At 43.5% G+C, this 72,089-nt stretch overlaps 1 pseudogene; it reads right to left on the minus strand.

Moving 5' to 3' along the window:
* Positions 1 to 3,607: 3,607 nt before the first annotated feature.
* LOC115092379 lies at positions 3,608 to 54,273 on the minus strand (annotated as a pseudogene).
* Between the last annotated feature and the right edge of the window lie 17,816 nt (positions 54,274 to 72,089).

A 72,089-nucleotide genomic window follows, 5' to 3' on the forward strand; every position in this document is an offset into this window, starting at 1 on the left:
GCATTAACAAACTTATCTTTGAAAAGGCAACACTGCACATATTTCACCAAGACCTATAACACCAATACACTTTCTATTAGGAAAACTGAACTATCGGTGCCATTGGCCAGCCTCTGGTCTCGGTAGCAATCTCCCCCTCTCGAGTCATCGGCTGCCACTAAACAAATTGGCGCCAATGGCCCTTTGCCCTTACCATGTGACAGGGGCTATTGGTGCCATTGGTCAGCCCCTGTCACATGGTAGGAGCAATGGTAGGAGCAATGGATGGCGCGGGCCGTCCATTGCTTCTACCATGTGACAGGGGCTGACCAATGGTACCAATAGCCCCTGTCACATGGTAAGGGCAAAGGACCATTGGCGCCATTTTGTTTAGTGGCAGCCGATGACTCGAGAGGGGGAGATTGCTCTTGAGACCCCTGCTGGACCACCATGGAATTTTGGCAAGTTTGGGGGGGTTAAAATTAATTAAATTTGAAGGGTTGGGGTGGGTTTAGGTGTTTTTTTTTATGTGCCCTTTCTCCCCCCCAAAAAACGATAAAACCACCACAAACTTTTGTGGGTTTTCTTATCGTTCCTTGTCCCTCCCCCCCCCGAAACATGACAAAATAGGAAATACCATCTCTATTTCCTATTTTGTCGCAAACGAATGCACATCCCTACTAACCAGACTGTCATAGATCCCTACAGATAAATTATATGGTAGCAGAATTCCTCACCTTGGTCACACATGGAGAACACAGAGAGACCCTGACCAAATACAGACTAAAGAGCCCAGAAAGTATAAATAAAAGCATGCAGAGAAAAACTGAACTCAAACCCACAACAAGCCAGCCTCAATAAGCAGAGCAACAATGGAAAAACAGAAACATTACCATTCTTCATAAAACATTAAATAATAAAATCAAGAAATCATCAATCATAATAGCAAATTAATAACCATAAAAAGAATACATTTTTCAAACCAGTCATCAAATAGAATATCCAAAATTTCCCAAACACTAACAAAATATTTCAAAACATCTGATGAATAAAAAAAAAAATCTAATAATTAAAATGTTCTAATATTTCCTCTCAAAAAACAATAAAATATTCAAACTGCACAAACATCAAATTACACCCAATAATAAATTATTAAGGATTTAAAAATCTCCTGTTCTCTATACCTGAGATATTTGGATTTCCAGTCACCCTGACATTGTTGTGCATTGTGGGAGGTAGGGCCACACAATCTTTATCTTCACACATAGACACATGCACACACACATGCACACACAAACACATATTCATTCTCTCATACTTTCCATCTCTCAAAAACATGCCTAAGGTCTCACACACATACCCTCTCTGTCCCTCACAATCATATTGTGTGTGTGTACAGGCCTGTGGGAGCCTATATGTGACACACAAGCTCTAACACAGCCACACACTCAAGCTCCCAGACTCATAATATGAACACAAACTCTAACACAGACACATATTCAGGCTCTGACACAGACATGCACACATACACATGAACACAAGCTCTAACACAGACACACATTCAAGCTCTCATCCACACATATGAATACAAGCTCTGACACAGACACCACATTCAAGCTCTCACGCAGACACAGACACATACCAGCTCTGATACAGACATGCACAAGCTCTGACTCATACACATGCACATAGGTTCTCAAACACACACACACACTCACACACACACACACAGAGCCTCCTTTCTCCAGGCTCCTTGCACAGCCCCATCCATCTTCTTCTTCACTTCAGGCCATGGTGGGATGAGTTCTACCACAGCCTCACAGGCCTCCTTCTTTCTTAAGATCAGGCCTTGGTGGGATTAGCTCCACCATGGCCCTGTGGGCTTGACTTTCCTTTGGACCCACTGGCCTTCTCGCAAATGAAGGGGGGAGGGGGCAAGGGCTGGAAAGCTGTGAGTGCGCACATGTGGCTAACAGAGAAAACTGCCATGGCCTTTTTTTTAACCAGCTGGCGACCTGCCTCTCTTCTTCCCATCCTTTTCTCATTTTCAGCCACAGATGGGTTGATCTCTGCCAGCAACCATGTATCCTCTTCTGCTGCCGTCGTCCCATCAGGTATTCCGCCCTGTGCAAATATACGGCGTGCGCACCTAGTTAAGCTGGGCCTAGTTCTAAAACAATTTTAAGGCTAATTCAATATTTTCACAACAAAAGTAAGGTTTCTCTTTGATTAAAACACTTGTGTTTCTTAATACCCCTGCACATTAAACATTGCTAATTCAAGAAGATTGACATTTGCTAATAGGATTCACAAATAACTGGCCATTCTTAAGTGAAAATAAATGCTAGATGCAGAATAATTCTGCATCTAAACACAATGCCTAAGCATTCAGTGTGTTCTCATTTCACTGTTGCCTAATTATTTAGAAATAATTCTGTTTAAGAAAATAACCTTTTTATCAAAGTTAAAAAGCACATATTGACATTAAATGATTTGATATTAACAGAGCTATTCTTTGTTAAGTCAGTTGTTTGTTGGTGACTTGAAAATGTAAAAATATAATGCGGATCTGAGTCAGCAGCTCAGTAGGAGCAGCTCTATGCCTCCATGTGGGAGACTTGGATTTGAATCCTGAGCCTTGTTTCTTCTTCTAAGGTTGGAAATACTGAAGAAGCAGCATACACAACTGTTGTGTATGTGTGAGGAGAGGGGGAAAGAAAGGAGAGGTGGGTGTGTGGCAGGCGGAAGAAGTGCCAGCCATTCCAAATCACTGACAGCTAGTTTTTCCACTAAGGCTGCACACATACGATGTTCCAGAAGGAGCTATCAATCACAACCTTCTACCCATACACCATTGTATTCCAGTGTACCCTAATGTACACCCACAAATTCAAATCAATCGTATCACTGGTCATTAATTAATATGAATAAATTTTTGCCAAGTATATGTAGGCCCCTCACTCTAAGGGTCTGTCAAATTTCACAGACTCCTGAATTGGTACGGGGCCACCTTGCTTTAATTATGACATCAAATTTTTTTAAAGTTTTACTTTTTATATTCAAAACTTCCCCACGTCAAACTGTTCAAAGATCACTTTAAACCATCACTTTCATAACGCCACAGTTAAAAAGATACGAGAGGAACCATCATTACTCATCTGCTCCAACTTTGGCTGATCTCCCTCTCCCCGACACGCGCGTGTTTCGAACCAAAAGTTCTGCTTCAGGGGGATTTCCTTCTGTATCTGTTAATTACACGATTTTCCCAACTTTAAAGCCGCGATTTGTCGTCTTCAATTTCTTTCTCTTCTTGGCATCTTTTAAGTATCTTCATTTTCCAGCGGACCCATTGCGCCGCCTCTGTATTTAAAATGGCATCCCGTCGAAAGTGAACCTTTTATAGCCCGGACCGGAACCTACGTCATCACGGGCAGTCTCCCTTCACGTCCGGCACCCCTTTTCTTTATACACAATCACCGCAGATCTTCTCATTCGGTTAACATTGCATTTTCTGTGCACTTCTTATTCCTTGTCCTCTTCTCATTGTTCAGAATCGAGTCAGCCGGACACCGGCATTATAAAATTCTCATTGTTCAGAATCGGGTCAGGCAGACAACTGGCAGTCCTCTTACACGTCCACATCGACATCACCGGGTGATTGCATCCAGATCTTCTCAAATGAATCCTCGATCTTCAAACGTGGATCCCCATTTAAATTTCCTAATGCCCGGTGCACTAGACATAAAGCACATTTATAAAGACACCTGAATCCATAGTACATGAAGTAGTCTTCTCTAACTCTTCTGCAAAAGAAAAATAAACAAAAGGAATCAATTCTCATTTGAAAGAATAAAATACCACATAAACAGTGAAAAACAAAGTATAGGGCACAAAAGATATATTTTCTGAACATAATTCTTTCAACCATTTCCTATTATCTATTTGGCTATTGAAATATAACAAAGGCATTCCTGATTATATTACCATATTAACTAAGAATTACATTGTTTTATACATATATATTTACTGAGAAACTTTATACAACACATTTTTGAAGCTGGAAATTACTATTTTGATCTGCCAGTTTAATTATTTTAAAGAATAAAAACAATTACTTATAAATTAGCTCTCTATTTTTTTATTTCTTATAAATATTTTTAGAGTTGGTAGACTATTAGGGATGTGAATCATTTTTTGACGATTTAAAAAAATCGCCAGATTTTTTTTAAATCATCAAAAATCGTTAGAGTCGCGATACAATAGAAATTCCCCCGATTTATCGTGAAAAATCGTAAATCGGGGGGAGGGGGAGGGCGGGAAAACCGGCACACCAAAACAACCCCTAATCCCACCCGACCCTTTAAAAAAAATCTCCCACCCTCCCGAACCCCCCCAAATGTTTTTAAATTACCTGGTGGTCCAGTGGGGGGGGGGGGGGTCCCGGCGTGATCTCCCGTTCTCGGGCCATCAGCGCCATTTTGGCTGCCACTAATATAAATGGCGCTGATGGCCCAATAAAAAAAAAAAAACACCCGACCCCTTTAAATGACCCCCTTGAACCCCCCCCCAAAAAACCTTTTAAAATTACCTGGTGGTCCGGCGGGGGCGCGATCTCCCATTCTCGGGCCATTGACTGTGTTAATAAAAATGGCGCCGATGGCCCTTTGCCCTTACCATGTGCAGGGCAAAGGTAGCGCCAGCGCCATTTTGAATATTGGCAATACGGCCTGAGTGCAGGAGATCGCTCCCGGACCCCCGCTGGACCCCCACGGACTTTTGGCCAGCTTGGGGGGCCTCCTGACCCCCACAAGACTTGCCAAAAGTGCAGCGGGGGTCCGGGAGCGACCTCCTGCACTCGGGGCGTATTGCCAGTATTCAAAATGGCTCCAGCGCTACCTTTGCCCTCACTATGTCACAGGGGCCAATCGTCGGTAGCCATTTTTATTAACGCAGCCGATGGCCTGAGAGCCGTTGATCGCTCCCCACACTCCCGCTGGACCAGCAGGTAATTTTATAACCTTTTTGGGGGGTTCAGGAGGGTGTTTTGATTATCAGATCGGGCGCAGCCAATAATCAGAACTCAAATCGGGCTGGGCGATAAAAATTTTAAGATTTGGATCGGAACCGGAACCGATCAGATTCCAGTTCCGATTCACATCTCTATAGACTATAGTCCTCTTTTCATTGAACCCAATGTTTTTGAAATATTTCTGCATTGTTAGAGCTTTATCTCTTTCCCTGCAGAACGAGACCAAAAGTGTTGCTCTTTCTGGAATATCATCTATTGAGGCCTCAAGGAAAGAAGTCAGATTTGGAAATTCCCTTTGAACTATATCCATATCTTCCCTTTCTTCTTGAGACCTAATCTTTGTTTTGGGAATATAGTATATTTTTGAAATACTCCCTCTATTGAAGAGATAGAGAGTATTTCAGATAGATATTTTTTAAATAATTTGATAGGGGACAAAAGTCTAGAAACAGGAAAGTTCAATAGTCTAAGATTTTTCATCCTATTCATATTATCTAAATTTTCCAATTGTCTATGCATCATCAAGCTATCTTTTATAAAAGAAGTATTTGAGGTATGTAAAGATGACAATTGAGCAGTTACCATTTTAGAAGATTCACCTAGTTGATTTAACCGTGTTTCATGCTTTACTATTTCATTCTTAAATTCTGATGTAACATTATTAAACTGTAAAATAGGATTTGTCAAACATTTTTGCATATTCAATAAAACTTTCCACACATCCCCCAAAGTTACCTTTTGCAGATCAATTGTATCAAATAGGGATGTGAATCGTGTGCCCGATCGACTTAACGATCGGGTTCGGCTAGTGGGAGAAAAAAATCTGATCGGTGGTGATGTGAATCAGAATCGGTTCCAATTCACATCGTTAATTTTTTATTAGTGAGGCCCGACCTTTAAAATTGATCCCTTACCTTCCCCCACCCTTCCGAACCCCCCCCAAAATTTTTTACGAGTTTTGGGGGGGTTCGGGAGTTTTGGCGGCGCCAATCGTAAAGATGGCTCCGGCCATCCAGTGCTCCTACCATGTGACAGGGGCCGGCCAATGGCATGGATACCCTGTCATATGGTAAGGGCAAAGGGCCATCGGTGCCATCTTTATGAGTGGCAGCCGATGACCCAAGAATGGGAGATTGCTCCCGGGACCACCACTAGACCACCAGCTAATTTTAAAATGTTTTGGGGGGCTCGGGAGGATGGGGGAAGCTAAGGGGTCATTTTTAAAGGGTCGGGTGTTTTTTTTTTTTTATCGGGCCATCGGCGCCATTTTTGAGTGGCAGCCAAAATGGTGCAGATGGCCTGAGAGCGGGAGATCGGTCTCCACGCCCCCACTGGACCACCAGGTACTTGTAAAAAGTTTTTGGGGGGTTCGGGAGGGTGGGGAAGTTAATGGATTCATTTTATAGGGTCGGGGTGGGTTTAGGGGTTGTTTTGGTGTGCCGGTTTTCCCTGCCCTCCCCCTTCACCGATTTACGATTTTTCACGATAAATCGGGGGAATTTCTATTGTATCGCGACTCTTAACGATTTTTGATGATTTAAAAAATATCTGACGATATTTTTAAATCGTCAAAAAACGATTCACATCCCTAGTATCAAATATTACATTTACATCCTGTGTGGGGACTGATGTAGTCTGACAAGCAGATTCCATCTGAACCCCATCTGTAGCTAAATTACCAGATAATGTATTTTCAGAAATCATTTCCATCACATTTAATACAGTAGTTTGGGGTACTGTTTCCAATTCACCAAATTGAAATTGAGTTAACTGCACTGAACCTGGGCTTTCTGAGGATCCTGAGGCAAATTAAATATCTGGAATAGAATTCCTGGCAGACTGGCTTAACCTACATGCCACATGGAAGTCCATTGGTACTCTTACCATTAGTGTACCCATCGACAAAGTCAGAGGCTTAGATTTCCTTTTTCTACCCATAAATGGGAGGCTAAAGGAATCAAAAAAATTTTAAGGAGGGACGCGCCCCTTTAGCACGTGGCTTCGGCAGCACACCAGCTGCTGTGCGCCACAGCCCTCTGGTATTTATCGGGTGGTCTGGCCCCACTCGATGACTTCACTGGGGTCAACTACCAGCGGTGATGGAACAAATGAGCTCCCGGGCTCTGGAAAGGAGCCCCGTCTCAGTCCCGTGGTTGTTCCTCTCTCCTGAGAGGTGACTCACTCATGACCCCTCCGGGTTTCCTGCAGCAGCCCTGCGGAATTTATCAGGCGGTCCGGCCCCACTCGATGATGTCACTGGTGTCAACTACCAGTGGTGATGGAACAAACGAGCTCCCGTGCTCTGGAAAGGAGCCCTGTCTCAGTCCACGGTTGTTCCTCTCTCCTGAGAGGTGACTCACTCACGATTCCTCTGCAAACATCATACATTTTAGCGATAGACACATACATTGAATAAGGTGGTCAGAGGTGGTGAGATAAACAGGCATTAGGTAGCAGGGATGAGATAGAACTTTTAGCGTATGGTAAGGAGGGATATAAAGTTAGGGGTTGAGAGGAGATTTTACTTAGGGAATAAATTGTGTCAGTAGCATAGGATCTTCTTGGTGTTTGGGTAATTGCCAGGTTAAGAACATAAGAACATGCCATACTGGGTCAGACCAAGGGTCCATCAAGCCTAGCATCCTGTTTCCAACAGTGCCCAATGCAGGCCATAAGAACCTGGCAAGTACCGAAAAACTAAGTCTATTCCATGTTGTTGTTGCTAGTAATAGCAGTGGCTATTTTCTAAGTCAACTTAATTAATAGCAGGTAATGGACTTCTTCTCAAAGAATGTATCCAATCCTTTTTTAAACCCAGACACACTAACTGCACTAACCACATCCTCTGGCAACAAATTCCAGAGCTTAATTGTGCATTTAGTGAAAATAATTTTCTCTGATTAGTTTTAAATGTGCTACTTGATAACTTCATGGAATGCCCCCTAGTCTTTCTATTATCTGAAAGAGTAAATAACCGATTCACATCTACCCATTCTAGACCTCTCATGATTTTAAACACCTCTATCATATCCCCCCTCAGCCGTCTCTTCTCCAAGCTGAAAAGCCCTAACCTCTTTAGTCTTTTCTCATAGTGGAGCTGTTCCATTCCCCTTATCATTTTGGTAGCCCTTCTCTGTACCTTCTCCTCCTACTCCTTGTTATCTAAATGATCTGCTAGACCATCTGGAGGAGGCATGCATCTAGTTCTTACCAAGTTATAAAGCATGCAGCAAGTTAGAAAATTATCACAGATCTTAAGTGGAGGAGGAGGGTTTAAAGATCAGGCATGCCCCGGATCTGTTCAGGTAATGGAAACACACTCTGTGTAGATTGAAGGTTCTCTCATGTGTCTTGTTCTGCCAGTGAGTCTCATCGTGATCTATGGGCTGGCTAGCAGGATCATGGGCTAGGTTTTCAGTGATATCCTCTATCATCTGAAGAGAAGAAGACAGAGAAGTGCAGAGTTATATATCCTTTAGTACTGGGCAGGGGATTAGTTCCATGTTTGAGGCTAGAGTAGTCCTCCTGGCCAATGTGGTAAGTCCAATTAGATATGAAGGAGACCAAAATAAGAAGTTATTTGCTGTGTGATGGTAGTGGTAAGTGAATTCGTAATTGGAAATCAGCCCCTGGTGATTTTCTCTTCCATGAATTCCTGACTGAGAGAGAATGTAGGCATCATGACTGAATCCTGGAAATCTGGACTCAATGTCTAACATGATGCCCTTCACATACTACATGAATATTGAAAGAGTGGAAGGCCTTCTGTTTGTGTTGGTGTCCTCATTTTTATTTGGTGCCCTTATAGGGATATAAGTGAAATCAATAGCCCCCCCCCCCCCCCAGACAGAGGGATGCATGCAATGCTGTAGAATTCAGTTATTATTTGTTGTTGTTGCTCTCTGATCCAAGGAAATGATATATATTGATGAGTTTTCCTGAGCATGGCAGCCAGGAACTGCTTAATAGATATGGAGGTGGGAGACTGGCTTATCCCAGTCCCAAAGGTATCTGGAAGGTGCCGGTGGGAAAATATGCCAGGATGGTAATGATCTTGACATGTACTGGCCAGGCTTGTCCCCTGTGAATGGAAGGTTGTAGGTACTCTTCTAATTGCTGGCATAGGTACAGTATGGTATCCTTGTTGAATCTGAACTTGCACAGGACTTACTCCTCTGACAGATCCATAAATTGTGCCCTAGCCCCCCATAATCTCTGTAATATGTTCCTTCTCCTCCTCCTCTGTTCTCTTTCCATCCTCAGCCATTGTGATATGAGCACCCATAATCCTATTAGAGTCATACTGAAAAATCATTTTCTATCAGTGATTCCCGCCCCCCCCCCCCCCCCCACTGTTTTAGCCTGCTATCCTCCTGTATGGACCTGTATGTACTAGAAACACTCACTGCCATCCTCCAATATAAACCTGTATCTCCCAGTTATTTCTAAGTCTGTCCCAGTTAAAACCCTGTATAGTCAAGTCTGTTCCTGTTACACTCCAGGGGGGGCCTCCATGTCCCACATACATTCACTCCACCCCTCTTCCCAGTATAACCTTGTCAATTTCAGTTACACTCTAGTATGGTTCAGTCTGTCCCTGGGACACTTCCTCCCACCCCCTAGCCTGCTGCCCTGTCTTCTCACCTGAAGAAGCCAGTCCTCCAAACACCAAGTCACCATTCAGCAAGAAAGATTGCACTTATATACATAAATAAGAGGTAGTAAAAATATTTCATACCTTTTATGACATTCATGTGTAAGTCACTTTTAAAATAGATTATTATGCATGAACATGCAAATCATTCCTCGACATGCCTATAACAAGCCTCCTTTTTTCACACATTCATTCACTTACGCATGCAAACATGCACGCATATATTTCACGTTTACAAAACAGATTCTGTATAAAAGCTTTATTTACTGTGCATGCATATATGTGCTTTTTTATGCCTGTACCTCTTAAAAAATCACCCATGTTTGTAGATTCAAAGAGAAAAAGGAAATATTCAAAATAACTGATCACTAAAGATCATAGGATAAGGAAAAAATAGCTCATGATTCAAAAACAAAACATGCTTAAATACTGGTTTTACACAACTCAGAAGATACCTTTACTGTAAAAAATGCTGAACTTGTTTTATGCTTGTATATTAAATTTTAGACAGACAAACATAACTGTCAAAAAACAACCTGGCTCACTGGAATGATTTCCTTGCATCGATGTCCAGCAGATGATTATACACAGTGGAAAAATATTGGCATAATCCTCATAGTTTGCTCAATTTCCACTTATGATGCCAACATAGATATATGCATGTTTTCATTCTGAAAAATCTTTCTGGCTGATTAGTTTGCTGTTAGTTAATTTTTTATTATGTTTTTTCTTAATTTTCGCTAGTTAGACAAATGAATTCACAATCTAAGAGAAATACATTATATCAGTTTTCCTCACTTATGCCTGCAATTTTTCTGATACAGGAAACACATTTTCCCAGAAATACAAAATTAAAATTAAGGGGCAGATACACTAGAGCCACCTTCCTTGCATCAACTAATGACAAAACAGGTGTTGACTTCTGACATTTAAAATAGTCTCCCTTTTGGAATGGTAATTTTATAACATTACCTGTATAATATGTGGCTCATATGCACATAAGTTATACCAGTTTTACAAGGGAATATAAATGTGTTTATCCACTTTGAAAATTATACCAGCAAAAGTCCCTATCATAAATTACACATGCTAATCAGAGTGCATCAGTTTCCCATGGAAACTTACATGCTGTTGCGCTCGGGGTGGACTTTTGTCCTGGAGCAAGGATGGAATGGCCCTGAAAGGGAACAGGAGGTAACTGGCCCCAGGAGGTGGAGCATTGAATGAGACAGAGGCTAGGTAGAGCTTCACAACTGGAAGCCCGAGGTCACCCTCGGAGGAACCCGTAGAGACCCAGGCCGCTTGGACTTAGGTGGGCCTTGCAGGGTCTCCTGGGAGAATGATAGTCCGGTGTGCCCACAGACACAGAAGGAGCGTGGTCAGGTTCGAGCTGGAGCAGGAGAACCAGAACAGAGTTGGTGACGATAAGGTGAGAAACAGAGCCAGAATCTGGAGGCGTGGTCAGGCAGGTGAAAGGTCAATGTCCATAGGTCATTCCAAAGAGTAGTCACCAAAGCAAGGGTCAGATACTGGAGGTCAGATGTAGTCAAAGGCAAGCAGAGGTTTAGAGGCAGGCTGCAGACAGGCGAGTAGATCTGGAACAGGCTGAGGTCCTTGAGTCAGGTGGCAGACAGACGAATAGATCAGGACAGGCTGGGTCTTGAGGCAGACGGCAGATAGACGAGTCAGGAACTAGCGGTGGTCATAGACAGGCAGCAGACAGGCAGGCAGGTCAGGAGCAAGCCGAGGTCAGTACCAGAAGTCAGTCCAAGGGTGCTACCTGGGAAGGCAGATAGACGAACACAGGAATAGGCAGGATTCAGAAACGAGGAACAGGAACAAGTCAGGAATGAAACTGGAACAGAAGGATCCTGGAACGAGACTAGGAGCAAGCTGGAACAAACACGAAGATAATCTACCATACAAGCCGACCCGATTGCCAAGGCAAGGAAGTGAAGTCAGGAACTTCCTTATATCGTAGATCAATCAGGGTGCCTCACGGAACCTGGACCCGCCCTCAGCCCTACAAGTTTCAGGGCAGGCCGCACACACGCGTATGGGCATGGCTAGCATGGAGGAAATCACCGAACCTCGGCGTGAGGCCTGGTGTGCAATGGAAGGCCCGGTGACAACCGCCGCGGGCCACCGGGGCCTAGCTGGACTATCAACTACCACAAAGGAGGTCATCCCAGGACCCACTGAGGAAATATATATAGGTGAGCGGTTCTGTGCTCGGGACGGCTGTGGGCAGGGTGCGTAACAGTACCCCCCCCCCCTTCTAGGCCTCCCCCTACGTGACCGTGTTTCTCAGGGTGCATTCTATAGAAAGTCTTCAGAAGATCCTTATCGAGAATATTTTGAGATGGTTCCCACGAATTATCCTCAGCCCCATAGCCCTCCCAGGCTAAGAGGTATTCCCACTTGCATCGGTGTCACCGGACTTCTCTTACCTGGAGAGACGTATCTGGTTCTGCAGAGACAAGCAGAGCAGGAGCGTCTTTACGAAAGGGCCAGGAGAGAACCAATGGTTTCAACAGGGACACGAGGAACGTGTTGTGGATACCCAATGAACGAGGTAGCTGGAGTTGAACAAGCAGGAACAACGCGAAGACAATCTAGCATACAAGCCGACCCGATTGCCAAGTCAAGGAAGTGAAGTCAGGAACTTCCATATATCGTAGATCAATCAGAGCACGCAGCAGAACCTGGACCCGCCTTCGGCCCTACAAGTTTCGGGGCAGGCCATGCGCGTGCGTGTATGGGTGTGGCTAGCATAGTAGAAGACGACGAACCTCGGCGTGAGGCCTGGCGTGCAGTGGAAGGCCCGACGACCACCGTCGCGGGCCGCCGGGGCCTAGCTGGAATAGCAACTACTGCAAGGGAGGTCGTCCCGGGACCCGCTGAGGAACTATGCAGGTGAGCAGTCCCGTGCGTGGGATGGCCAGGGGCGGGGCACATAACACATACATACTTTTTAAAATAAAAAAGTATGAGGGTACATGAAAATTTCACCCCAACCCTACTCCCAGAAATGCATTCGCAGAGTCCAGGTAAACTTACCCCTGAACATGACACATACACATTCTTTTAACTGCTCATTGGGCAAGGAATTTTATAAAACATAATTTTTGCATTATGTTTTATGTGAAAAAATATGTTTTAAAATGATCCCCTCTAAAGATAAAAAAAAAATCAAAAGATAACGAAGACAGATTCATTCTTTTAAAGGAGTTGTCCAGTATATAATGCTAATGAGAACCAGATTCAATGTGTATCAGCTTTTCTGCCCATCTACCACCATGCATTGTGAATGGGTATTATCAATGGCAGGGGACATCATGAATCTATATTGATTGTGGCTGGAATGGAGTTGTCAGAAATCTCCTTCCACTGGATTTCCAGAATTTCCATGTGAGTGCATGGCTATACTGACTTAATACCCACATATTATGAGGTAGATTTTAAAAGAAGTGCACACATGTATGCCAGATTTTATAACTTGTGCACGCAGTCACGCGCAAGTTATAAAATCAGAGGTCAGCGCGCGCAAGGTGGTGCACAATTGTGCACCTTGCATGCACCGAGCCGCTCTGCCTTCCTTACCCCGCCCTTTCCCCCCTACCTTTTCCTTTGCATTTTTTTTATTTCACAATATTTTTTACTTTTATTTTTATTTCCTGGGGCTGAAGTAAGTTGCGCGATCCCTGGCACAGCTGCTAATGTGGATGCTGTGCCGGGAGCCTGACCCCACCCATGCCCCGCCCCTCCCCACCCCTTTTTGCAAGCCCCGGTACTTACACATGTCCCGGGGCTTTATGAGCATCGACGGGCCTTTTTAAAATAGGCCCAGCGCGCATAAACCCTCTGGATTTATACACATAACCCTTTTAAAATCTGGCCCTATGGTCTCAGTGACTTCCTGTGTTGTTTCCTGTTGCCACTCTTGCTGCTGGTGCCCTGCCTATACTCATCTTCTGCTTTCTTCTAGTTCAGTGTCTTGCTGTGTTGTTGGGTCACTGTTGCTGCCCAGCCTGCTTCTCCTCCACAGCCTTTCTTTTGCTTTATTGCTACCATTCCTTCTGCAGCCTCACTTTGTATACTGTGCCTTAGGGTAGTGATGCCAATTCTTTTGCTGTCTTATCCTTCACTCAGTATCTGAGTTTGTTGAACCACTCTCCTTGTTGCCTTATTCCACATTCTGTACCTGTGGATAAGAACATAAGAACATAATATATTCCATCTGGGTCAGACCAAAGGTCCAGCAAGCCCAGGATCTTGTTTCCAACAGTGGCCAATCCAAGTCACAAGTACCTGGCAAGTACACAAACATTAAATAAATCTCAAGCTACTAATTAATAGCAGTTTATGGATTTGTCCTCTAGGAACTTATCCAAATCTTCTGTAAACTCAGTTACACTAACTGCTGAAACCACATCCTCTGGCAATGAATTCCATACTTTAAATATGACCTGAATGAAAAAGAATTGTGTTTGATTTGTTTTAAATGAGCTACTTGCTAACTTCATGGAGTGCCCCCTAGTCCTTCTATTATCTGAGAGATTAAATAACCAATTTACATTAACTTTTTCAAGTCCTTTCATGATTTTGTTGACCTATATCATATCCCTCCTCAGTTGTCTCTTCTCCAAACTGAACAGCCTTAACTTCCTTAGCCTTTTCTCATAGGGCAGCCATTCCATGCTACTTATCATTTTGGTCGCCCTTCTCTGAAGTTTCTCCAGTGCAACTATATCTTTTTTTTAGATATGGTGACCAGAATTGCACACAGTATTCAATCTGCAGTCTCACCATGGATTGATACAGAGGCATTATGACATCCATTGTTGTATTTGCCATTCCATTCTTAATAATTCCTAACATTCTGTTTGCTTTTTTGATCGCCACAGCACACTGAGCCAATGATTTCAATGTATTATCTGCTATGATGCCTAGATCTCTTTCTTATGATAGAACTTAACATTGTGTAACTACAGCAAGGGTTATTTTTCCCTATGTACATCATTTTGCACTTGTCCATATTTCATTTGCCATTTGGAAGTCCGGTCTTCCAGTCTGGCAAGGTTCTCCTGAAATTCATCACAATCCACTTGAGATTTAACTAATCTGCATAATGTTGTGTCATCCAAAAATTTGATCACCTCACTCGTCATACCCCTTTCCAGATCATTTATAAGTATGTTAAAAAGCATCAGTCCAAGTACAGATCCCTGAGGCACTCCACTGTTTACATTTTTCCACTATGAAAACAGACCATTTTATCCTACTTTCTCTTTCCTGTCCTTTAACCTGCTTGTAATCCACAAAAGGTCATTGCCTCCTATCCCATGACTTTTTAGTTTTCTTAGAAGCCTATCATGTAAGATTTTTTTTAATGCCTTCTGAAAATCCAAATACACCACATCTACTGGTTCACCTTTATCCACATTGTTATTCACCCTTTCAAAAAAGTGTAGGTGATCTGTGAGGCAAGATTTCCCTTAGGGTAAAACCATGCTGGCTGTTTTCCCTTAAACCATGTCTTTCTAAATGATTTGTGATTTTATTCTTCATTACAATTTCCATGATTTTTCCTGGCACTGAAGTCAGACTCACCGGTCTATAGTTTCCTGGATCACCTCTGGATCCCTTTTTAAATATCGGGCTTACATTCCAATCTTCAGGTACAACAGATGATTTTAATGATAGATTACAAATTAATTGAAATAGGTATGACATTTCATGTTTTAGTTCTTTCAGAACCCTGGTATGTATACCATCCAGTCCAGGTGATTTACTATACTTCAGTTTGTCAATCTGGCATACCACATCTTCCAGGTTCACCATGATTTGGTTCAGTTCATCTGAATCATCACCCTTGAAAAAACATCTCCGGAATAGGTATTTGACTAAACACTGCTTCTGCTCTTTATAACTTACCCTTCCCTCTGTGCCTTGGGGTACTGCTGTCCCTGTGCTTGCTGCCATACTCCTCACGGTATATCATGCAACAGTTAGTGTTTTCCCATCTTTAGGTGCCATAGCATCTTCTTGCAACTGTTTGTGCTGCTTTTCTCCTCTCACAGTGATTTAGAGTATTTATGTCACTGTTGCTGCTGCTTTGCCTCTCTCACGGTGCATTGGGCTCTTTAAGCCACTTTTCGGTATTCCTATGCCCCTCTAATTGTACTTCTTGGTGTTCATGCCACTGTTTGTGCTTCTTTGCCCTCTTATATAGCTTTGGCCTGCTCATACAGTACGTGATAGTAGGTGTTTTGTAACCTGTCTAATACTGTGTACCTCTCTTCCCCCTCCCCATACCTATTGGGGCTGGCAGAATAACTCAGAAATGACCACATGTTTTCTCCACAGAATTAGACTTTTATTTCTCACATTTTTCAGGGTTAGCATTTAGAATAAAATAAACATTAAAGGTCTCTAAAGTCCTTGCTACTTAGCATCGATTTATACTAAACAAGCCGTTAAGCCCGTTAAAATGGGCTACATTACATTTTGTTTTCAGTCCATTTTCTAACACTGCACCCTTCTACACTTTTTCTCCCTCTCTCCCCCTTCCCCTCGTTCACTCCTCCCCTTCCCTCCACTCAGTCTTACTCACCCTCTGTCTCCCACTGCCTTCTTCCCCTCACTCTCACCTCCCTCCCTTCCCTCAGTCACTCCCACCTCTCTCCCCTTCCCTCAGTCACTCCCCACCCTCTCTCAATCCCATCCCCTCCCCCTCAGCCCTCCTCCACTCCCTTTTTCTCTGCTCCACTTCTTACCCTTCCACTTACTCACATCCCTGTCTCTCACCTCTCCCTCATTCTCTCTCTCCCCCTTCCACTTACTCACATCCCTGTCTCTCACCTCTCCCTCATTCTCCTCTCCCCCTTCCACTTACTCACATCCCTGTCTCTCACCTCTCCCTCATTCTCCCTCTCCCCTCACTCTTCCCCACCCCCTACCTCCCTCCCACACACTCACCCACTCCTCCCTCCCTCCCTCCCTCTCACTCAGTCCCTCCCTCCCAGTCCCTCCCCCTCACTCAATCCCTCCCTCCCTCCCACTCAGTCCCTCCCTCTCACTCAGTCACTCCCTCCCACTCCCTCTCTCCGTCCCTCCCACTCCCTCCCTTCCTCTCTCTCTCTCCTCCCTCCCTCGCTACTGGCCGCCGCCCGCTGCCGCTGCCGCCGCCACCGCCCGCTGCCGCTACCGCTACTGCTGCCGCCGCCGCCGCCGCTGCCACCGCCGCCCGCTGCCGCCGTCGCTACCGCCGCCATATTTTTTTTTCCTGACGCTGCCTAAGACCGACGTGCTCGCCCGCACATGCGCAGTAGAGCTGCTCTCTACTGCGCATTTGCGGCACGTCGGTCAACCTTCATTTATTAGGTTGATAATGTAGTGGATTGAAACATGCCAGAAAACTTAGCCTGCTTAGAGTATTAATAAAGGAAACAGGCTGGCTAGCTCTACCCAAATTTTGGAAATTCCCTTCTGATTACCTTTCAAGCAGTCTTTCGTTGGAGATCTCACTGACCAACTTGAGGGAAAGTGCTTGCTTCTTTGGTCCTAGTACTGTCTGAGCTGAGAACATAGCTCTCAGGTCTGGGGCCATCTCTGACTTTGTAACAAGTGGCCAGATATCAGGCAGGGCTTTCCTTTCTCCAGTCTCACCAGACGCCCTCAATCATTACCTCATCGACACAGGAAGCCACAGGGTTGACTCCTCCACATGATTGAAACATGCCAGAAAACTTAGCCTGCTTAGAGTATTATTAAAGGTAACAGGCTGGCCAGTCAACCAGGTTGACTGGCTTTTTTTTATTTTCCCTCCTCCTTGTTTCTCTCTCCTCTGCTCTTTTAACAGTCCATACATGTATATGTAAATAGTCCATGCATAGTCAAGAATGGAATAGACAGGATAATTTCTTCACTTCAGAGTGCTGGCCCCATTTTCTTCATCGTGGGAGTGACTGCTTCTGCTTCGTGAGACTCTGGACAGGCTCCAATCATGTCTTGTCTAGCGCTGCTTTGCTATGTCAGTGATTCTCTTTGGAGGAGGGATCACTGCCCCTGCCTGATGAACTGTCCTTGGATAGTATATTTTTTTGCTCTGGGTAGATTAAGTTGTTTTTCGGAGTTCACCTGTGAGCCTTCTTCTTGGATTAGTTTTTCTTGTTTCCATGCAGACTTGAAGGCAGAAGCTTATAATTCCTAAATCAAGCAAGCAGCTCTGCTAAGTTGGGTAGCATTGTTGTCCTGGTCAAAGTTTCTTAACTTGTTTTTCTTTAAAAATGGCGTGGGCCATCCAGTGCTCCTACCATGTGCCAGGGGCCGGCCAATGGCACGGATACCCTGTCACATGGTAAGGGCAAAGGCCATCGGCGCCATTTTTATTAGTGGCAGCTGATGGCCCGAGAGCGGGAGATCGCTCCCAGGACCCCCACTGGACCACTAGGTACCTGTAAAAAGTTTTTTTTTTTTGGGGGGTCGGGAGGGTGGGGGAAGCTAAGGGATTAGTTTTAAAGGGTCGGGGTGGGTTTTTTGTTTATCGATCGGGCCGGACAAAAAAAAAAACACGATGTGAATCGGAACCGGAATCAGAACCGATTCCGGTTCCAATTCACATCTCTAGTATTTATGCCCCTGTTGATGCTGCTTTGCTCTTCTCACAGTGTCTTGAGTTATTTATGCCAATGTAAGTGGTTATCTTTGCCCTCTTTATTTGACTTGGGCTATTCATGCTTCTGTTTGGTCTGTATTGCTCTTTTCATGGAGTCATGGGATATTCACACCAATGCTGGTACTGCATTTTTTTCTCATGTTGCTTTACAGTATTCATGTGACGGTTAATGTTCCTTTGCCCCTTCACAGTGGTTTTGGGTATTCATGCCTTTGCTACTGCTGGCTTGCCCCTCTTATGGTAATTTGAGCTGTTCATGTTACTGTTGTTGGTGCACTTAGCCCCACTTTTGGTGCATTGGAGTTTTCATGTTATTGTTGCAGCCATTTATCCCTCTTTTGGTGTTTTGGGTTGTTCATGCCACTTCTGGTACTGCTTTGCCTCTCTCACAGTGCCTTGGGGTGTTTATGCCACTATTGGTGGTGTCCTTTAACTCTCTTTTGTTAACTTGGTGTGTTCATTTCTCTGTATGAAGTGCTTTGCTCCTCTCATGGAGCCTAAGTGTGTTTCTACCACGATTGGTCTTTATCCTTATTTTGTTGCCTTTGAGGATGTTTTTGCCTCTCTCAGAGCTTTGGGGTGTTTATGCCTCTATGCCTGGAAATTATGATGATGGAAATGATGGCGAAACCAAATATATGGTATCCAAAACATGTTAAATAAATAAATAAATGTTTCCTTTTCTTTTGTTGCCTTGGGATGTTCACTCCACTGTTTGCTCTGTTTTGCCTTCTTTCGATATTTTGGGCTGTTTATGTCATAGTTTGTGCTGCTTTACCCATCTTACCATAGCTTAAGCTAGTCATGTCACTGTTGATGCACTTTGCCCTTCTATCGCTGCCATCATGCCATAGGGTGTTTATGCCACTCTTGGCATCTTGTGGTACTGTTGCCTCTGCTGCTGATAACTGCTTGAAAGCTTCATAAAACATGGATAGAAAACCCCAATGTTAGAGTAAAATAAGGAATGCCTTGTCCCCCCCTTCCCCCCATTGACATTAATAGAAATGAATGTTGAGCTTCTGATCTGAAATGAAGAAAACAAATTAAATAGGAAAAAAACAAACAAACAAAAAAAAACCAATATTCAGTGTATACAAATGTATCAGAGACCTGTCTTTATCTATCTGTGGGATGGAAGCACCATTCACACTTTTTAAATTCAAGGAAAATACATGATAGTTTGTGATAAGTAGAGAAATAAGGATTAATGCTCTATGTAGTTAAAAAAAAAGTCTTAAGTTGGAAATGTTCAATTGTAAAATATTAGAAACAAAGACCGTGAATTGGAAATCAAGGCACTTTGCAAGTGAAATATTGTGACTGTTTCTCATGATCTGCTTTGTGATTATACACAGAAAACTGTTGGATTCGTGCCAGTCAGAAATTTGTGAACAACAAAGCCATTATTAAGGTTATTACTGTTTTATTCATTCAATCTCCACATCTGCACATCTAGCTGACAGACTGACACAAATAAGGTTGAGGCAGAAAAAACTACAAGTTAAAATGGGATAGTGTGAAGAGCCAGGTTCCTTGTTCCAAAGAAGACCGTTATTTTATACTTCATTAAGGATTAATGTATACTGGGAAAGTGGACATTAATGTTGAGTGGATTATTCTATCCTCAAAGGGAAGAAAGGTTGGATAGACAAAGTGAATGACTGGAAAGCAACATGAATTAAAAGGGGTTTTTTTTAATTATCACTAGTATTTCTTGATGGAGGAAGCTAGACTGATTAATACTTTACCTTTAACTGAGCATCAGAGATAGATGGAGATATAGTGATCAATTCACTTCTATCTTTTCCAGCTTCATTTTGGCGAATAGTGTCAGATATGGATTTTTCGCTGAATAGCAACTGTTGTAAGCTGAGCCATCTGGAAGAAATTGGAGCGCAAACATAAACCTATTCTCCATGACTTGAAAAATATATTTGGGCCCCCATTAGACCCACCACTAACAACCGCCAATCTACCACAAATCAACCCCGAAGAGCTTACGTATCATTCATTTATGCAGCTTTATTTCCCTAGTACAGTGGGCACTGGGAAGGAGTATGCCTGCATTTTATTCCTTTATCTCTCAGTTTTCCATTATGTTCTATGGGATGAAATTTAAAGAAATTGTTTGATTTTCTTCCTGAGGAAAATCATGGGAAATAGATCATGTCATTATCTGTTCTTTCACTCTTTCATGTTCCCTTGAAATAGAATATGCAAGACAAGTCAGGCAGATTTTCCCAAAAGTACCATAAACCCCCCAGTAAGCTAATTGGCTTGAGTCTATTTCTTGGACACAAACATGCAACAAACTAGCATATAATTCAATATTTTATATAGAAATAATTGAATTTACTTTTTAAAAAATGTTTACTTTAAAAAATGTTTCACTAATTACTAAATATTTTATAGTTCTAAAGCAGTAGTGATTTTATAACAAAAACATATTCTTTTTTAGAAAGGGGAAAACCTCAGATGGCAGCTAGAGCAAGCAAGCTGCCATCATGAATAAAAACCCTTTCAGTGGAATTTTATAATTACAAAGTGTTGCGCTGGAGGTGGAACCTTGGCCTGGTGCAGGATAGGTACAGCCCTCTGGTTGGACCCGGAGAGTGTCTGCCACCAGGAGGAGGAGCACACAAGGAGACAGAGGCTAGCTGGAGCTTCGCCAATAACAGTTCGGGGTTTCCTCAGGTTGAGCCCTTGGGTACCCGGACCGCCTGGACTTAGGAGGGCCTCAGATGGTCTCCCGGAGAGGTAGCAGAGGGGTGTGCCCACCATGAGCAAGGGTGCATGGCTGATGCAGGGAGGGTGGACCAGACCTGAACTGGAAGCTCCGGAGCCCTCAGGGAGGTAACAGTTCAGGAAGGTTCTCCAGGCGTGGCAGGCAGCGCCTGCGGGTCTAGCCAGGTGAAGGCCACGGGTGGATTACAAGCAGGTTGGTCTGGTAGCCACAATAGGCCAGAAGAGAGTGTCCAAGTGAAGCGCAAGGGTCAGAGCCAGAGTATCAGTCCAGAAGTGGTCAGCCAAAGCAAGGGTCAAATACCAAGGTCAGTCCGAGCGTAGCCAAGGCAAGCGAGGGTCGGTTCCAGGCAGCAGACGAAGAGAATTGTCAGGCAGGCAGTGGTCATTTCCAGGCAGCAGATGAAGAGAATGGTCAGGCAGTCAGGGGTCAGTTCTAGGCAGCAGACAAGAGAGTAGTCAGACAGGCCGAGGTCAGTACCAGAGATCAGTCTGAGAGGTACTACCTGAGTGAGGATACGGGAACACAGGGAGACGCTGGAACAAGGAGACACTTGGAACACAGAATAGGCAAGCTTACCACACCACAGTGTCGACCCAATTGCCAAGGCGAGGTCCTGGGGACAGGGCCTCGCTATATATAGGGCTTTCAAGTGATGTCATCAATCTGCATCCCCATCGATGTTCCCGTGCTTGGCCCTTTAAATCGGAGCACGTTGGCCACGTGCGTGCCTAGGGAAGGGGCCGAGGCGACCGAAGATGTGGAGCCCCAACGGGAGCTCCGCTGCAAGGCCAGCGATGTGGAGGAAGCTGGAGAGGGCCGTGGTGAATGACGGGGATGGCGGGAGCTGGCAGTAGCGGTGAGGCTGGAGCTAGTCGAGGGCAGTGCGAGGTGAGCATGCCCGGTCACGGCACCCACGCGGCTGCGATGCGCAACACAAAGCCTCACTTAGAGAGCATTTAGTCAATAATTCTTTCTTAATTTTCATCCAGTCTTTTATGAAGTTGTTCCAGCTTATTCTACTTCATTCACTTTATAAAAGGACCACAATTACTTATTTTGCCAGCAGGTCAATTGAGTTAGTCCATCACATAATACAGTCACACAGTTCTCATGATGCCAAAAACAGAAACGACAAGTCTATATTTCGCTAGTCGTGCTGCATCAGGACTGTGAGCAGAAACCTTCATGTGACTTCTGTCTACATAGTTTGTCACCAATCCAGACATTTTTATTTCTAAATGGAAAACAAAACTGATTTTAAACAATTCAGCTTCACAGAAATAACCAATCAGGAGACAGTTATAAATCTTTTACTCCAATCTAAATGTAAGTTCATGATCTAATACTGGGGCTCTTTATATTATAAATGGCACTGAGAACCAATCTGAGTAATCCTTTCTCCACACTGAGAGCCGGATTTTAATAGCGACGTGCGGGCGTAAATTTGTGCATGCAACCCGGCGCACACAAATCTATGCCCAATTTTATAACATGCACACGCAACCACATTTTTTAAGATGGCGCCGGCCATCCATTGCTCCAACCATGTGACAGAGGCCGGCCAATGGCACCGATAGCCCCTGTCACATGGTAAGGGCAAAGGGCCATGGCACCATTTCGTTTACTGGCAGCTGCCGGCCCAAGAGTGGGAGATCACTCCTGGGACCCCCGCTGGACCACCAGGGACTTTAGGCAAGTTTTTGGGTGGTCAGGAGGGTGGGGGATTGTAATTAATTACATCTGAAGGGTTGGGGTGGGGTTTTTTTTTTCGGATCGGGACAGCTGAAAAAAAATGGCCCGAACTGCTGGAAACAAAATTTCCCACGGTGGGATGATAACGAAGGCTGAACTGAAAGGTCTGGCTGAATCACATCTCACATCTCTATTATAAAATATGCCATAGCAAAAAACTTTATCAAGAACTTAGAGAGAGCTCAGAGCTATGATTTCTCACAATGTCTTGAGAAGCACAGCAGAGCTATACTCTGACATACTCAGTCTTCAAGATCAGCATAACTGTACCCAATCCACAGTGATAGATCAGCCTGAAAAATGCTTTGATGTAATACATCATTTCTCTAAGCTCCTTGACAACATAACCATCCTCCTCTTTTCTGCGGACTGCCTGCTCTAAACTGTATCAATTTTTACGTGTACACATGCACTGTTGCTTTCCTATGATTTCTATGAGTCCATTGATAATAATAGCTTATAAAATCATTCTATTTCAAACAAATAAAACAAAAAGAATTTGTTTAATTCAGGGAACTCTCTTTATTTGTTTGAGGTCCCCAGAAAGAAATGAATTAGCCTCTATTTGCTTCATTTTTTAATTTCATTTGAAACTAATGCCAATGCCTAAAATTCATAAATCAATGCAACCAAACAAAATAATATAAAATGAATATTCTCAGCTTTAGAGTTCAACAAGACATTTGCAGCACTCTACTTCAGAGACCACCATTATTTTCTGCAGCAATTCACCCTCAAGATTTCAAACACTTGTGTAAATAAAAAGACTTTTAGTTTCTTTCTGAATGTACAAATCTCATTTTAGCTTTGAGCTCTTCTGGCTAAAAATTCCAGGGAAGAGTTTCTGCCACTGAGAACATTCTGTTCCAAGATTCTTCAAGTCTTACCTTTTTTACTGACAGAATTACTAATACATTTGAAACAGAAGGATATCAAAGTTCAAGCTGGTGAGTATTTACATACCATAAATTTAAAATAATTGGGAGCATGACCTCTAAGAGTTAAAAATCATTACATTTCCTTTAAATTATATATGTTAGCAGACTGGCAGCCAATGTGTTTTGCCCTTCGGTCACAGATGGCTGCGACCACTTCTGCTCACCTCTCTCTTCTCTTCAGTGACTCCATTGGGGAAAGTGGCGGCCTCCGCCACCTACCGCTGACTCACCTGGTGTTCCCGGAATGGCGTGGGCGCTGCCAACCGTCATCTTGACTCCAGGATCATATAGGCGCGCATGCGCACAGGTCAGGTTAAGCACTGCTTGGCGGGAACCTCAGGGGCGTTCCCTGCTGATGACGTTTCCACTCCCGGATACTTAAGCTGACCGAACCTGACCACTGATGACTTGGTAACGAGTTTCCTCATTGCTGATTCCATACCTCATGCTACGGACTCCCATTCCAGCTCCTACTCTGGTGAGACACCCTCTTGGTACCCACTCCTCGGGGGCCCTTCCTTGTCTCCGGCTATCCACTCCTCGGAGAGCCTTCTGCCTTGGGCTATCACTCTACCCTGCATCCCAGGACTATTGCTGGAATGCACCTTGCTGTGAGTACTCTGACTCTTTGGATTTCTTCCTATCTCTGGTGTACCCCACGCTGTGGGTCACTACCACATTCACCAGCATAGGACCCTCCTATGAGCACCTTATCCTATGGACCTCCATCATACCATCATCTTTGGGAATCCTCTGGTGTACCCCGCGCTGTGGGCCACTATCACTTCTGATCTAAGTGAGGAACCACGCTGGTGTTCCCTCCACTGCAGGCCACTACCAAGCCATCTCTATGAGAGGAATTTATCAGTGTACCCTGCTCTGTGGACCATTATCGGATTGCTACTAGGAGGTATTCTCTCTGGGTATACCCCATCTCATGAACATTGTGCTTGTCTCTGCACTGCTCGCTTCTCGGGCAGTATCTCTTTCTCTCTCTCTAATAAAGAATCTGTTCCACAGCTGGGTGTAAAGCCTGCCGAGACCTCACCTCCCGATGGTGGTTCCTCCCTGTGGGTGGTACCATTGCTCCCGTCAGCCCAGGGGCCCACATACATACAAAACCCTAACACAATGCAATTTGAATAAAGCATTTGTAATATGTTCTTTCATCTGCGTCCCAGTAATGATATGGGCAGCTGTATTCTGAAATATTTGATTAAATCTGTGAGCTAGTAAAATGTAGTATTTGCCAGTGTTAGAATACTGCAAAAAAACTTTGATTATTTAACTTTTTTATAATAAATATTTATTGATTATGTCACTATATGTTAACATTTTAGTCTTATATATTTGTTATATTGTGATTTTAACTGTAAATTGTTTTGGTTTTGCCTTAGGAAGACCTAAATATTCTGAATTGTAGTAATCCAATGCTGAAATCACTGCAGACTGAGTAACTGCTTTTAGAGCATTCATAGCTAAAATAGTTTAAGCTTATATAACAGCGAACCTTAAAACATGAACTATTAACAATTGATTTTATTTGAGGGTGCAGTGACAAATATGGGTCAATTTGAACTCCAAAATTTTGAATTTGTGACAATATTGGGTTTTTGTTTTCCAAATTATCAATATCCACAAGTAGATATATAGACAGTATCAACATTTGTGTTTTGTTTTTTCATATTAAGGGCCAATCTAACACTAATTCATGGAGAAACAACCAATCATAGGCACAAAAGCTGTCTCTACAGAATTTACAATAGCTATATAAAAATGGATATCATCAGCATAAATCTAGAACAATTCCACCTAATTCTATCAACACTGTACATAAAGGAAGAATATATATATTAAAAAGCATGGCTGACAATGCTGACCCTCGCGGGACTCCTATATTTAGACAATATGGTAATGACTTTGATTATCCCAAGGTTCATTGTTGAAAACCATATGAAAGAAATGATGAAAACCATTGCAACACTGTAGAGGCAATCCCCGTATTATGTAAACTAGCTAATTCAGCTGATTCAGCATATAAAATGTGGAGGATATATCATGCATAACAAGAACAAATTTCCTATCAGCATCAAGATCCACACAAAATATAGCAAAACTCGATAAAAGTTAACTTTCCATATCGTGTGCTAAATGAAACCCAAATTGAAACTCATCTAATATATTGTGTTCATTTAAAAACCCATGCAACTGCTTCAAAGCATTGCTCTCAAATATATTTGCCAAAAACGGTAATAGGCCATTTATTTAAAAAAAATTAAAAAAAACCTGGTCATATTGATATAAGCTTTAGTTGGGCAAATAAATAACCTTTCTCAAGAGAGAATATACCTGATTTACAATAAAACTATAAAGTTCTACATTGCAGAAATGTCATGTAATCATTAGAACACTGATTTGCAGGACGATAAGCAGTATTAGTTGCAGCAACTCTCTGCTTCACTTCAGTATTTGATACCCTGTCAATTATTTCTCAAAAGACAGGCACTTCCAACAATGTAAATTTAGGCCCATTGCAATCATTTTGAAGACCAGCAACATTGTTACAGATCTTTTTACTAAAGCAACTTGAAAAGTTCTCATACCTCTCCCTAAAAAATAATAAAAAGTATGAAAACATGGGCTGTCATCTATTTTTTTTTTTTATTAATTAAAAAGCTAATGAGGATGATTGTCTGACTCTTGAATCTGTCTTGCATATGTATAATAATTTCTCTTTGTACCATTAGATGATTATTTATACTTACCTTATCCTGCCAAATTCAGCTGATAGCTTTGATTTCCACCAATGACACTCACCCTCCTTAGAAACCTTTTTATTCTTTCTGGTTTCAATAGAGCGTAACCCCTGTGCCAAGGAGCTACCTTCCTAGCCCTAGCCCAGGGCTTACACTGCAGGGAGGAGCTCCAGGGTAAGGTAAACTCATTTTCTGGGCAAGGGTTAAGGACAAGGTAACCTGTAAGGCCAAACTGACTGAGGACACCTGTCCCAAATATCCAAAGTCTACACTGGACTTGTGCGCCATTAAAATAAATGTTTATTATAATTCTAATAGAAATAGAAGAACATTCACATTCAAAACATAGTTCAAACTCTGAATGAATTTAATGATCATTTTGAATAGATCACCAAGCTCCTAGTTCACAACCTTCCTCTTCTCCACTGTATCCTTAATATTCCAGAACTTTATGAATCCATCTCCTTCTCCTGCATTGCTGCACATTAGAAAACTACTTCTTTCATCACTCAGTCTCTCTTCTCCTTTAATTGTGGAAACAGTGAGTGTCCCAGGTGATATATTATCCTCTGTTATAGAAGGCAACACTCTGCACTCACTTCAGAAGCAATTCACATGCAGAGACACACTGTTGAAGTGGCATCAGAGTCTGTACAGAGTCTGTCAGTCCCCAGCCCTATGATGAAATAACCAGCTGCAACCTCTCCAACATTAAGCCAGTCTCCACAACACATTTCCTGAGTCCCAGTCTGCACATATACCACTACCCTTTTAATACTCAGTATTCCCTGTTCAGCTTTAGCTCACAATCCAGTCTCTGCATACAGAAGCAGCTCTTGAGCCATTGCACTCCCTTGTCCATTGGAGCTTAGTGTTAGTCTCTGGCCCTGCACTGAAATAACCAGCTGCAACCTTACCCTTAGGTCCAGCCAGCCCCCTCCCGCCCCCCCAGCACAGTCTATGTATTCAAATTCCAAACTCCAAATTTTGCCTTAGTAAATAAGAACTTGTAAACCACTCTTAGGTACCTATGTTCCACCTCAGGATAGTTGGAAACCCTAGGCTCTCCTCTGCTCCCACCTGTAAATTCACACTGGTCTCTCTGTTTCAATCTCACCCTACATTGTATGTACTCAGTATATCACACCCACATTATGGGTCTTTGGTAGATCTTCTGGTTGAAGCACTGCTGTTCTCCTTTATCCCTTGGTAAGTAATGTGTAGCACCCCTGGGCAAAGCACTGCTCTTTCTCCTCTCATCCCTTGGCATGAACCCCTTAGAGCCTCCTGATGTCCTGACTCCTTCCTCAGATGACCACCCCTGAGCTCATGTACACCTCTTCCTTTTATATGCATACTCCTTTAATATAGCAGCAACTTACTCCACCATTTGCTAGTAAGGATATGCATTCATTCAAAATTAAAATGCAAAATGTGAAGAATAAGGCTAATTCATTTCTTGTGGTGGGCCCCAAACCAAATTGGGGCCCACTCCAGAATGAAATAAAAAAGATTTGTTCATTTTATTTTAAACTAATGCATCAGACCTAGACCTAGGCCCAAAGCTGTGGCCTCACCTATGATGTACACAGAGGCCCAAACAAGGAACCAAAGCCTACACTTGAGTACAATGCCGGTGCCTTGGCCTAGGCCCAAAGCCAGGACCTCGCCTAGAGCCTAGGCCAAGGCCAAAAGCAGGGGTTGTGGCCATACACCTGAGTGCAAATCCAAGGTATCAGTTGAGGCATGGGGTAATACTAGGGCTTGGGCTGAGACTCCCAAAATTGCTAAAAAAGCCAAAATGTTACCTAAGCCATAAGATAAATGACAAAGGCAGGATGCCAATACCAGATCCTCAGCCTGGACACAGGCCTAACACTGCAACCTGACCCAGGGCCAGGTCCTAATCCCAGGGTCTTGGCCTAGGCTGGAGCCCAATACCAGGACCGACACCATGAACTGATCTGGAGGCCACGACATGGTAACAGGCTTGACACTGTGACCAAACATATAGACTGGATCCTGCCACCAGTGCCTACACCTGGACACAGGCCCAATGCTGTAACCTGACCTGGAGGCCAGTCCTAATGCTTGGGCCTCAGTCTAGGCCAGAGTTCAAGCCCATGCCTGATGCCATGACCTGACCTGGAAGCCATGTCCTGATACCGGGGCTTCGGCCTAGATCCAGGTTTGATGCAAGAGGCCCTGGCCAGGAGGCCTGGTCTAGATGCCTGGGTCTCGGCCAATGGTCAGGCACCATTTTGATATATGGCAAAGCCATACAATGCAATCCATCAAAATGGCACCAATGTTGTGAATGCATCAGAGTTAATTAACTCTGGAGTGACTCTACAGACACAGTCATTTGGCTTTGAAGAGCCAAAGAAATATGATAATCAGAAAAGGAGCTCCCATGCTTGGCCTCCAAGGCCTAGGACTGACCCTGGGCCAAGGCCCAGGCATTCAGAACTGGCATCCAGGCTGAGGACCCAGCATCAGGCCTAAGTCCATGCTTAGGCCCTAGTATCAGGATCTGGACTGCAGGTTGGGTCATGGCTTTAGGACTGGGTTTGGGCTCCATCCTGGGGCAAGGCCCAAGCATTGGGATATGGCCTCCAGTTTGGGTCACGGCATATGTTTGGTCACCTGGGCTCTGGGCTGAGGCCCTCACATAAGGACCAGGTGTACAGGTTGGGCCTGGGCTCTGGCTTCAGTCTAGACTGGGCCCAGAGTTAGTACCAAGTATCTGCAGCATTGGTCCTAGACTTAGGCTATGGCTAAGGCCCAGACATTGGGACTTGGCCTCTGGGTTGGGTTACAATGTCAGGTATGAGTCTGAGCCTATCCCAGCACCAGGACCCCGGCCTCTGGCTCAGGTCATGGCATCAGGATTGGGCTTGAGATATGGTCTAGGCTGAAACCCAGGCATTGGAACACAGCCTCTGGTTCAGGTCTCATCACCAGGCCTGGGTTTGGGCTGAGGCACTGGTGCTGGAGCATAGCCTCTGGGTTGGGTCTAGGTGACAGGCCTGAGCTTGGACTCCAGGCTAGGTTTAGGTGGCAGCCTTGAGTAGGCCAAGGCCATGGCAACCTACCATGGCTTTGGCCTTTTCAAGTCCAAGGCTTCAGCTTAGTTCTTGCTTGTGGATCCCCACTATGCTGTTAAGTGGGGGCTGAGGGGGATGCTGGCCCCATCATTTTTCTGAGAGGGTGGGATGAGGTTTTGCTTTCATTTTTTGGCTGTTTCTTTATTTTTTTTGCAGGGGGGAGGTTTAATTACTTGATTCATTTTTTTTTCAAATGAATGGAATGAAACAGCTCCCGAAAATTAACAGAATAAGAAAAACAATTTTTTTCACCTGTACATCCCTGTTGGCTAGCAGTCACACAGGCACTCACCACTCACCACACACTGCACACGTCCAAGGCAGACCTTACACACACACTCTAGAACTTTCCCTATTTTAATGAATTTGATAAACTATTCAATGGCTACATTTAAGATGAAGTGGGGAGAAGGTTGAATCCTCTCGTAAAGAAAAATGAATTGGATTATAAATTTCTAAAGGCTGAGTATATTTAACAATGTCCTGATGTAGCATTGCAAAACACACATACATCCGGTGTACAAGGATATTAAAGAAATAACTTTTTTGAAGAGAAGAGATGTTTTAGAGTGGGTCCCTTGGGAGATGTCATTACGTATTGAGACTGCAAAGAGAAAATTATTTAGCCATTGAATAAAAGATTCTTCAAAGAGTTTGGAGCTGTATAAATAATATTGCTCACTGAACATTGGTAATCGATAAGTTGATGAAGATCAAAGGATTCTTTATAAAACCAATTGAACTTTGATAAAATCAAGAGGAGTATGAGGAATCATCTATTTTCTGAATTTTTAGAAACATGAGTTAAATTTTAACTAAATGTTGTTTGCAATAAATTAAAGATAAATGTGCCTATAGGTATTTTATATTTCCTAAGTCTAATTAAAATTATTCATACATGATATACTAAATTAACCCATGACTGGATATTAGATATCCAAAAATTAGTTGAGTGGGGTTGTTTGTTTTTTTTTTTAATATATTCTTTAGTAGAGTTATCCCACATACCTTACTGTATTTATAAATCCAATTTTCTTTTCCAACATGCCTTCATTTGGTCTACCTTAAGATGCCCTCGTTTATAAAAATGATTCCAGAGGAATTATTGACAGCAGAACCGTCATGTGCTGGTTGAAAGTTGGACTGGATGAGGAAAAAAAAACACATTTTGAGAAAAATGTATTGTTGGATAAATAAACTAGTTCTGGTTGTTTATATTATGTTATCATTTAAAAAAAAATATTTTTCAGTGTTGAAATTGTGTATGTACTTTGAAAATAGACTTTGACTAATTCTGTTAGCTAGTAAAATTTAAAATTTGTTTGCCACTGTTAGAACTGTTTGTGTACTAAAAAAAGACAGATTATTTTACTTTTTTATACTAATTATTGTAATATTTTAGGGAAAAGCAGCATACTAATTTTTTTTAAATAAATCTAAACGTAAAAGATAGTATTTATTGAACAGTGTTAAAATTATCTGTATTGTGGGAAAATAGACTTTGATTCATTCTGTGATCTAGTATAAGATAGTATTTGCTTGCCAGTGTTAGAATTGTAAGATTGCAAATGTCACTAACTTGATCTGTGAAAGTGAGAGTACCAGTTCCTAGGCAGCTAGTCTATAATGTGATTCTTCTTACCCTCCTACCCATGCCATCTTCCATCCATCCCAACCACATTTTTGATTTATAGATTATCACCCCATTAGAAGGAAGATCTTAAAACTCTCAATTAATGATGTATAACATTCAATTAACCCTGAATTTTGTTCTGTTGTTTGCCTATCACTTAGACTAATCACCTAGTTATCAAATTACAAACCATAAATTAAGACATCTAATAAATTTAGGAAAACCTAGTCTCATTTAGCAAACCTTAAATTGAAACATACCTACTCCTTAATCAGCTTTTCATACTTTTGCAACTCAGAAAATTAAACTGCAATCAGAAGCCCAACAACAAGATGAGGGCTATCCAGTCTTGATTATCTACCTTTTCATGAGAGGTTGTATGTGTGCATTTGGTGCAAAGAGCTCTTGACTCTCAGAGAATGAGTCCAATATTTGGAGGCCAGTGTGCTTAGGGTTAATGGCTTTGGCTTAATTTGGTGAGCCAGTATAGGTTAGAATTTGTTAGCAAATATAAAGAATTGTGTGTGTTTAAGGAAAATAGGCAGATTAGCTTTCTGATTTAGTAAAGATTAGTATTTTATTTATTTATTTATTTATTTATTTATTTATTTATTTAAACATTTTATATACCATCATTCCATGTATAGATCACAATGATTTACAAATTGATATTCATACTTTTAACTCAATAAACAATTAATGATTAGGTCCAGAGGTGATATTCATAGACAGGCATTAATATATATCAAGTGAGATTTTCTAGTATGTATTCATAAACCATTTAGTACTTAAGACAAAGAGTATGGAAAATTAAAATGAAATGATAGTTTCCATATCTTAGTCAGAGGGTTGTTTTGAGAATCTCACATTCTCTTGTTTGATTTAGTCTCATGATTCAATTATCCTTTGTCCTTCTATTTGCTTGTAAATATTAGAATTGTGAGTTTACAAAGGTCACTTTCTTGATCTGGAAAGGTGAGATTATTGATCCCTGGGCAACTAGTCAGTAGCTGGATTCCAATCAACCTGATCACTTTTTTCTTCTATAGATTACCTTCCTCCTGCCCCAGTTAGGAGTAAAATCTTCAAATAAGAGTCAATTAGTGATATAAAGTAACATAGCAATTTTTGTGAAAGACTAATTTTTAGGTGTGTGTATTTGTTTTTGATGTATTGTGAATCCGCAACGTATATGCCATATTTGTTGTATTCGTGGGGGTTCCAAAACGTATGGCGAACCCCCACGAGTACAACAGATCACCAACGAATAGGTCCCCCACCCTCCTGACCCCCCCAAGACTTGCCATAAGTACCTGGTGGTCCAGCAGTGTTCCTGGAGCGATCTCCTGCACGCGGGCTGTCGGCTGCCGGTATTCAAAATGGTGCCAATAGCCTTTGCCCTTAGTATGTCACAGGGGCTATCGGTACCATTTTCAATACTGGCAGCCGACAGCCCGAGTGCAGGAGATCGCTCCAGGAACCCCGCTGGACCACCAGATACTTTTGGCAAGTCTTGGGGGGGGGGGGGAGGGGTCAGAAGTGTGGGGGGTTGTAGATAAATAACTTTAAAGGGTTGGGATGGGGTTTTTGGGGGGGAACAAATATATATTTGACAAATGAATGGATCGGGGCCCCTGAGAACGGATGCAACATATTTGGGCCCCTACGATTCTGAATCCCGAATGGGATGAATCCGTCCCTGCTGCACATCCCTACTAATTTTAGTGTTGATGCTGGTCATTCATCAACTAACATAAGTCACATACAGGGTCATTCTTCAAATCACATTAGGGCTTTATCGCAGGTGTTAGGGTCCTAACACCCATGATAATGCCATAACACATATGATAAATAATGCATCATGAGATACTTATGCAAATTGTAAAAATTTAGTCAAAAGGGAAGAGTTTAAATAGCATAACACATGTTATCACTAGACCTTTTTTCTTGGCATTATGCCCAAAATTCGATTTGACCAAAACCTGTTTTGGGAGAGAGAGAGATAAATGGACACATATTTGTCAACTTTTTATACCACTGTAGGAGGAGCAACTAATAACTCAAGGTGAGGTTTTGGTGGTGGACTAGGTTTTGGGATACAGTTTTATATTCACAGTCAGAGGTACAAACAGCACAGTATACATCAATGAAGATTTGATGTGAGGAAAAGTACTCAAAGATGAGATTTTAACAATGTACTCTTGTCCTAGCGTGATAGCAGCTAGGTAGAGAGTGCATCAAACTAGGTCAATAGTAAAATGTACAAATCTCATCTTTATGTAACTTTCCTCATTCCAAATCACATAAAATCTTCACTGACATCCACTGTGCTGTTGACCCTCTGACTGTACAATTAAAACTGCCCCCAAATACCTAGCCCACCACCAAAATCTCATCTTACTAGTTGATCCTCCTACAGTGGTACAAATAGTTTACTTATAGGAGAGGCTTATAAAGAGTTTCTCTTTCTCTCTCATCTTCTTTCTCTTTCTCTTTCTCACTCCAGGAGCAGCCCAAAACATGGAATTGCCTGACTGGGCATTTTTCAGCTTGCAATGTGAAAATGTCACAAGTGCAATAAATTTAACATGCATTGTAGTATCTGAAAAATTACCCTCACCTTGGACCTTTTTTTGTTTTTGTTTGTTTGCAGGTGATATTCAAGCAAATTATAGCAAAATGATGAATCTAGGTCTATGTTAACAATTTAGAAACCTGAAAGTAAATTTTCAAAATTTTATATTCATAAAACTTAGCATCTATAAGCATAAATAGCCACTACTTGCATAGTCCATATTTTTATAAAAGTCCAAAATACATGTTTACTTTTACTTTGGTGTATATATATATATATATATATATATACACACATGCAAATAAAAGTCAGACTAGAGGCATTCCTGACAGAGTCAATTTTATGCATGAAAATTGCTATTTTAAAGACACTTACCCACATATATTTTCCAACGTATTTGCATATTTTTACACCTGCTAATTACCAGTGGGAGCACTGAGAGGAGAGGATCACCTTGTTGGTGGCTGAATCAGTAAGTTCTGCTTGGGACATTTTTTAAAAGTATCAGGGAGAAGTAAACTATTGGGGTATATTAATTAGTTTGTTTGTTTGTTTTTTAAATAGTCAGTAAGACAGCCTATAAACAGAAGTTAGTGTTTGTCTTTTAAATAGTGTTTTTTTTAAATAGCAAGTAAAGCAGCTAATAAACAAGTTAGTGTGTTTGTTTAATAAAAATAAATAAAAGAGATAAAAAAAAAGGTAGCCAGTGGTGTATATCTAAGTAAAAAAGTTGAAAAGTTCAGTTACTTACCTTGGAGAGGTGTTAAGATAATATGATTTGGTTTGATTAGGTACCAATATTTGTTAATCAGTACAGCAGTGAGCCACTCAGGACAACTAACAGTAGTGTAAATCTCCAAAAGGATTATTTTATACTAATTTACCTTAGAAGCACAAGATACATTGCAAGGAAAGAGCTCAGTAACCCTCAATCCAGTGGGAACAATGAGAGGAGATAATCACCTTGCTAGTGGCTGAAAGGAATCAGTAAGTTCTGCTTGGGAAAAGTTTTAAGAGTATTGGGGAGAAGTAAGCTATTGGGGTAAACTAATTAGTGTGTTTATTTTTTAAATAGTCAGTAAGACAGCTTATAAACTGGTTAGTGTTTTGTTTTTTAAATAGTAAGGCAGCAAATAAACAGATGGTTGAGTATTTGTTTTTTAAATAGTAAGGCAGCTAATAAATAGAAGGTTGTATTTGTTTTCTAAATAGTCAGTAAAACAGCTTACAAACAGAAGTTAGTGTTTGATTTTAAATAGTGTATATAAACAGAATTTAGTGTTTGTTTTTTAAATAGTGTTTGTTTTTTTTAAACAGTCAGTAAAGCAGCTAATAAATAAGTTAGTGTGTTTATATTCACAACCCTTCTACCCCTCTCCCACCTACCCCAAGCTCATCCTTTAATTTATAGACAATTGTCACTTTCATACACACACAAAAAACAAATCACCTAATGAATTCTCCACACCTTATTGAGAGTTTGATCATTCCCTTGTAGGCCACTACCAGATAAATAGTGAATATACTAGTACATTTAAAGGACCCTAATTAGACAGATTCCTACTCCCAGAGCAACTTAAAACTTAATTAGGAACTGAACAAATTTGAGATGAAGGCAGCAGTCCAGCAACAAGAGGGGAGACACCCATTTGCCATTTGCTGCTGTGTCCGGGATCGCGGGCCGGCCATCGGTCGGCATGCGCAACCTATACCTGCCCGGAGGCAGGCGCAACTTCAAAGTTAAAGGAAAGGGGGTTTAGGTAGGGCTGGGGGGCAGGCTAGGTAGGAAAAGGGAGGAGAAGGGGGGGCGGAGGGAATGGAGGGAACAGAGGAAGGCTGTGTGACTCGGCGCGGGCAAGGTACACAAGTATGCACCCCCTTGTGTGCTGACCCCGGATTTTATAACATGTGCGCGGCTGCACACTCATGTTATAAAATCGGGCATAGATTTGTGCACACCGGGTTGCGCGCAAACATCGATGCCCGTGCGTAGCTTTTAATATCTGCCCCCCAGCCTTTTGCATTGTGTCACATGTATGATTTTTTACCCGCCAGTGAGATATTGTACATGTGCATCCGATGCAAAGAGCTCCTGTCTTTCAGAGAATGAGGCTGATTTCTGGAAGATAGAGTGGCAGACCTGGAGGAGCTGAGGCAGACAGTGATGAGAACTTCAGGAACATTGTACCAAAGTCCCAATTTCAGATTGGTAGTTCTGGTGAGGCCTTGGAGGGAGAAGGCCTCATGATTGGAGAGTATCAACCTGGTACAGCAGGAAATGATTATGTAGCAAGGACGTTCTCTCTATGTGGTACATTGCCTTCTCGCACCAAGGATGTGTCTCCCAGGGCTACCTTCCAGGAAGGAAGGGTTAGGTCGGCAATCATAGGTTGCTGGTTACGCTCGCCAGCATGTTAGCGTGGCTGGCGAGCATAACACGAAGTAAGTAGGCTGGGTGGGAAAACCACCAAAAGAAGAGACTGGAGGGCAGGCCAGCCCACCCTTAAATTATGTTCATTGCCCACCTCCATCCTTTTCCCCCTCCCTGCCTTGCCCCCTGCTTGGAATCCGACCATGAGCTATGCCGCCTGCCTCCATCCTTGCCTGGAGTCTGTCTTCATACTCTGCTGCCTGATTTAGTGATGTGGTCTCTCCAGCTCCTCTCCTTCTCCTGGATCTCCATCATCACAGAGACTCCATGTAAGTCCAGGTGGCTTCAGCACCCGAGGGCTCAACCTAAGGGGAATGTGGCCTGGTAGTGCTGAAGCTCAAGAGGGGTCTCTGCCTGTCTTCTGCCTCACCTACCTATGGTGGGGACCTGTGGGGCTCCTCCCCACAGGTAGCGTCAACTCCCACTTGGTCAAGGCTCCACTGGCGCAACACTTGGGGATGGCTTACAAGGTTTAGATATGGCATGGAAGGTGTGGAGGATTGCTGCAAAGTCACAGCATAGAGATGGGGGTTGACTACAACCTGTGATGCACAGCATTTACAGTTCTTGAAAGCTGGCTGAGTAGAGAATGCCAGGTAGTGTGTATTTATTTATTTATTTATTTATTTATTTTAACATTTTAATATACCAATTTCCATTTACACATCGTACCGGTTTACAGATAACATATAGAAAGGCCACTGCTCCTTCTTTCATTGGTGGGTGACAGTGGGATGAGATGCCTGCCGAGCCTTTGGCTTTGATGGCCAGGATTGGCCTGCACACCATCCAAATTGTGTTGAATGCTTATTGAGTGACACCTGCTCTTTTACGGAGCAGGACTTCATTGCACCACAGAGAATAGTGTTGGTAATCAGGATCAAATTGCAGGATAACCTGTTGGGCAAGGTTTCAATGGCCCTGTATTTCCCAGTGCTGCAACATTTTGGTAGCATGATACTATGAAGCACTTGTGAATTGGAGCAAGGCTTTGACGGCTCTGCATACATATCAGTACCACATATTTGTAGCATGAACCTATGGAGTATTTAGTGAGTAAAAATTCAGCAGGCAAGGATGTGATTACCTTGGGGTTTGAGAATTTCATAATAATTGATGTTTACAGATTCTCATGATTGGGATATGGTCATACCAGGCTATAACTTCTTAAGGAAGGACAGAAAGGACAGAAAAGGGGGAGGGGTATCTCTTAATGTAAAAAATAATATCCAGGTTACTGAACTCCAAGGAATCTGGGGTAGAGAAGAAGTATTATGGGCCACCCTAAAAAAAAAAGATGATGGTGCATTCATTTATATTAGTGTATTTTACAGGCCTCCAACTCAAATGGAAAAACTAGACAGAGATATGGTTGAAGACGTTCAAGGGGTGGGAAGGAATGGAGAAGTGTTGATTGTTGGAGACTTTAATCTGCTGGACTTAGACTGGAAAAACCCTTCTTCAGAATCTACCAGAAGCAGAAATTGTTGCAACCATGACCTACAAGTCCTGATACTGGCATGGCCACTAGCTCATGGGAGAGCGTGAGCCCCTGAACCATGGCACAACTCAGAGGGGAGCCCCGAGCTACACCGTGGGAGGTGAGTGCATGCAAGCATGGGTAGAGCAGGAATAAAGCAGGACTGGAATGAATGTAAGGAATTCTGAATAGGCACCAAGCAAGATCAACCCTCCACTGGCCCTACATGCACCAAAGAGACTCAGCAACGCAATGCTGGTATCAGACGTAGCCCTCCAGCCATTCAAAAGCCCTTTTGGACCCACTGCTTGGGAACGACGAGTGCCTGAGGCCAGATGGAGGCTGAGGGCAGGAACAAGATGAAGACTTGTAACTTGGAAGGACTCAGATGAGGACTTGGAATTTGGAAGGACTTCAGATGAGGTCTTGGAACTTGGAAGGACTCAGACAAGGATTCAGGTTACTAAGAAGACTCAGAACAAAGTTTCAGGTTACTCAAAAGATCTCAGGCAAGGTTTCAGGACTCAGGCAAAAGTACTAGGTGAGAACTGCATCACAGCACACCCTACACAGCTGCCCATGGTTGGTTGCGGACCACGCTGAGTGCAAAGCAGACTGCAGGTGAAATAGTGGAACTTGAGACTGGAACATGTTGAATATTCAGTAGCGGCCTGAACAGGGGCGTACCCTACACAGCCGCCTGTGGCTAGTCACGGACCATGCTGGAGTGGAGCAGGTTCTGGCAGAGTCTTGGGCATGGATGGAAGCAGGCAAGGAACTCCAAAGTCCGGGACAGGATTCAAGACTCAGGATTCAAGATTCGGAACTTAGAACTTGGATCTCAGAACTCAAAACTCAGAACATTGAAAACAAGGGCTTCCAGAGGCTTGCACTGCAGATAAGAAGAAGGCCTTGTACCATGAAGTGCCCTACAGAGCCCCCCATGGGCTGGTCATGGACCACGATGGTGGCATGCCAGGAAAGGTGGATGAAGGAAACTGTGAACTGGTTGCAGAGGCAAAGACAAAGGCATCAGGACCAAGACATCAGCAACTCAGAACATCTGGAACATCAGGGACTCAGGAACAGGCATGGAATTATGGAACATCAGGACATATGGAACATCAGGACACAGGAACAGAACCATGGAACATCAGGACATCTGGAACAACAGGACTTGGAACAGGCAATGAGGGAGCTCTGATGAAGTACAAGACCAGGAACATCAGGACGAGGAGACCAGGAACACACAATGAAGAGCCATCAAGACAGGTGAAGACCACAGAGAACCTGGACCAGCACAGAAGAACATGGATGACCATGGAGTCTGATCCAAAGGCCCTGAGGAACTGGAAGTGAGCCCTTTTATAGGGCTGAAGCAGGAAGTTAGCTGATGAGGAATTCCGGTGGGGGCCACAGGCTTTCCCCACCACTGGGCCTTTAAATTAGAGATGTGCTTCGTTTTTCGCCCAAATTAGGAAATTGCACGAAATTTCCTAATTCGTTGCGGTTTCGGAGGTCCCAAAACCCGAAATGAAATTTCCCCGAATTTCGGGGAAATTTCGTTTTTCGGGTTTGCCTGCGGAGAGGGGCACAATTTTTTTTTTAAATTAAAAACCACCCCAAACATTTAAATTAACTATTATACACCACCCCCCCCCCCCCGATCCCGATCCCTCCCTAAGACTTACGAACATCACTGGTCCAGCGGGGTCCCGAGTTCCATTTGCCCTCCGTGCCCGGTGTGCTACTGCAAGCCGTGCGCCTCAAAATGGTGCCGAATAGCCTGAACTACCATGTCACAGGGGCTTTCGGCGCTATTGGTCAGCCCCTGTCACATGGCCATCGGCGCCATCTTGTGCTCCTATCATGTGACAGGAGCTGACCAATGGCGCCGAAAGCCTCTGTGACATAGTATGGGCAAAGGCTATCGGCACCATTTTGGTTACTGGCAGCCGACAACGAAATCGCTCCCGGACCCCTGCTGGACCCCAGGGATTATTGGCAAGCCTTGGGGGGGGGGGTCAGGAGGGGGCTCCTGACCCCCCCAAGGCTTGCCAATAATCCCTGGGGGTCCATGATGCAATTAAGGAGAGAGATTCCAGATGACACCTCTAAAACTGGAGTGGAACTAGAAGCTGGGTCTCCCACTTGTGCAGAGCAGAGTCAGGATTGAAGCTGTAATTAGTTCCATGACAAATACCATGCTGGAAAAGGCATGGGCTGAATTAGAACTGGTGGAACAAAGCCAGGCCTAGGATACAGGTGCCTCCTGCTGGTCCGTCAAATCCAAGGGCCAGGAGTTGCAGTATTTCAATACAAGTAGGCATAATCTCCTTGAAACTTGAAGATGCTCGGTGAAGAAGTAGAACTTGATAACTTGATGTGGAAACTTGGGTGCAGGGGTCTCCTGCAGGTTGTATGGAACCCAGAATAGAACACCACATCGCTGTAGAATGAGCAGAGATGGTCCCTGAAACAAGTGCAGGCGCCTCCTGCTGGTCGAAGGAAGTTCCAGGACTGGACTGGCTTAAAAAACTGGATGCAGGCACCTCCTGCGGGTTGTTAAAAATCCAGACATACTCAGAAGGGAGACCAATAACAAAAATAAATTTTTTTACCAGACAAAAGGGTCCAGGAACTAGGAGCAAAACATTTTTCTATGCAAGGAACAAGGTTAAATAAATATCCAGGCACTTGAGCCCATTGCAGGCACAGCTCACCGGGCTCACGGCCTTCAGATCCTGTTGCAACCATGACCTACAGGCCCTGATACGGACACGGCCGCTAGCTCATGGGAGAGCGTGAGCTTCTGAACCATGGCACGACTCAGAGAGGATTCCCGAGCCACACCGTGAGAGGTGAGCACATGCAAGCACGGGTGGAGCAGGAACAAAGCAGGACTAGAACGAAAGAAAGGAACTCTGAACGGGCACCAAGCAGGATCAGCCGTCTGCTGGACCAACATGCACCAAGGAGACCCAGCAATGCAAAGCTGGTCTCAGAAATAGCCTTGAGGCCACTCAAAAGCCCTTCTGACCTGCTGCTTTGGAACGACGAGTGCGTGAGGCCAGATGGAGGCTGAGGGCAGGAACAAGACAAAGACTTGGAACTTGTAAGGACTTCATAAGAGGACTTGGAATTTGGAAGGACTCAGACGAAGACTTGGAACTTGGAAGGACTCGGACAAGGATTCAGGTTACTCAGAAGAATCATACAAGGATTCAGGTTACTCAGAAGACTTGGAACAAGGATTCAAGTTACTAGGGGTGTGCATTCGGATTGACCGCATTAGTAAAACGCAACTCATATTTTTTTTTTACTTAAAAAATTGATTCGACATAAACGATCGGATTTCCCACATATCGAACATAGATATGTTCGATATGTGGGAAATCGCGATTGTTGAGCCAAAATAAAAATATAAACCCCCTCACCCTCCTTAATCCCCCCCCCCCGACTTACCACAACTCCCTGGTGATGGAGCGAGGAGTGAGGATGCCATTTCTGCAATCCTTGGCGAGAAGCATGTGACGTCGGCGGCACGTCGAGTGACGCCGGCGTCACGTGATTCCCGGCTCGTTCGCGCCGGACGGCTCGTTCGGCCCAAAAAGAACTTTTGGCCAGCTTGGGGGGGCCTCCTGACCCCCCCAAGCTGGCCAAAAGTTCTTTTTGGGCCGAACGAGCCGTCCGGCGCGAACGAGCCGGGAATCACGTGGCGCCGCGTCACTCAGACGCGACGTCACGTGATTCCCGGCAAGTTCGCGCCGGACGGCTCGTTCGGCGCGAACAAGCCGGGAATCACGTGACGCCGACGTCACGTGATTCCCGGCAAGTTCGCGCCGGACGGCTCGTTCGGCCCAAAAAGAACTTTTGGCCAGCTTGAGGGGGTCAGGAGGCCCCCCCAAGCTGGCCAAAAGTTCTTTTTGGGCCGAACGAGCCGTCCGGCGCGAACTTGCCGGGAATCACGTGACGTCGCGTCTGAGTGACGCGGCGCCACGTGATTCCCGGCTCGTTCGCGCCGGACGGCTCGTTCGGCCCAAAAAGAACTTTTGGCCAGCTTGGGGGGGTCAGGAGGCCCCCCCCAAGCTGGCCAAAAGTTCTTTTTGGGCCGAACGAGCCGTCCGGCGCGAACGAGCCGGGAATCACGTGACGCCGCGTCACTCGACGTGCCACCGACGTCACATGCTTCTCGCCAAGGATTGCAGAAATGACGTCCTCACTCCTCGCTCGATCACCAGGGAGTTGTGGTAAGTCTGGGGGGGGGATTAAGGAGGGTGAGGGGGTTTAATTTTTTTTTTTGCACATATGTACATATACCCAACTCATTGGATTTTTTTTATGTCCATATTGGCCGCAAGTGGGACCCCCTTTCGGACATAAAAAATATGAACATAAAATTTTGCTCTGCACATCCCTACAAGTTACTCATAAGATCTCAGGCAATGTTTCAGGACTCAGGCAAAAGTACTGGGTGAGAACTGCATTGCAGCGTGCCCTATACAGCCATCTATGGCTGGCTGCGGACCATGCTGAGCACGAAGCAGACTCCAGGCAAAGTAGTAGGACTTGAGACTGGAACATATTGAAGATTCAGTAGAGGCCTGCACCAGGGTGCGCCGTACACAGCCACCTGTGGCTGGTTGCAGAACATGCTTGAGCGAAGCAGGTTCTGGCAGAGTCTTGAGCATGGACAGAAGCAGGCAAGGAACTCCGAAGACCGGGACAGGATTAAAGACTCAGAATTCAAGACTCAGAACTTGGAACTCGGAACTTGGAACTCAGAACTCAGAACATTAAAAACAAGGGTCTTCCAGAGACTTGGGCTGTGTAGGGCACGAAGCGCCCTACACAGCCCCCCATGGGCTGGTCACGGACCATGATGGTGATGCCAGGAAAGGTGGACAGAGGAAACTGGGAACTGGTTGCAGAGGCAATGACAAAGGCATCAGGTCCAAGACATCAGGAACACGGAACATCTGGAACATCAGGACTCAGGAACAGCACGGAAACATGAAACATCAGGACATATGGAACATCACGACTCAGGAATGGAACATGGAACATCAGGACATCTGGAACAACAGGACCTGGAACAGGTGACGAGGGAGCTCCAAAGAAGGACAAGACCAGGAACATCAGGACAAGGAGACCAGGAACACACAATGAAGAGCCATCAAGACAGGTGAAGACCACAGAGAACATGGACCAGCACAGAAGAACATAGATGACCATGGAGTCTGATCCGAAGGCCCTGAGAAACTGGAAGTGAGCCCTTTTATAGGGCTGAAGCAGGAAGTTAGCTGTTGAGGACTTCCGGTGGGGCTGCGGGTTTTTCCCGCCACTGGCCCATTAAATAAAGAGGCACGTGCTGGCGCCTAGAGGAGTGCCCAGGGAGGAGCAGGACCCTGGGCAGTGGTGTCATTGCCGCACAGATGGAAGAGGAAGCAGGCAGAGGTCCTGGCAGTGGTGCACAGGCCACATATGAAGCAGCAGCAGCTTCCTGCTACCTGAAGGCATCCTGGCACATCTTCCCCTGCTGGAGGTGGAGTCAGTGAAGGTGGCTCGGAGCCACGAAGACAAGGGCATTCCAGGGTAGCACCAGGCCATGAAAACCAAGGCAGCAGCGCTAGCCGCGGAAGGTGGAAGGAAACAGCGGCACCCTCCTACCGCGGAGGGCAGCAGTGGTGGCTCGGGCAGTAAGTGAAGAGACTTGCGAGCAGGATGGGCTCCGCGAGCAGGATCATAACAGAGAGACAGTGGATGCTCTACCAGGGGCTCTTTTAAAACAAATGGTAGTGTAACCCACAAGGGAGGGAGTTATTCTTGACCTAGCACTCACTAATGGGGATAATGTTGCTAATGTCCTGGTGGGTGCCCACCTCAGCACCAGTGACCATCAAATGGTATGGTTTGACATTGAAAATAGCCCCGAGTATTGCATTAAAAAATACAGTCTTTTTCAAAATGGGGATATACCTGGAGGTAGAACTAAAAGATTGGGAGAAAATGGTTGAGGTGGAACAACAGTTGACCAAACTAAAAGGAGCAATTACAAAAGCAACAAATCTATATGTTACAATATTAAACTAAAGTAAGAGAAATAATAAACCAATCTGGTTCTCAAAGAATGTGGCTAACATAGTAAAAGGAAAAAAAAAAAAGCAACATTCAAGAAATAGAAAGGATCCCAAGAAGAGGAACACAGGGAAGAATATCTGGTGAAACTGAGGGAGATGAAGAAAGTAATCAAGAAAGCAAAAAGTTAGGCGGAAGAAAGGATTGCCAGAGAGGTAAAGCGAGGATACAAAACGTTTTCCAGATACATCAGAGAAAGGAGAAAGGTCTGAAGAGGTATAATGGAATTGAAACGTGACAAGGATCAATGTGTGGAGAGAGATGAAGAAATGGCAGAAATATTAAACAGATACTTCAGTTCGGTGTTCACTAAAGAAGACCCTGGACAGGACCATCATTAGTTAATAAGATTGTAGATGGGCCTGGAGTAGACAAAACACTCTTTATTAGGGATGTGAATCGTTTTTTGATGATTTAAAATATCATCCGATATTTTTTAAATCATCATTAATCATTAAAGAGTGCGATACAATAGAAATTCCACCGATTTATCGAAAAAAAATCATTAACTGGGTTAGTGCACACTAACGGGAGTTAGGACTCAACCTAAAAACCCACCCGGACCCTTTAAAACCTCTCCCTTAGCCTCCATCACCCTCTCCACCCCTCAAAAACATTTTAAAATTACCTGGTGGTCCAGTTTAGGTCCCAGGAGCGTTCTCTCACGCTCGGGTTGTTGGCCGATAAACAAAAAACCCACCCCGACCCTTTAAAACCACTCCCTTAGCCTCCACCACCCTCCCGACCCCCCAAAAAAATGTTTTAAAATTACCTGGTGGTCCAGTGAGCCCCAGAAGCGATCTCCCGCTCTTGGGCCGCCGGCTGCCACTAATAAAAATGGTGCCGATGGGGGGTCGGGAGGGTGGTGGAGGCTAAGGGAGCGGTTTTAAAGGGTCTGGTGGGTTTTTTGTTTATCAGCCAACAGCCCAAGCACTAGAGAATGCTCCCGGGACCCCCGCTGGACCACCAGGTAATTTTAAAACATTTTTGGGGGGTCGGGAGGGTGGTGGAGGCTAAGAGAGTGGTTTTAAAGGGTCGGGTGGGTTTTTTGTTTATTGGATCGGGTGCAGCCGATAAAAAACAAACCAATCAGGCCGGACGAAAAAAAATGCACAATTTGAATCAGAACCGAAACCAAACCGATTCTGGTTCCGATTCACATCTCTACTCTTTATAGAAGAACATATATGGGAAGAGCAATAAAAACTGAAAGTGGACAAAGCCATAAGGGCCTGATGAGGTTCATCCCTGGATACTTAGGAAGCTCAGAGAAGTGCTGGTGGGTATGCTGCATGACATGCTCATTAGATCCCTGGAAACGGGGCTGGTGCTGGGTGATTGGAGAAGAATGGTGGTGGTCATGCTTCATAAGAGTAGAAGCAGAGTAGAGACTGGAAACTACAGGCCAGTTAGCCTCAACTCAGTGATGGGAACATAATGGCAACTTTGCTGAAGGAAAGGATAGTGAACTATCTAAAATCCCGTGGATGGCTTGATCAGAGTCAGCATGGATTCACCAAGGGAAGGTCCATTGTGATGAATCAGATTGCTTTTATTGATTGGATGACTAGAGAATTGGATCAGGGAAGAGAAATCAATGTGATTTACTTTATTTTTTTTAAATCTTTTGATATGGTCGCACATAGAAGACTCATGAATAAAATTAGAAGTTTGGTAGTGAGCACCAAGGTGGTGCCATGGATTATAAACTGACTGACAGATAGAAGATATCATGTAATGGTAAATAAAATCTATTCTGAAGAGAATTCAGTGTTAAGTGGAGTGCCACATCGGTTCTGTTCAATATCTTTGTGAGCAACATTGTGGAAGGGATAGAAGGTAATTTTTGTCTATTTGCAGATGATACTAATATCTGCAACAGAGTGGACATGCCGGAAGGAACAGAGAAAATGAGACGTGTTTTATTTATTTTTATTTTATTTAAGAGTTTTTATATACCATCATTAAGTTATTCACCATCACAACGGTTTACAGTGGGGCACCAGTAAAAATATGGGTTGTACATTACATAGGTGGTGCCAATAGTATTCGGTAACAGTAAGGCATTTATTAGGGGGATTAAGTGTATCATAGCAATATGTCCTGAAGGTTGCCTACAGTTAAAAAATGTTGAAATAATTCGGTAAGGATTTATAAAATTAGGCATTCGGTGCCATATGCCGCATAACTTTTACTTCGTTGCCCGCATCAGTTTTCTTTCTTGAAGGCTTGTATGTAAAGCCAGGTTTTGAGCTGTGTTTTAAAAAGTTTATGATTGCTCTGAAGTCTAAGGTCAAGGGGCATGGAGTTCCATAATATGGGACAGGCTAGTGACAGAGCTCGGTCCCTTACTTGGGTAAGTCTTGCGGTTTTTACAGAAGGAATGGGAAGGAGTGCTCTGTTTGCTGACCTTAGATTTCTGTGTGGGATATGTACTCTAAGTGCTGTGTTCAGCCATTGTGCTTTATCGTCGTGGATAAGTTTGTGTATTAGGCACAGTGCTTTGAACTGTATTCTTTGTTCTATGGGGAGCCAGTGTAGGGTGGTGAGCGTATCTGTTATGTGATCTCTTTTGTTTTTTCCAGTGAGAATTTTTGCAGCAGCATTTTGTAAAATCTGTAGAGGTCTTACTGTAGTGTTAGGTAGGCCTAGTAGCAAGGCATTACAATAGTCTGTGCTGATGAAAATCAGTGATTGTAGCACAGTATGGAAATGTGGTAATGATAGTAATGGTTTGAGTTTTCTTAGTATCATGAGTTTAGCATATCCTTCCTTAACCTTTATTGATATGTGTTGTTTGAGGCTTAGTTCATTGTCAATTATTGAAGATTGAATGGTGGTTGAAGATATGGCAGCTGAGATTCAATGCCACAAAATGCAGAGTCATTCATCTGGGGTGTGGTAATCCAAAAAAGCTGTACATCTTGAGGGGTGAAGGGCTGTTGTGCATGGAGCAAGAGAGGAACCTTGTGGTGATAGTGTCTAGTGATCTGAAGATGCTAGAGCTATGTTACAAGGTGAAAGCTAAAGGCTGAAGAATGTTAGGCTACATTGAGAGAGGAATAACCAGTAAGAAAAAAGTAGGTGATAATCCTCTTTATATAGGTCCTTGGTGAGGCCTCACCTGGAGTACTGTGTTCAGTTCTGGAGACCATATCTCTAAAAGGACATAGACAGGATGGAGGCGGTCCATAGAAGAGTGAACAAAATGGTGAGTGGTCTCCATCAAATGACTTATAAGGAAAGAATGAAGGACCTAAATATGTATACCCTGGAGGAGAGGAGGTGCAGGGGAGATATTATACAGACTTTTAGATACCTGAAAGGTTTTAATGGTGCACAATCAATGACAAAGCTTTTCCACTGGAAAGAAATCAGTAGAATTAGGGGTCACAAAATGAAACTCCAAGGAGGATGATTCAGAATCAATTTCAGGAAATATTTCTTCACAGAGAGGGTGGTGGATGCCTGGGATGCCCTTAAGTGGAGATAGTGAAGACAAAAACAGTAAAATATTTCAAAGGGGCCTGGGATAAACACTGTGGAACCCTAAAGGCTAGAGGTTGGGAATGAAGAAAAGAGTACATGGGGGTAACTTGCAGGTGTGGCGGTTACTACCCTTAAGCCTTTATACTGTTGATGCAACTACACAATTGCTCTCTGCTTCATTGGCAGGGGGAGAAGGGAAATTAGATTCAGAAAGCAACCAACAAGGGCACTGAATTGTACAGTCTGGGATAACAAATAAGCATGGGGCTAACTTGCTGATGCAGTGGTTACTACCCTTAACCAATAAACCTGATACTTTTTATGCAACTCCAACATTGCTCTCTGCTTCAATGGCAAGAGGTAACGGACAATTGGACTCAAACAGCAACCAATAAGGGCTTTTGACTTTGACGGTCTGGGAAACTGATAAGTATAGGGGTGACTTGTGTGGCACAGTGCATGCTACCATAAGCTTGCTAGACTGGATGGACTGTTTGGTCCTTTTCTGCTGTCATTTCTATGTTTCCATGTTTCTATGAATGAATGTTAGCAATTGTTCAGCAATTGAATTATAAGTATTGACCTATGCTGCAGCCATATCGATCCAATAAAGATTTGTCTCTTAAAAATGCAACAAGACATTTGGGACAGATGTGGGGAGATTAATGATAGATAGGCAAGAGGAAGCAATCACACCTGAGACGGTTGTGGATCTTTAGCTTGGAAAAGAAGCAACAGAGATGGGATAGGATTGAAACATAGAAACATAGAAACATAGAAACATAGAAACATATAGAAACATAGAAATGACGGCAGAAGAAGACCAAATGGCCCATCCAGTCTGCCCAGCAAGCTTCCCTCATTTCTTCTCCCATACTTATCTGTTTCTCTTAGCTCTTGGTTCTAATTCCCTTCCACCCCCGCCATTAATGTAGAGAGCGGTGGAGGAGCTGCATCCAAGTGAAATATCTAGCTTGATTAGTTAGAGGTAGTAGGAGTAGTAACCGCCGCAATAAGCAAGCTACACCCATGCTTATTTGTTTTTACCCAGATTATGTTATACAGCCCTTATTGGTTGTTTATCTTCTCCCCTGCTGTTGAAGCAGAGAGCTATGCTGGATATGCATCGAAAGTGAAGTATCAGGCACATTTGGTTTGGGGTAGTAACCGCCGTGACAAGCCAGCTACTCCCCGCTTTGTGAGTGTGAATCCTTTTTTCTTCTCCCCTGCCGTTGAAGTTATGCTGGATATGCGTGAAGTATCAGTTTTTCTTTTCCCCTGCCGTTGAAGCAGAGAGCTATGCTGGAAATTCGTGATGTATCAGTCTTTCTCCGATGCCGTTGAAGTAGAGAGCCATGCTGGATATGCGTCGAGAGTGAAGTATCAGGTACATTTGGTTTGGGGTAGTAACCGCCGTAACAAGCCAGCTACTCCCCGCTTTGTGAGTGCGAACCCTTTTTTCTTCTCCCCTGCCGTTTAAGCAGAGAGCTCTGCTGGATGTGTGAAGTAACAGTTTTTCTTTTCCCCTGCTGTTGAAGCAGAGAACTATGCTGGATATGCATTGAAAGTGAAGTATAAGAATGGAGTGATCAAGCTAGTTGAAAGGCATCAGGAATAGAGGAAGGTGGAGGTAGTAATCTGGATATTTGGTTTGGGGTAGTAACCGCCGTAACAAGCCAGCTACTCCCGTCATTGTGAGTGCAAATCCTTTTTTCCACATTTCCTCATGCTGTTGAATCTTAGAGTGATGTTGGAGTCACAGTAACCATGTGTATGTTTATTGACTAAGGGTATTGTCTCCAGGCAGTAGCCATCATTCTGGCGAGTCACCCACTCTTCATTGGCGGCCTCTTGACTTTATGGATCCACAGTGTTTATCCCACGCCCCTTTGAAGTCCTTCACAGTTCTGGTCTTCACCACTTCCTCCGGAAGGGCATTCCAGGCATCCACCACCCTCTCCGTGAAGAAATACTTCCTGACATTGGTTCTGAATCTTCCTCCCTGGAGCTTCAAATCGTGACCCCTGGTTCTGCTGATTTTTTTCTTATGGTAAAGGTTTGTCGTTGCCTTTGGATCATTAAAACCTTTCAAGTATCTGAAAGTCTGTATCATATCACCTCTGCTCCTCCTTTCCTCCAGGGTGTACATATTTAGATTCTTCAATCTCTCCTCGTACGTCATGCGATGAAGATCCTCCACCTTCCTGGTCGCCCTTCTCTGTACCGCTTCCATCTTGTCTTTGTCTTTTTGTAGATACGGTCTCCAGAACTGAACACAGTACTCCAGGTGAGGCCTCACCAAGGACCTGTACAAGGGAATAATCACTTCCCTTTTCTTACTCGATATTCCTCTCTCTATGCAGCCCAGCATTCTTCTGGCTTTTGCTATCGCCTTGTCGCATTGTTTCGCAGACTTCATATCATTAGACACTATCACCCCAAGGTCCCTCTCCTGCTCCGTGCACGTCAGCCTTTCCCCCCCCATCGAATACAGTTCATTCGGATTTCCGCTCCCCATATGCATGACTTTGCACTTCTTGGCATTGAATCTCAGCTGCCATATCTTCGACCACTCTTCCAGTTTCCTTAGATCCCGTCTCATTCTCTCCACTCCTTCCGGCGTGTCTACTCTGTTGCAGATCTTAGTGTCATCCGCAAAAAGACAAACCTTACCTTCTATCCCGTCCGCAATGTCGCTCACAAAGATATTGAACAGGACCGGTCCCAACACCGATCCTTGCGGTACACCGCTTAAAACCGCTCTCTCTTCAGAGAAGGTTCCGTTTACCATCACACATTGTCTTCTGTCTGTCAACCAATTTGCAATCCAGGTCACCACCTTGTCACTCACTCCCAAGCTTCTCGTTTTATTCACCAGTCTCCTGTGCGGAGATTGAGATTGAGATTTATGAAATCATGAGTGGGGGGAATGGTTAAATCAGGAATGGTTAGTAACCCTTTCAAACAACACTAGAACTAGGGGACACACCATGAAATTAGCAACTGGTAGATTTTAAACAAATCATAGGAAGTATTTTTTCACTCAGCATGCAATCAAGCTATGGAATCTGTAACCAGAGTATGTGTTCAAGGCAACCAACATAGCGGGGGTTAAAAAGAGGAATTGAAAAAGTTCCTGAAAGATAAGTCCATAAGGAGTTATTAGCCAGGTAGACCTGGGAAATGTAGCACTTTTCCTTAAGAGTGAGATACAAGAAATAGATCAACTAGTGGGGATCTGCTGGGTACTTGTGACTTGGACTGGCTTGATGGACCCAATATGACACTTCTTATTTTCTTATGTTCTCAATGATTCTTAAAAGGGACAGATCATATACCACTTAGTATACTCATATTCATTCTGATAAGAAAATAATCTGACCATGAGACTTCAGTGCCTGAATACTTAAAATTTACATAGCTAGCCCAACTCTCTCTTACAAACTCCTAGTTTAGTGAATGACCATATATAATACATTACTGAATGAATATTTTGCTCCCACCCAAGCTTTGCCATTGCCATCAAAATGTCGTCACAACAAAATTGCCAATAGGACTTAATCAATATGTAAATTAAAATTTCCTAAAACAGTACAGTTGTATAATCAGCTTTCAGAGTAAAACGTGATTCAATAATTACTGGGTCATTGGGCATTGATGAATCAGAAGGACTATACATCAAATACCCCAAGAAGCAGATGCTAAAATCAACATTTCAAAATGAAAAACAGTCAATTTTTTTTCTTAATCAGTCTTAATGACTCTCTTGCAGCAATCAATAATTCCTCCTTTCTTCTGTTTGAGCCTGAGGAAAAAATATTGTAAACTGTTTCACGAAGTTAATTAAGCAATGCAACATTGAACACGTTTTTTTGATGCAAAATAAAGCTGGTTTTTCTTCACACAAAAGATCTCTCTAATCATGGGGATTTTACCCTGGATTAACCATGCATTAATCAATATGATGTTTAATACCAGCAAAATAGTGTCCTCTTTCCTAAATAAAGGAATCACACAACTCAATGGACATGTTACCTGTTTAGAATGTTGTTGTAAAACACATTTGTAATGATCCTACCCAGTAATAACTGAGATTATGTGCCCCAAATCATGACCATCATATGTTCTACCCATCAGCATAACCAAAATTAACAAATTACAACCAAAACTCACCCATTCAGATATCTCCATTCACCACAGCATGTACCCAGCCTCCAGCTGCCCTCAGTTTGCATGCAGAAGTAAATAAAAAAGCACTCCATTTTAACACTTCTTCATGCACATGACAAAAAAGCATGTGCACCTCAGCACATGGCTTCACTCATGAGATTTAAATTTGAAATAATTGCTTCACCTGTCTGGGGGGCTACAGCCTGCTCACAACAGGAGATTCAGCACTACTAGCAGGGACTGGAGATAGTCACAGATTTATTAGGGGTGTGCATTCATTTACAAAGTATTTGTAATCCGCCACATATAGGGCCATATTCATTGTATTTGTTGCGTCGTGAAACGTATCGCGATTCCCACGAATACAATGAATCTTCACCAAATTATTCGGCCATCTAAAGGAGCAAATTTAAAGAAACCCCCCACCCTCCTGAACCCCCCAAGACTTGCCAAAACTCCCTGGTGTTCCAGCGAGGGTCCGGGAGCCATCTACTGCACTCACGCCGTTGGCTCCCGGTATTCAAAATGGCGCTGATAGCCTTTGCCCTTACTATGTCACAGTGGTTACTGGTGCCATTGGTCGGCCCATGTCACATGGTAGGAGCAATGGATGGCTGGCACCATCTTGTGCTCCTACCATGTGACAGGGGCCGACCAATGGCACCAGTAGCACCTGTGACATAGTAAGGGCAAAGGCTATCGGCGCCATTTTGATTACTGGCAGCTGATGGCCCGAGTGCAGTATATGGCTCCAAGACCCCCACTGGACCACCAGGGAGTTTTGGCAAGTCTTGGGGATGTCAGGAGGGTGGGGGGTTATAGTTAATTACATTTTAGCTGGGAAACGAATAAGAATGGAACGCATGAATGGATTGGGGGCCCCCCTTGCCGAATGCAACATATCTGCCCCCCGATGAATACAAATACTGAATGTAATGTATGCGGTCCCTCTGCACATTCATATCGTTCAATGGCCACTGGAAAGCGGAGGAAATGACATCAGGTGTGAAGGCATCGTTTATATGCTCCCTATTATTCTGATCCAGCAACATTAACGTCACCTTTTGGTTGAAGGGTCATCGCAAAAGGGCATCATTTGGTCCTTTTATCACCACAAAAAAAGAGAGAAAGGTGGGTTCCGCGGCCAATGCCGTCCCCATTCAGGTAGATTCATAGACACAGTTTATAGCCATATTTGCTTTGGCAGAAGGCTGGGGAGAACATAGCAGGACAACGGCCTGCTATGGCATCCTGACGTTTCCTGGTAAAGTCTGGAATCTTCCAGATGAAAACTTCATCATAAGTGGTAGATTCCACCTCGCACATTCTCTGCTCCACTTCAGCAATGGCAAGATCTTTCAGTCCAATATTTCTCTCCAGCTGACGTACCTTCATATTGAGGGATTCAATTTTTTCTTGATCCAGTCGATGTTGCCGACTATATGCCTTAACTATTACTAATACTCTTTCCACTTCTCGATTCAGTATGCAAACAATGGTCTCAAAAGTCATTGTCTTCTGGTCGAGGGCCTCAATTTTCTGAACCAACTCCCCTAACTTGGAGAGATCGGGCACATTGGGCACCAGGTTGTTGGTTGGGACTTGCACCAATGGGTAGCCCAGCTGGTACTTAATTTCTGTGCTTTCCTTCATATGGCAGATAAAGTCCAGTAGTTTCCCAAGGAGTTCATTCACATACTTTGTTTCATGCTCCAGCGATTTCTCATTTCAACCATTTCTGTGCATCCTATTAAATTGAATTTGCAAGGTGCTTTACATTTGCCACAAGACTTGACATGGTCCTGAAACTTCTCTCTGGGTATCTTTTTCCTTCCACACCCTTCACAAGTCAGTGGAAACTTAGGGTAAACCTCATCATGAGCCTTTCTTTCAGGGACGTAAAAGGCCCCTTTACTGAATTTGTAGTTTAGCTTTCTCTCTGGGCACTCCCGCTCATTATAGCGCTCTGTATCATTCAGTTTGATCATTGTTTTACAAGATGGGCACGGTATCAGCATGTATGGGCAGCTCTCCTCATGGGTGCCCTCATAGTCATTAATGGTGCCTTTCCACATACATCAATTATTTGGACAGATAGCTGGGAGACGTTCCACCTTTTGACGAACTGCAATATCTGGAAAAGCTGAGCTGTTTTCTTTTTTTTTTTTTAATTCTTTATTTATAACTTTTACAATGTTATAATACTTTAAAGATATACAAGGAACATTGTCTCTGACAGAAATCATCTATTAAATAAAAAAAAGGAAAAAACATTTCAATCCATAATTTTACATAACAATTTCCTGTCAAAGAGAATAATGCTTAAGGTAAATTTAGCTGAATCCTCTATATTTTTATGGAACAGTTTACTAAGGTACTAATTAAGGAAAAAAAAAACACTAAGACTCAATTATTTAAATTCTGGCTTTTTCCTCACCGAGGAGACTGAGCTGTTTTCTAAACCTGAAATTCCTTCTTCATATAGCCCTTCCTGCAAACAAGCAGCACACTTCTGAGGTTCAGAGCTAATATTTGACTTGAGACAATAGGAGCAGTAACGGTGGCCACACTGAGCTTGAAAGGGTCTCCTCAGTATATTCCTGCAGTGGGAGCAAAGATATTTCCCTGCGAGTTTTGTCCCCAGTATCTCTTTGGGAAAGCCCAGTTCATTTGTCTCCAAAGACCCAGGCAGAGAAAAGTTTGCTACTGCCATGTAAACCAAGAACTTGATGTGAGTGCCCTCCGAATCTGGCCGGCAGCACCTAGCAGAAAAAGAATGACACTTCAAATTTACACACCACAGAGAGCCCTAAGATCACAAAACAATGGACTTTTAATGGTGTCTTCTACTTGGAACAGATACCTAACGCAAATAAGAGACAGAGTGTTTTTCCATAGCGGGCCCCAAATTGTGGAACTCTCTGCCAGAGTCATTATAGCAGATAGAAAGAAAATGTTTTCAAGCAAGAACTGAAAATATGGCTCTTTAGTAAAGCAAAAGATTTGATGTAAAATACCAATATGCTGATAATTTCAACAGTACCAGAGATAATGTTAGTGAAAAGAGCAATAAGTAATGAACAATGTAAATTGTAATGTTAGTAGAATTAAAATCTGTATTTACTGTTAAGTCAACTAAAAAATATAAGAATTATAGATTGGATCAATACTATTGTGATGCCTTAGAATATATATAAATATGAACTAACAAATCAAATTAGGGAGTACTGACGATTATACAAATGGATGAGGAGGTAACTCAATGACTTAGACTTATATACCAACTTCCATCCAAAATAGGCCTCTTTCAATGACGCTAGACGTTACTACCACAACCTTGTTGGTGAGACGTGACCATCATACTAGGCATCATCAATGTAAATTAATACTACAGATTTTGCCTTATTTATAATCATCAGTCACTGATAGTAATGAGTGCATTGTCCACTTCAAAATTTTTTTAACTTTTTTTTGTAAATGCTTTATAAAGTCCATATATGGATTACTTAACTTATTAGTGCTCAATAATCACCATACCACCATTCATATTCTAAATGGTCGGGCTTCTCTATTGTCTTCTATACAATGCTGAAAGTGTTCATTTTTTCTCCAAACTCCTGGTCTCTCCAGTCTCCCAAACGATTATACAAATGGATGAGACTTTTGGGAGACTGGAGAGACCGGGAGTTTGGAGAAAAATGAACACTTTCAGCATTGTATAGAAGACAATAGAGAAGCCCGACCATTTAGAATATGAATGGTGGTATGGTGATTATTGAGCACTAATAAGTTAAGTAATCCATATATGGACTTTATAAAGCATTTACAAAAAAAAGTTAAAAAAATTTTGAAGTGGACAATGCACTCATTACTATCAGTGACTGACGATTATAAATAAGGCAAAATCTGTAGTATTAATTTACATTGATGATGCCTAGTATGATGGTCACTTCTCACCAACAAGGTTGTTGTAGTAACATCTAGCGTCATTGAAAGAGGCCTATTTTGGATGGAAGTTGGTATATAAGTCTAAGTAAATATGAACTAAAACATTTATTTATAAATATGAAATAGAACATATACTTATTGTGGTGCTAACCTAGAATATGAATGGTAACACTCAGTATGTGATCTTAGACCATGAATTTGAATGATAATATTGCAAACAATTGTGAAATTCTTTTGGAATGACAGTATATAAAATGCCTAAATAAATAAGTAAAATAAATGTGGTATGATGTTTCAAAATAATTCTATATCCAGATGTAGACCGTTGCCATGAGGAGTTTTGAATGGTAGAACTGCAAAATGTAAAATGGATACATGTCCAAATTCAATACAAATTTGGTATAAATTGTTGTGAAGATGGTAATGTTGCACGAACAACATGTTCACTTATGTTTTGTCCACGTGTATAAAAAATCAAGAGCATCTCTGAAAAAACATTGTGCATAACTGAAATATGCTAATGCGTATTGATAATACTTGCAGTCCTACAAGATTTATCTGAAAAGGGCAAGATACTACTTTCTTATTCATAGGTGTATGACACTTTACATTAAAAACTGGACTGATCAGAATATCTAGCAATTAAGTATGCTGTATGAATCACCATGATATTGAAATCTTTTAAGCAATTCCCCAGACACTGTTTTAAATGTATCTAAATCTGCAGAAGACTGCATGCCCTACATCATTAGTTACTGGTAAAGCCAATTTGAAGGACCTGGAATTTGGACTTTGAAAAATAAGCAAATTATTACGTTCTATGGGCTTTCAAAATAGTGTTGTATTCAAAGAAGATTCCCTGTTAAAAATCATGATACTTAAAAATGCAAGTTGTTGCATTTTTAAGTATCATGAAATTGTATTGTACACTTCAAATTGTTATCAAGTGCATTGATCCAAATATCTAAAGACTGTAAATCATCAATGGTAGTCATACAATAAAAAGATATGTCATACATTTAATTTGTCTGTAGTAATATTCCTGAATTCCAATGGGATCCATAAATAAATTGTTTTTCAAACAATTTAACTTAAAATTTGATAAACTTGCAGCTATAAAAAATGTCCAATTTTCTTCAGACAAAATTGACAAGTCCTAAATTGCTTTGTCCTTTTACCATACTATTTGTTCTGCTTTTTAAACAAACACTGTCCTATGTTGTTATGTTTTTCTTAAACTAAAAAGAATATTCATCTAATATGGTGTTATGAACTGCTACCCGCGTGTTCCCCCGCGAGCAGACTCACTCACCATGCCGGCTTTCTTCACCCCATGTGGCAGGACGCCGCTGTTGGGCCTCCTGCGCAGCTGAAGCCACGGTCTTGCCTGCCCCTCGCAGCCCGGAGGCCACCCCGGATCATCTTCTTCACCGCGGTCGGAACCGTGGCCTTTCTGCCTCTCTCCGCGGGGCTGGGACCGCCCCCAACGCCATTACCATCTTCGCGGCGCTAAGGCCGCATCCCTGGGCTGGAGTGGCAGATGGAGCCGCCCCCGGGGTCTCCCGCAGCGGGTGGAGCCACTGCCGACTTCAGGGCCAGCATTCAGGCCAGCCCTGCCTTCTCTGCATCTCTAAGTCAGTGCAGGCCGCTGTCCGCAGTCCTGCTGCATCTTAGGCGCCGGTGCGCGCCTCTTCACTAGATTTAAAGGGCCAGGCACAGGAGTGTGCTGGCCCCACCTAGGGAGTGGACTTCCTCTCTTAGCCCTATAAAAGGACTGTCTTCTCAGTCTGTCGTGGCCTTGCAATTGAGCGACATCCCCTCTGGAGGCTCCTGCCTGCCAGAGTCTTATAAGGTCTTTTTTTCTTCGTGGAGCTCCTCATCTCATCTGGCTTCTACCACATCTTCGTGTCTTGATGTTTTGCCTGAAGTCCCAGTCCATGTTTTGATGTCTCATCATGATCTTCCACCTCCTGATGTGCCTGCCTTCCAGGATGTTCTTCCATGCTTCTTCGTCTGGTGCTCCTGAACGTTCTGATCCTGTAGGCCTGTTCTCTTGGATGATGTGTGCCCGAGAATGGGGTGGCCTGCAGGTGGGATTGTCCCTGTGCTCCTGAGCCTCTGTTCCCGCCAGCCTTAGAGAGAGCTTCGGGTGACATTGATTCCGTCATTGGAGTTCCTCTTTGCCTGGATCTTCCCCGCGCTTGTCCCGCTCTCCTCGTAGTCTGTGACCAGCCTCCAAGGGCTGAGTAGGGCGCGCAGTGGGCTAGGGTGGTCCGCGCTCAGTCCCGTGGCTGGCCTGAGTAGGGTGCCCTGAGAGACAGTGCAAATGTCCTTCCTCCCAGCTGTTTTCAAGTACCAAGTGTCTTCGTCCTTGATGCCGTCTCATCAACCAACTGTCTTCGTCCGTGATGCCGTCGCATCAACCAAGTGTCTTCGTCTGTGATGCCGTCGCATCAACACAAGTGTTTTCGTCTGTGATACCGTCACATCGATCATAGTCCTGTCTACGTGTCAAGGCCCGTCTGCCCTCAACCTCAGGCCAGGCCTGCTGCTCCATACAGTTCCTTGCAGCAGGTCCGAAAGGGCTCAGAATGGTAGGAGGACCATTCAACTTCCAACATCATCCTGTGTTGGCCTTGGGAGCTTGCAGGCCTGGCAGAGGGTCAGACAGTCTGCCATCGTTGGACACGCCGTCAACCCTCGGCCCGGCCCTGAAGGTCTGGGCTCGGGCCGAAGCCCAAGGGCACACTAAACACCCCCTTTCTCAACAGAATGCAAGGTCCTTCAAGGCCACCTTCTCAACATATGGTCAATCCATATCCTTTATGATGTGCTAACACAAACACAACAGAGGTCTATACTCAAAACCAGCAACTGCATCAGGGGTATTAATTTATTTGTCAATATCTGGTCTCCCTCTTCAATGTTAAAATGTTTCAGACAGCCATATTGATTCAAAGTATCAGCCATATTGATGCAGAATGAGGCAGAACATGCAGAAACATGCTACCATGTCAGGACGGTTTTTCCAACCATTGAAAGTGGGACAGTTTTGTTGGCCTTTGAAAGCTATGGATTATATGGACTACATTAGATACGTTTATTGATTGAATAAAACATTTTTTATGTGCATTATTATATGAGGTGAATGTGGGGATGTATTAAAATGTTTAGAAAATCAATACAGAACATATGATTGGATTAGAGGATATGGGTGTGGTTTGCTATCTGCATAAGATGTTATGATTGTATATCAAAATAATTTTTAAGGTATGTGGCAGACTTTTCTAATTTTATGATATCACTAACGGAATACCCGTGCTTTGCTACGGTGGAGAAGTTGATAGAAACGTGTGAGTTTATTTCACGCAAGTTGAAAAGTAATTGTTTTGAGTGAGTGAGGGCTTTGGAGTTTATATATTTTTAAAATTAACATGTTATTATTATGGAGTGAGGTTAGTGGTAATTAAAAAATGTGAAATGAATATGTGGAATGAATGTACTGTGAGTTGCCTGTCACGGCATATTAATTTCTTTGTATACAACGTTTGCTGTGCGACAATCTGGCTGCAGTATGATGAGGCTATCAGCTGAGCTGACTCTAGAGCAGGCCACGTACAGCTGGCCATGCGAGAAGCAGTGGTGTCTCAAGTCAACACCAACGACCTTGAGAGTCTGGCCCTGAGATCTGTTAATAGTCATCACGAAGCACACTCTGACCGGGAACTGCAGGCATTTAAATTGAAAGGGTACGTCTGATGGTATAAGGGGGATTCGAGGGATGAAAACTGTTTCCCCTCATCCACAACCTGTGAAAATGATTGCTTCAATGACATTTCTCTGGAGGGACTTGATTTGAAGGCTGGTGCCATTGCAGATATTTGGTGGCTGTAGTTTTCTTAGTAACATAATTGGTGTGCTGACCTTCAAAATGAGAATGTGCTGAGGAATGCCTGGAGGGTTGAGACTGTGCAGGAACTTGACAGGGTAATGTACCACGTTGTCGACATCAACGACTGAGTCCACAGACTTATAAGTTTTTGTTTCTGAGGTGAACGCCTGCAGGAGTGTATCATTGATAGAGTTTGTCATGTCATTTGTAGAAGTTGAAATTGCCCTCTCTCTAAAACATAATGTGAACTTCATGTGGATGTTTTGAAGATCTGGGTATACTTTTGTGTAAGACTTTTCAAATCTGTGGCCAGGTGACATAGATTTGCTGGCAGTTGCACTTTGCCATCTTGTTCATGGAGTATACCATCTCCTATAGCCAAAAGAAGGCATGAAAACTCTCCTGCCTTGTCGTCGCCTGTCAGGTGCACCCTCATGTTCACTCTCAAGGACAGGACTTTCACTGTGGGCCACCAGTAAGATGACTTGAAAGAGGCTTTGACTTCATCAGCACGGGTCCCCTGTGGAACAACTGGCAGAGTCTGTCTGAAGTACCTGGTGAGCAGTACTGTATGTCAACCCTCCCATGAGTCTGTTGTTGTTTTGGATGTCTGGGAGCATCCTATGGAGATCCTCAATGCCGCCTCTGTGGGCCATGGTGCACTCATCCCACACTATGAGTTTGCACTGTCGGAGTGCCTGCGCCATGTTGCTCTGCTTAGAGATGTTGCACAGAGGTGTTTCAGTGTTGTTGAGATTGAGAAGAAGGTTGAAGGTAGAGTGTGCCATCTGTCCACCTTCCAGAAGCGTCACTGCGATGCCAGAAGAAACCACAGCAATGGCAATGTTTGAGTCTCTTCGTACCCTGGCAAGCCACAGGTTGATGAGGAATGTTTTACCAGTACCTCCTGGAGTGTCTAGGAAAAAAGATTTGGCCACTTTGACAGTGAATGTTGGTCATGACTTTGTGATAGACGCTCTTCTGCTTGGTATTCAGCTTTGCTCATTGTCGTCTTGGCCAGATCACAGATGTTGTAAGCCAGCTCTCTGAAATAGTTGGGTTTAGCTGCAGCATGTTTGTGTTCGTGTGATGGCGCAGACACGTTGTACTTGTGAAGAGGTTGAACTCCTATAGCTAGTACACAATCCTGAAGGAAGGTGAGGCATTTGTTATAGATTATGGATGACCGTTTTTGGACATCATCTTTGAGAGATTCCCTCTGCAGCTGCCTACGAATATCCTCTGAAAGACTATCTTTATGTTTTTCCCATAGTGGTAAGGGGTTTGCCATTTGACAGAACACCAACATAATAGCGAAGAGCTGACTGATCCTAGGTGGCGAATGTGAGAGTGCTGCTTCCTGGAGAGTATTGTCCCAGTGCGTATCATCTTCTAACAGACCTAGTACTCGACAAGCAGACTGGAATGTGGGTTGTAGCACACCAGCGACAGTTTTAAGTTATTGAAAGGACATGGGCCCTCTGACCTCATAAAGCAAGAGTCTGAGATGATAGCACTCCAAATTGTTTGGGTGGACTGTGTACACTCTGCCGAGGACTTGGTCCTTTTTCACTCTTGGGTAGCCTGGTATGCACTGTTCCTGTTTCCTCCTAACAAATTGGTTCTTTTTCTAAACATAATAGGCTGGAACCTCAGAGTACAGGAGCTGTTTGGAAAAATCATCCTGTGTGCAAAGATCAAAGAACTCCAAGAGGGTTGTTTTGTGGAGGATTGTGTACTTTTTCTACAGCATTGTCAGCTGTGAAGTAAATCCACTGGCAATTCTCCAGATGAACAGCTAGATGAACGACTGGGGAAAACGTTCATGAATAGGGAAACAATATGCGCCAGGCTGCTTCAGAGCTACTGATGTAATGCCCTGTCTCATATCATGATACCTCATCATGTTGGTTCTCCATGGCAAATACGGACTGGTCACTACCCTTGTTGATGTATTTACAGATATACTTGATTGATTTTATAGAATTGTAAAACTCGATGTTAATATGAGCATGGAAGTTTCAGGAAAGTACATGGTTATAAAGGACCACCCATCTGTTGTCTAGTTCAACTCCATTGATGGTGATGGTGTGGCCGCCATTGGAAGGAGTTCGCCGTCGGTACTGGGGGTATCCATCTCCTGTCTGAGTTTCTTTGATGAGCGGATATGGGTACTTCTTACTGTAGGATTTGCTTATTATGCAAGGGGTGTTTCTGTTTTGGAGTCCACACAGTCCATGAAGCATCATTGACTTAACAATTTGGTGGAGTAGTGGGTCAACTTCAGGGTCAGGAATCTCTGCAGTGATCACATGATCAATGAGGACCAGTTTGATCTATCTCACAGCCATAGGAGGATGTGGACGTGGAGCAGACATCGCTTTTGCCACTCTATCATATACATGTAGCAAGTAGTACTCAACATTTTTTTTGGTGACCCCGATGTGACCCTGGCGGGGTGTTTCGTTCGATGGCTGGAATGAACCATCAAATGTAGGAAAGTGAGACATGGTTAGTTTTTCCAAGGACATAATAGGGAATGATGGAGCCAAGTTTCAGCCTTGTAGGTACTCAGAAAGTGGGATAATTAGTGATGAGCGAGTGAGTAAGTGAGTGAGTCAATGAGGGCTTTGACATTTATATATATAGATTAATTATCCACTTGAAGGTTTTTGTTTGATTAGTATACAGCTTTGGCACATTTTTTTCACTAATGTGATATACAAATATGAAATAGAATAAATTGAATGTTTTAAGCTATGTAAAAATGCCCATTTATGAGTACTAACAATTGATTTTAATGCAGATTTTATCTGCCAATGTGTAGAAATATAAAGAGGCACACCCCAATGCACAACTGAAAGGAAGAAAAAGTGGTAGAGAAAAACAGTGAACATCAAAAGGCTAAAGATAAAATGGTGGCATGATTGACTTATTAAATCATGTAGTCAAATTTATAATTATATGATAAAAATAATTTAAATAGTTTTCAAAGACTTACATGGGGATAGGCATGTAAATAGCTATCATCCACATAAAGCTAATTTTAAGAATAATGGGAATGCATGCCTACAGTTGCTGTAGTGTGAAAAAGTATGTACATTCAAAAAGGATGTGCCACTGGTATTCCAGGGCATATTTGGGAGTATGAGTACATTTAAATACACTTTGTATAACCACGAACAAAACCAAAATTATTTTGGTTTCAAAACACAAGCATGCAGATTCCCAAAATTAGAATCCCTTCTGGGAATTGTAAACTGCTCCTAAATTGACAGGTTAGAAGCATGGATTGACAGTGGTTATCCTACGATTGGACTAGGTGTCATAGTGGATAGCACATTGAAATCGTCGGTACAGTGTGCTGCAGCAGTCAAAAAAGCTAACAGAATGTTGGGAATTCTTAGAAAGGGAATGGTGAATAAAACGGAAAATGTCATAATGCCTCTGTATCGCTCCATGGTGAGACCGCACTTTGAATACTGTATACAATTCTGGTTGCCGCATCTCAAAAAAGATATAATTGCGATGGAGAAGGTACAGAGAAGGGCTACCAAAATGATAAGGGGAATGGAACAACTCCCCTATGAGGAAGGACTAAAGAGTTTAGGACTTTTCAGCTTGGAGAAGAGACGACTGAGGGGAGATATGATAGAGGTGTTTAAAATCATGAGAGGTCTAGAACGGGTAGATGTGAATCGGTTATTTACTCTTTCGGATAGTAGAAAGACTAGGGGGCACTCCATGAAGTTAGCATGGGGCACATTTAAAACTAATCGGAGAAAGTTCTTTTTTACTCAACGCACAATTAAACTCTGGAATTTGTTGCCAGAGGATGTGGTTAGTGCAGTTAGTATAGCTGTGTTTAAAAAATGATTGGATAAGTTATTGGAGGAGAAGTCCATTACCTGCTATTAAGTTCACTTAGAGAATAGACACTGCCATTAGCAATGGTAACATGGAATAGACTTAGTTTTTGGGTACTTGCCAGGTTCTTATGGCCTGCATTGGCCACTGTTGGAAACAGGATGCTGGGCTTGATGGACCCTTGGTCTGACCCAGTATGGCATTTTCTTATGTTCTTATGTTCTTATGGACTTCTGCAACGTATCATACGACGGTCTGCTTTCTTAAGATATACACAAACTCCAGCTTATTCAAAACACTGAAGCACTTTGGCTAAAGGTTGTAGTAAATAGGCTCACATTACACCAATTCTGGATTCCAGTCTCATAGAGGGATACATTCAAAATCCTTACCCTGGCCTTCAAGGCCCTAAGAGAAAAAATCCAAGAGTATCTAAAGGACTGCCTACCTTAATACGTTCCGGCCTGGCCAATTATGATCCTCTCAAGAAACCTCAGTAATCATGCTCTTAATGAAAGACATCAAATGATCCAAAACCCAATAATGGTCCTGGTTAAAAGCAGCTTCCACCCTCTAGAAACAAACCCCAAGGCACACAGCATGTGAATCCTAATATCACTAGACCTATAGCCCCTTATTATATGCTACAGCATTACCATCTATGCTCTCATCTGAGATCTATTTACATATGCGTTACCAACTTGATACTTTACCTATGGTGTACTCACGTTACTGTACTTCAAAACCTACCTAACTTTTCCTGTTCCTGATTTTATTACCCAAGGTTTAGCACCTTACTTGATTATCCAATCTGTAACACTCTGTTGTATTTAAGCCACTGAAACCTACTTTTTTTATTTGTAAACCACTTTGAACAGTAATTTTCTGCTGAAAAAACAGTATAGAAATGATTTAAATAATAATAAATAATAAAATACTTTGAGTGAAAAATAGTTCAAAAAGGAAGGTAATAAATACTGATAATAATAATTTAAAGTTGTTTTTTTTTTAATGGAGTATGCATATATATGATCAAATATGCACACACATTTTTACATCTGCTATAGAATTTAGAGTATGGGATTCAAATCTCACTTGTTTTATGGGACTTGGCACTTGGCATGGTAGTCAGTATTGTATATTGGAGATTGGTGAAAGTTCTAGGAGAGTACTTGGGTCTTTTTCTGCTTTCTCAGTGTGTCTCAGGCTGTGTTTGTTTTTCCTGTTTTTCTGTGCCTTAGAGTGTGTGTAGTAGTATTTAGAGAGTGTATGTTAAACTGACTGACAGTGTAGATGTGCTGGCTAAAGGAGAGGCGGTAGTAGAAAAGGTGCTATTGCTGATAATGTGCTGAATAAGACTGTGAGTGTGCTGATGGTTCCTAATAGTATGCTTGTGGTGGCTGATGCTGGTTGTACTAAAGGGTATAATGGTCATGCTTCAGGGTGTGCTGGTGGTAGTTGACAGTGCTACTCTTGATGGGCGAAGGTGTTACTGGTGATGGATCTGGTTATAAGTAGTGATGGTATAAAAATGCAGCAATTAGTGCTATAAATGTGTGGATACTGTGGAAACTGTGTCAACAGAGGGAGAGACAACAGAAGAGGAGGAACAAAAGGTACACTATGGATAGGAAATATAGACCGGAACATCTTTTGGATTTATATGAGCAGCAAGTGATGCTTAGGTTAAGGCTTAATATGGAAACCATTATATACCTCTGCCGGCATTTGGAAGGAGATATGCACCTTTCCATACAAAGAGGTCACACCTAGCCTGTCTACTTAAATGTTATGACAGCCCTAGGCTTTATTGCCACTAGAAGCATATATAATCATTTTGAGTTTACAGCAGAAATATGTCAGTCAGCCACATCACTCTTTATTGCAGTTTTTAAGTGCTTTTCTCAGGAGAACAAAACAATATATTTCTTTTTCTGCTGATAGGCTGCACCAAAATTTAACCATCACAGTTTTACAATATTGTTCATTTTTCATCAGTTTAGGGGGCAATTGATTGAATACACAGAGCAACCAGGTTACCTGCTGGGAGTGAGGCCAGCTACCACAACTGCAAGGGCTTCCAATTCCTTGACTTGCAGGAACTCTGCAAAGCCAGAGGTCTTATAACTGGTGTCATACCTAGGTTTTGCATGTCTTCCATAGTCAATCATTGACAGCATCAAGTCTGGAAACATCACTGGGATGGCTTCTAGGTATGTATGCAGCTCACAAAACCACTAATATACAGCCAACCATTGCTCTTTTTTGCCATTAATTTTTAAAGGTCTTGCAGCTCTTCACAAAGAGACCCACTCAAACCTCACCAAGCTTCAGCAACAGTGGACTTCATATTTGTTTCTCTAACACTCTTTTTCTCTGTCTTCTCCCTCACAGTTGATAGGCACTATCCTCTCAAAACCTGGGTAATGACCTCCTTTGCATACCCCACAAATTTGGCAGAGCAGCAAACAGACCAGGCCTGTCATAGAGAACACTTTTGGCCTGCTCAAAAGTGGCTTTAGATGTCTAGACAATTCTTGTGTATGTACAATATCCTTTACAGCCTCACTAAGGACTAGGGATGTGAATCGTGTCCTCGATCGTCTTAACGATCGATTTCGGCTGGGAGGGGGAGGGAATCGTATTGTTGCCATTTGGGGGGGTAAAATATCGTGAAAAATCGTGAAAAATCGAAAAAACGTAAAATCGCAAAACCGGCACATTAAAACCCCCTAAAACCCACCCCGACCCTTTAAATTAAATCCCCCACCCTCCCGAACCCCCCCCCAAATGACTTAAATAACCTGCGGGTCCAGCGGCGGTCCGGAACGGCAGCGGTCCGGAACGGGCTCCTGCTACTGAATCTTGTTGTCTTCAGCCGGCGCCATTTTCCAAAATGGCGCCGAAAAATGGTGGCGGCCATAGACGAACACGATTGGACGGCAGGAGGTCCTTCCGGACCCCCGCTGGACTTTTGGCAAGTCTTGTGGGGGTCAGGAGGCCCCCCCCAAGCTGGCCAAAAGTTCCTGGAGGTCCAGCGGGGGTCAGGGAGCGATTTCCCGCCGCGAATCGTTTTCGTACGGAAAATGGCGCCAGCAGAAGATCGACTGCAGGAGGTCGTTCAGCGAGGCGCCGGAACCCTCACTGAACGACCTCCTGCAGTCGATCTCCTGCCGGCGCCATTTTCCGTACGAAAACGATTCGCGGCGGGAAATCGCTCCCTGACCCCCGCTGGACCTCCAGGAACTTTTGGCCAGCTTGGGGGGGGGGCCTCCTGACCCCCACAAGACTTGCCAAAAGTCCAGCGGGGGTCCGGAAGGACCTCCTGCCGTCCAATCGTGTTCGTCTATGGCCGCCGCCATTTTTCGGCGCCATTTTGGAAAATGGCGCCGGCTGAAGACAACAAGATTCAGTAGCAGGAGCCCGTTCTGGACCGCTGCCGTTCCGGACCGCCGCTGGACCCGCAGGTTATTTAAGTCATTGGGGGGGGGGGTTCGGGAGGGTGGGGGATTTAATTTAAAGGGTCGGGGGTGGGTTTTAGGGGTTTTAGTGTGCCGGCTCACGATTCTAACGATTTATAACGATAAATCGTTAGAATCTCTATTGTATTGTGTTCCATAACGGTTTAAGACGATATTAAAATTATCAGACGATAATTTTAATCGTCCTAAAATGATTCACATCCCTACTAAGGACTGTGACAATTTTCTAGCCTGTTGCATGCTCCATAATCTTGCCAAAACCTGTGCCCTGCCTTCCCCTTAGGGTGAAATCTCACAGCCAATGATCCTGAAAATGGGGAAGAGGTGGAGGAGGCACCAGAAAGAGAAAGAGAACTGGAAAAGCTACAATGACATGCTCATGACCAGACTTTCTCCCAATGACATACATTGAAACAGAAACATTTTTAATGTAAGTAATTATATATTTCCAATGAATGTGATATATTCTCTATACAGAAGGATATATTTATATATAGATAGAAACTTTTCCATGGGTGGCTCTTTCTTTCCCTGTTGCTAATGGCTTCATCTGGTCACATAACAACTATGCCTGAGGCGAGTGTAGGCTAAATTGACATTGCCCTCTGAGGTAGCAGTTAGCTCAGGCAGTGATAAGGAGAGAGTGAATGAATAAGGAGCCATTAAAGGCAAATCTTCTTGATAGCCAATAGCACAGGGAGGAAGGGAGAGGGAGGTAAAGGAGAAACCCATGGGTGTTGAGAAGCAGGAGGTGGAAGAAATTTATGAGGCGATCTAGAAGGGAGCGGTGGAACAAAGCCCTGAGGGGGTATAGCAGGGGGAGGAAGAAGAGAGGTATGAGTACTAGGGATGTGAATCGTTTTCCATATCGTCTTAACGATAGAAATCGTGTGGCAGGGCAAGAAAATCGTCTTAGGCACGATTTTTTAGTTAAAAAATCGTTAAAAATCGTTTTTTCCGATTAGTGCGCACTAACTCGAGTTAGTGCGCACTAACTGAAAATGATACAATTTGACACTTTTCAGGTCAGTTAAGGTCAGTTTAGGAATGAATATGTATTCCTATTGGCTGCCCTCTTATTTATTCATGTTACCAAGTTTCCTACTGACAGTATATGGGGGATGGGAAATGGAAACAGTTGGTAGCTTGACAAAACAAGTAATGTGATCAGTCAATGTGACTAGAACTTGTGCCCTAACCCTGATACCAGGGGTATTGTGATCTTCCTGCACACAGTGCCCTATCCCTATTAATACCAGGAGTGTTGTGATCTTCCTGCACACAGTGCCCTATCCCTAATACCAGGGGTGTTGTGATCTTCCTGCACACAGTGCCCTATTCCTGATACTGGGGGTGTTGTGATCTTCCTGCACACAGTGCCCTATTCCTGATACCGGGGGTGTTGTGATCTTCTTGCACACATCCCGGTATCAGGGATAGGGCACTGCATGCAGGAAGATCACAACACTCCTGGTATTAATAGGGATAGGGCACTGCATGCAGGAAGATCACAACACTCCTGGTATTAATAGGGATAGGGCACTGCATGCAGGAAGATCACAACACCCCTGGTATCAGGGATAGGGCACTGTGTGCAGGAAGATCACAATACCCCGGAGGAGTGAGGGTCAGGCAGCTCTCCCCTGTCTGTGAAGCCAGCCTCTCACTAGTAATGCAGGGAGGGAGCTGTCTCAGACTTCACCATCCTCCCCCCCCCCCCCCTCACCCACACACCATTCACTAGCTGGGACATGGGGGAAGTCAGGAGTGAGGGTCAGGCAGCTCCCCCCTGTCTGCGAAGCCAGCCTCTCACTAGTAATGCAGGGAGGGAGCTGTCTCAGACTTCACCATCCTCCCCCCCCCCCTCACCCACACACCATTCACTAGCTGGGACATGGGGGAAGTCAGGAGTGAGGGTCAGGCAGCTCCCCCCTGTCTGCGAAGCCAGCCTCTCACTAGTAATGCAGGGAGGGAGCTGTCTCAGACTTCACCATCCTCCCCCCCCCCCCCTCACCCACACACCATTCACTAGCTGGGACATGGGGGAAGTCAGGAGTGAGGGTCAGGCAGCTCCCCCCTGTCTGCGAAGCCAGCCTCTCACTAGTAATGCAGGGAGGGAGCTGTCTCAGACTTCACCATCCTCCCCCCCCCCCCCTCACCCACACACCATTCACTAGCTGGGACATGGGGGAAGTCAGGAGTGAGGGTCAGGCAGCTCCCACCCTGTCTGTGAAGCCAGCCTCTCACTAGTAATGCAGGGAGGGAGCTGTCTCAGACTTCACCATCCTCCCCCCCCCCCCTCACCCACACACCATTCACTAGCTGGGACATGGGGGAAGTCAGGAGTGAGGGTCAGGCAGCTCCCACCCTGTCTGTGAAGCCAGCCTCTCACTAGTAATGCAGGGAGGGAGCTGTCTCAGACTTCACCATCCTCCCCCCCCCCCCTCACCCACACACCATTCACTAGCTGGGACATGGGGGAAGTCAGGAGTGAGGGTCAGGCAGCTCCCCCCTGTCTGTGAAGCCAGCCTCTCACTAGTAATGCAGGGAGGGAGCTGTCTCAGACTGGTATCAGGGTTAGGGCACTGTGTGCAGGAAGATCACAACACTCCTGGTATTAATAGGGATAGGGCACTGTAAGAGATGACTGTAGTAGATTGAATAAAGATCTGATGTTTCTGCTCTCCTCACACCAAACAAAAACAACACACAAGCAGAGAAGCCCTTCTTACAAAGCTGAGCTAGTGAGTTAAGTAGGAGGAAAAGTAAACATACTTGTGGCAGTGTGGCTACTTAAAAAATACACTTACCAACAATCAATTACATATATTTGAACTGTGTACAGTTCCAGCCAGGACCACCTTTCTAAAATGCACAGTGATTGGCAAATTCAACATGCACTAGCATTTCAGGTGCCTGCTAACAAAAATAATAAACAAACAAGTTCTAGTCAGGTGAGTGCTGATCATTACATTACTTTTTTTGTCAAGCTTCCAACTGTTTCCATTTCACATCCCCCCAACCATATTGGTAACATCAATAGATAAGAGCACAGCCAGCCAATAGGAATACATACATACATATTCATTCCTAAGTGACCTTTACTGACCTGGGAAGTGTGAACACTTTGTTTCATTTTCTGTTGGTGTTCGTTAGTTTCCAGTTCCATTTCCCATCCCCCCAACCATCACCTCAGTGGTAACCTTGGTAACATCAATAGATAAGAGGGCAGCCAGCCAATAGGAACACATATTCATTCCTAACTGACCTTCAGTGACCTGGAAAGTGTTTATTTGTATCATTTTCAGTTAGTGCGCACTAAATCGTGCGCACTAACACGATTTAACAATTTTTAACGATAAATCGTTAGAATTTCTATTGTATCGTGTTCTATAACGATTTAAGACGATATAAACATTATCGGACGATAATTTTAATCGTTGAAAAACGATTCACATCCCTAATGAGTACATCCAAAATCCATCCTCTGAAGGATGTTCTCCAGCACATCGCAAATACAGTGAAGCTTGCCCTTCATGCCTTGAGGAAGTTTGCAATCTTCTTATTATATTTTCTACTTATTTTTGTTGGGTTGTTTTTACTATCATTAAAGTTTATGTTCAATGTATCTTTTGTAGAGCCCCTGATGCAGCCATAATGTGAAACTTTGGCCAGAGTCGGGCGTGTTCCATACTATTTGAATAAAACCCTTTCCAAGGCATGGGTCTTGTTTTTGTTTTTTCACTTCCAAGGAGACACTAGGGGCACACAATTTCTCCTAGCACCTCCTTTTTATCATGGCAGCCCATTTGCAAATTGCATCAGGCTCCCGAGAGATGTCGAGCGACACTCTTTAGGAGAGCGGGCACTCAGTCATGAGCACCCGTTTTACGTTTACAAATATTGCATTGACCTGTCAATGCTGGTGGGATTGTTCTTTTACTGCCATTACTCCATGTACACATCCTTGACACTCTTCCACTAACTCTGCAAAACAGTTACAAAACCACTCATCTATACCACATAATGCTTGCAGAGAGGAAGATATGATGCTGCATGAAAAAATTAATAGCAATACTCAGCTGGGGCCACTGATAAAGCTGGCTCACCATGCAGCACTGCCAAGTGCCTATCTGCTAGCAGGCGAAAGCAAGTTTCCTGAGCTACCTCTTACATGGGGGTTTAGTGTTAGCACAAATGTGGCTTAAGGACTTTGCAGCTAATGCAAGCAAGCCTTGGCTGAGGCAGAGTGTGAGAATGCAAGAGAATGCCTCAGGAGTTGTAATGCCTGTGAATAGGGCAGCAAATCTGCACGGCCCTTTCTTTGCCCTCTTCAGGAGCTGCTTACCCTTTCTCCTTTGTTATCAGCTGTGACATATTAGAATTGGATGACAGCATACAGGAAGAGTCTTACTTATGTAAGGGAAAACAAGAATGCCAACTGGGAGAACTCAACTTGTGTCCCTTTTCATCAGGAGGTATCTTACGGATTCACACCTGCCACTGTCAGTTCAATGATAGTGCTGCATTCCTTGCATTCAATAGCAGGCGAGCAAAATTGCTGAGAAGGATCCTTGGCACATATTACAGTCTTGCTTTGATTTGACTTTCCTGTGCAAATACCAACATTTTTACAGAGGTTCTTTTAGCTGCACTGACATGATTCCCCAGAGCTTGTCATATCTTTTGCTTCTGACAGCATTCACGCTAGTGGATGCCTGGCCAAATAGATGGTTCTGACCTTTCAGAATTTCATTTATCAGAATGGCTACTTTCTTGGGCTGGAAATTAGGCTTTTGCACCTAAGCACCTCTTTCTTAATTTCTGTGCACTGCAAGTGGAAGCATCTCCAAGTTGGCCACTTATTCCTGGATTCATCAAGTCATGGAGAAAATAGTTACAATATGGAGTTTTAGCATCACGTGATAAAAAAGTGGGCATGGTTAGGGAAATTAATGAAATACTGCATCACATATGTAAATATCATGTCACATGATACTCTTTCACGTCACATGATACACAGTTCTTTCACACATCATTTTATGCACCACATGTCATTTTACATGTCGCATGTCATTTTATGCTGTTTATATATATGCATACTGGCATCCTGCAACTTCCACTTTGATGGTGTGTCAGGAGTTAGATGAGGAGAGGAGTTTGGTGAATTGTTGGTATGTAGGAGGAGTAGTTGGAGGAGTTCTAGATTCAATTATTTGATTGCATTCTTTGTTTCTTGTTTATCTATTTACCTTTACCTTTACCTATTGTGTTTATCTGTGTGAAAGAAGAGTGTTAGTTTTTGTGCATTAGTCTTGCTTCCTGTCTGTCCCTTTGTGT

This window comes from Rhinatrema bivittatum, chromosome 5, assembly GCF_901001135.1.
Source record: "Rhinatrema bivittatum chromosome 5, aRhiBiv1.1, whole genome shotgun sequence".
Classification (NCBI taxonomy): Eukaryota; Metazoa; Chordata; class Amphibia; order Gymnophiona; family Rhinatrematidae; genus Rhinatrema; species Rhinatrema bivittatum.